This window comes from Aedes aegypti, chromosome 3 (genome assembly GCF_002204515.2).
Source record: "Aedes aegypti strain LVP_AGWG chromosome 3, AaegL5.0 Primary Assembly, whole genome shotgun sequence".
NCBI classification, from domain to species: Eukaryota; Metazoa; Arthropoda; class Insecta; order Diptera; family Culicidae; genus Aedes; species Aedes aegypti.
In genome coordinates this window covers 320,334,201-320,406,289 of record NC_035109.1, presented here as the reverse complement: position 1 = coordinate 320,406,289, position 72,089 = coordinate 320,334,201, and the positions used below count along the sequence as shown (strand labels likewise).

The window sequence follows — 72,089 nt, the reverse complement described above, 5'->3', positions numbered from 1 at the left end:
GTCCCCTTAATGCTACAACTTTTTAGAGTTCAATTTGTCGGAACATAAATCCTAATTAAATCTTGCAGATATTCACAGATCATAAGCGTGTGATTTTTTCTTGTACTTGTAGCGATGCCGCCGTCTTTGAACATCCACTTGTTTCACGCTCTGGCAAATATAGCTGGTTTGTTCTCGTGAATCCAATGCCCAGAGCACCGTGTTGAGACGAATACGGTGGTCCTTCGAGATGTTAAGCCCGCAGTTCATTATATACCCATAATCGACAAGCATTAGTTGGTGTGATGAAAGGCGCTTATTGGTGACGGAGTATCTCGCTTTCAATTCTTTTTTTGTTCTCTTGCGTTTTTGGCGAGTTCATCAATGGCCGTATAACTTCCGTCTGAGTCCATTTCATTAGTCCCCGCCGCATATTCGGTCTCCTCCAAAGATTTCAAATAGCTTACCCAATGTTCAGGGTACGCCTTCGGTGGAAACTGAAAGGTGTCGTCGCCACCAGCATTGCGGTCACAGCCGTCCTTATTGTTGAAGCCAGCGCAGTTGTCTTCTGAGCCCACGTTATTGTCCAACGGGTCGCCATCGGCCAATATCCTGCACTCATCCTCGGAACTAGCAGAAGTACCACAACTTTTCAAATAATCTAGAGCAAACATTTCCGCTACTTTTAATGTGGACACTAAACTGTCAAAACAACAATAATTCACATGTGAAGACCGATGCATCATAGTAAGCACTGATACCGTTATGCGTTTATTCTCGTACATACAAGAGCAAATAAACGCATATCAGTCACGCGTACATTTTCTCACAAATTAACTAATTATTTGAGAAAATTAATAAACAAAATGTATGTAATACTGTAATCAATAGTTCATTGCACCATTTGAGTGCAAATTTGGGTGCGAAAACATCGTTTTTTCAACTTAATTGGAGTAAATAGAGCAAAAAAGTGTTTACGACTTCTATCGCGTTTTTCTTAGGTGCGTTGTTTTGCTAGTGAGACTGGTATGCATTTATGGGCAGTACACGTGTTGTGCTATATGCACTGGTCCCTTCCCGAAGAAATACCGTAAGGTGGTTCCGGGGAGATGAGGGTCTGAGTCCAAGGGTCATGTCGATGCACTGTTCACCACTTGAGCAATTCTAAATGAATTGCTCATGCACAGTGCATAGGCTGGTTTTAGCGGGTCGTCGTTGGTGCGTCATCCCCGCATTCCCTGAGTTATCTTCTCAGGGGATCTGTTTGCAGATTTCCCCCTTGTAAAAAACAAAAAAAAAATACCGTTTAGCACACCGGGATCTTCCACAAGCAGGCGCCGGAATTAGAGCGGTCCCACAAGCTTCAGATACATTAAATAGATATAGTCCCTCTGGCACTAAACCGAATAGCGGCCTTCATATCATCACTAGCACTGCCTATCCCGCACGCCAAACAAAATGCCGGAAGTAGCGTGCCGTGTAGAACATCCGATGTTCTACACAGCACATCACCTCCGACATCATGCTCAACGTACAGCAAAGACATCGCTAATAAAAAGCGGAATGCGTCATTCGATTCAGTGCCAGAGGGACTATAAATGTAACGAAGAGGAAATGAAAAGATAGTAGAGATGGTTTGGTTGTTGGATTGCTGAAACGAGAAGAAATAAAATCATTACGTTAAAACGTGGTTTTTATAGTTGAATAAATGTATCGATAGTTTCTCATCTGTTTCTTTTCCGTGTCGTAGTTGCGTCGATTCTATCCACCTCGAGTTTTGTCGTCTCCGCTCGAGCAATGAGGACCGCGATGAAATGAAAATATAAAAATATGACCATTAGTGTTTATCTATTATTTAATGTGGTTCTCATTTGCTTTTAAATACCTAAGTAACATGTGAACTCTGCCTCTATCAGAAAATTCTAATGAATTATATTTTCTCCTGCACTTTTCCCTAACACAAAGTATTCCTATTTAGTAAGACATTTACAAGTGCAAAAGCGCAAATAAAAGTGTGGGACCGAATCATGTTGATGCCCTCAGAGCACTCATTCTTCGATTTGCGAAAAATGAGTCCGCTGAAAACACCGACCCGACTCGACGCAATCGCGCACCTCTACCAACGCCTCCGCACATGTAAAAACTTCTGCGATAAACCTGTGGTGTGAAAGAAATGCGCAATATTATTTTAATTTCAATCCTAACTGCATGACCCGTAGGCTCTATGCGTATGATTGTTCATTATTTTAGCTAAATATACCGTAAGGACGCCATTCACCGCTCATGCTCCATTCACCGCTCATTGAATTATTTTGAAAAATCTGAATAAATTTTCGCAATAAAAGTCATGAACATGTATTAGTATCCCAGAATGGATTGTATCAGAATGCAATTCATATGATTTAATACTATATACTATTTATAAAACATAATTTTAGGCTTTTCAAGGCGGTAAACATGAGTTGAGCAATGAATTTATTATGGCGGATCGAAAAATGCTTCTCAGCTGCCACGCTTTAATATGTTGTTGTACTATTATACAAAGATAACGACCAGCTAGTAAAAGTAAATTAATTCCTACTAGTTGTGTATATAGAGCTTCATACTTAGGATGAGCGGTGAATGGCGCCCTACACGCTAAGAAAATATTATACTAGATGGCTTAAATACCATTCTAAAACCCTATTCGGTCTATTCACTCATTGCGATGCATATAAGCGTATTAAGCTTGGGTATTATAAACGGGTTTTATATTGGTAAACGATTATTCGGAAAATATGCATTTCACGCTTAAACTTTTAAAATCATGTGTTATGAATAAAATTAGCCATTTTTCACTAATCACTGTAAACAAAGGCCAGAAAAACTCAGTCATGTGAATTTTCGCATGAAGCGCATTTATTTTCATATAAATCATCAGTTCGGTCTGTTTTGGGTTACTCATAAATAAGGTTTCTTTTTAGATTCTGGTTCCTAGTTTGGCTCTGCCGGTTTTCTTGTGTAGCTCGATGGGTTCCATGATTCCCTCCTCATTGCATCATAGTGAGCTGCCCAGACCATCTTTGCTTCAGCGGCATGTAGAAACTGATATCTTTGCCATCAGTTTGTCCATGAAATAGCGTTTGTAATCTTGCTCTGCGAAAAATCCAAGGAACATATCCCGACTCATGTGATACTTCTCGAGGCTCTTCTCTCTCTAGGTGCTTCCTGCTGGCCATCTTTGGCCAGGCACATCTCCCACTGGCATCACCTAATTCCATGTTATCTATCGATGAATAATCAATTTTCGTAATGATTATGTTATACAAATTTTTTTTTTACTTACCTTTTAATATAGTTGCTTCAGTGTGGTCCATATTTTGATACTTTGAGCTGTATTTTAAGCGAACATGTCGCTGCTTGTGTGCTGGAAAGTACAATGAATTTTCACAAGTCACAAGATTAACAAACAATAACGCTTATGAAAAGGAGGAAATAAACGTCCGATATTCATTTCAATGTATAAAACATAATCATCCAGTGAATATCTGATATGCATCACTATGGATTAATATGAAGAATGTCAACGAAATATTAAACACTAAGCTATTTAGTATATTCGATTTTCACCGTGTACACATGTATCATTGGCATACATGTTATTCGATACCATTATACGTTGTTCTCATTTCAACTTCATTCCTATAAAAACAAATGTTTTATCTTGCGTCTAGCGCAAAAAGTTGCGAAAAATATCGAAAAACCAATTTTTGACAGAATTTAATGTGTTGAAATGCTGTTAAATGAGCGGTGAATGGCGTCCTTACGGTACCAGTTATTCCTGTACATCAGAAGAAAAGAAAAACGATTAAGAATATCTTGCAGCGTAAAGTTTAAGTGATCAAATATTAATCCTTTCTTCGAACCTAATTTCATTATACATTGGGTTATGCTATGCTTCGCGTGTGATACGAACAATAGGGTCCTAAAGCCCTGTCCCGATTTTAGTGCCAAACGCTTAAGTTTAGACCAAAAACACATGTTTACTCAACTTTCTAATGTTTTCCGTTGGTTTAAGTCGAAAAAACATTTTTTTAGATTTTGTCACTCCCCTTGGCTTAAACTCAAATTTTGGGTGTATTTTGTTTTCCGTGTCCCTTCCGAAATGTCAGATAGGAACAACCCCAAGCTGTGATGTTAAAGTCACCAAAATAGCTTTGGTGAGCGAATTTGACGGATAGCGCCGACAATTTTTGTCGCATAGGATTCATCGAATGTAGCGCGGTTGTTGCACCATGGCCAGATTCATTTCCCGAGCGCGTGCACGGAAAGAAATAACAATTGTGATTTAAAAAAAACAGTAGCGGAAAATCAACTGATGATCATTGTCGTTCTACTATTATCAAACATTTTAATAAAAATAAAATGCTTTTAGAAGTGCGCAGCAATGCTAAATCGGTCTGATGTATTCTGCGCAGTTCATATGTATTTTCCACACGTTCTCCTATAATTGTTTTTAATCCACTTCGATACCGTCAATCCGCCCCCAAACTGGATGGTGTACACTCAGCTTAAGGTGATTATAAAACGAAGCCAAACAAGGGCACAAGACTGGAGAATCTGACAACAGTTTGCGTTGAAAACCAATCAATCTGCTTGCTTGCTGGTGGTGACTAATGGGATAAATTTTCAACGGTGAGAGCTGTTTGGTTCTCAAGTCTTGTGCTTTTGAAAATTTGAGGTGTGGCTTTGTTCTATAATCACCTTAACGCAATTTATAATTAAGTATTGAGTTGTAAATATTAGTATATATTAGTTGTGTTGCTAGAGGACATCTTGAAAATTCACTGAGATTCTTTCAGAAACCCTTCTGAAATTATTATATGTAGTTATTTCTTTGATCGCTCTGATTTTTCCAATAACCTCCTTGGGACTTCCTATTGGACTATCCCAGAAACACATCTTGGGTTATTATGGAAATCCTTTCAGGATTCTGCTGTAAAATTCTGGAATTCTGTCGAAAATGATTTAATGATTGCTTTCCAGTGTAATGGAATCTATTTTAAAAATCTGGGTTCGGGGATTCTCACAAAATTTCTCGGGATTTCTTCTGGAAATCCAATCGAAATTAATATATAAATTCTGATATTTTCCTCGTAATTCTTCAGTATTTCTTCCGTGAAACTCTTTGAAAGTTCTTCAAAATCCCTTTGAAATTCTTTCCGAAAAATGTCTTAGATTATACCTATTATTCTAGAATACTCTCGGAAAGACGCCTGAGACTATAATCAAAAAAATCTATTATTTCACTTCACTTTCTTCCGTGCAAATTCTTGGGATTCTTTCGGAAATTCCTCTGGAATTATTTTGTAAATCCCAATGGAATTCTCCCAGAAATCCCTGTGGAATACTTCCGAAAATCCTGCTAAGAATCTTCTAGATGACGGGGATTTTTTTAAATCTTTATCTATGGAAATCATCCGAAAATTCCTCTGTAATTGTTTGTAAATCCCCCTTATATTCTTACAGAAACCCTTCTTATATTCTTACAGATGTATTGCTATTGATTTTATTGTTTCTGCCTGAGATAATTTTGTATATCCAGAATTATTCCGAAAATTCCTTCGTGGTTCTTTAGAATTTTTTTTTAAGATTTTTTGAGAAAAAAAAACTCTGTGATTCTTCTGGAAATTCATAAGGAAGTGTTTTTGATTTTTTCGTGATTTATCATTGATTTTCCTTGAAAATTTTCTTAAATCATTGGCAGAATTTTCTGAAAATCCCTCTTGACTTCAAATGGAAATCCTCCAAGAAAACTACCGGACAGTCACTGGGACTTCAAAAAAATACCTATGAGATTCTTTGATTACTGATTTCTTTTTCTGAGCATCTTTTGAAAGTGACTTTTAAATGGTTCTGGAAATTCCATTTGAAATTATTCCGTAAATCTTTCTGGAGCTCTTCTGGACATCGTAATTATTCTGGAAAATATTCATGAAATCGTCTGGATGTCTGTGACTTTTCATTGAATCTTCAGGGGTTCTTGCGAAATAACTTCTGGGATTCTTTTGGATATCACTGTAAAAAAACATTCAAAATCCATTCGAAATTCTCCTGAGATTGTTTCGAGAATTTACGAGAATCCTTAAAATAATTCCTTTAGAAATCTCCCTGATAATATTTTAGTGATTTCTCTGTGGTTCTTCTGTAAATCGACCTGGGATTCTTTCGGAAATCCTCCTTTGTTTCCAAAGCAATTTCCAGAAGAATTTTCAGAAGGATATTTTTAAGAATCCTGTATATTTTTCCCTAAGAATCTCAATGTATTTAAACAAAATACCAGGACAATTTACGGTTCAATCCCACAAAAACTTCCGGTGGAATTCTTGAATGCTTATCATTCAAGCAGAATTCCAGTCGTATTTCCGGATGAATTTCGGCAGGTTTTACGGAAGAATCCCAGCAGAATTTCTTGAAAAATTCCAGTGAAATTTCTGGAAGAATCTTTGAAAGATGTTTTGAAGTCCTCCAGCAGGATAACAGAAAGAAATCTGGGGGTATTGTAGAAGAATTTCCGAAAGAATCCTAGAAAGATAGTCGAAATAATAACAGTTTTCTTGAAAAATTCAGGAAACTCCCAGAGTCTAGAGGTAATTCGGGAAGAATTTCTGCAAGAATCCTTAACAGAAGGATTTGAAGGATCCTCAGAAAGATTTTCGAAAGTATCCCAGAAGGCTTCCCGAAAGAATGCTAGAAAGATATCTGGAAGATTTCCTACAGGATTTTTGGAAGAGTCCCAGACAAATTTCAAGAATATGGACGTAAAAATCTCAGTGGCATTTCTAGAATAATTTCAGAAAGATTTTCGGAAGCATCCTCGAAAGTATTCTAAAGGGAATCCGAAAGCATCTCAGGTGATTTCCGGAAGAATACCAGAGGTATTCTCATAATAATCCCAGAAGTATTTCCGGAAAAAGGCCAGAGTTATTTTCGGAGGAATTCTCGACGAATTTGTAGTAGAGTCGTAGTACATTTTTTGGCCAAATCCTCTAAAAATATCCAGAAGAATTGCATCAGGATTTTTGTTAGAATCTTCCATTAAATTTCCGAAAGAATCTTCGAGAATTTCGATTCGAATTTGATTTCCAGGATTTCAAAAGTAATCCTTAAGGAGATAAACGCAAACTCACATGCAGATTTATGCAAATATTCCAATAAGATGTCCAGAAGAATCACAAAGGATATCCGAAAGAATCTCAGATATAGTACCGGAATGCTAACGATGTTTTTTAGATGAGTTCAAAAGCGATATCTGTAAGTATTCTGAAGAACTGAGTATTCTGAAAGAACTTAGAGAAAAATCAGAAATAATCTTTAGATTTCCAGAACAATCCCAGAGAGGTTTTGAAGGATTCATAAGTGATTTAAGGAAGAATCCCAGGAGGGAAATTTCATAGAATTCTGGAGTAATTTCTGGACCAATGTCTTTTTATATGCTGTATCAATATTTACAAGTAATTATAATAAACAAGTATTTATGGAACAATAACAATTTTTATTTATCGTCATAATTGAACGACAATTTTTATTAGAATGTGCATCCACCACATCATCCCTCTCAGAAGGATTATGATGCTAAATTTTTTTTTTGCGGTGATTCAGAATTGTAATCACATACTAGTTTAATTGTATGTGGTGTCATTCAATATTTAAAATAAGATTCGTTAAGCCGAACATGTTGATCCTTCGACATGAACCAACGAGCATTGCTTGAAATAATGAGATTTTTTCGATTACTTTGATTACTGATTTCTTTTTCTGAGGACCTTCTAAAAGTTACTTTCAAATGATTCCGAAAATCCCGTTTGAAATTATTCCATGAATCTTTCTGCAGTTCATCTGGACATCGGAATTATTCTGGAAAATATTCATGAAATCTTCTGGATGTCTGTGAATATCCTTTAAATCTTTCAGGGGTTCTTGCGAAATAACTTCTGGGATTCTTTTGAATATGACTTTAATTTGGATTTAGAATTCTCATGGGATTATTTCAGATATTAACGATAATCCTTCATACAGAAGTGATGTTTCTGTGAATCGCCTTGGAATTCTTCTGGAAATCCTTCTATAATCCCAAAACAATTCTCAGAAAATTTTTCAGAAGAATATTTTTAAGAATCTCAATGGAATTTTTGAAAAATACCAGAACGATTTACGGTTGAATCTCACGAAAACTTCCGGTGGAATTCTTGAATGATATCCGTAAGAATGACAGTCGTATTTTTGGATTACAGCACAATCCCAGCAAAATTTATTGAAAAATTTAGAATAGAAAGATATCCGAAAAAAAACTCCAACAGGATTTTTGTAAGAGTCCCAGGAGTATTTCAAAGATATTGGCGTAAAAATCTCAGTGGAATTTCTTGAAGAATTTCAGAAAGATTTCCGAAAGCATCTCAAGTCATTTTTGGAAGAATACCAGAGGCATTCTCATAAGAATACCAGAAGTATTTCCGGATAAAAATCTAGAGTTATTTTCGGAGGAATTCTCGAAGAATTTCTAGTAGAGTCGTACATTTTTTGATAAAATCCTCTTTAAATATCCAAATGGATTGCATCAGGATTTATGGTAAAATCTTCCATAGTATTTCGAAAACAATTTTCAAGAATTTCAAAGAATTTAATTTCCTGGATTTCAAAAGTAATCCTTAAGGAGATACACGCAAAATCACATACAGAGTTCTGCAAAAAAATTCAAAAAGATGTCCAGAATAATCGCAATGGGATATCCGAAAGAATCTCAGAAGTAATACCGGAATGGTAACGTTTTTTTCGGATGAATCCCAAAGCGATATCTGGAAGAAAATTCAGAAAAAATCTCAAGATTTTCAGCAGAACAATCCCAGAGAGGATTTGAAGGATTCATGAATGATTTAAGGAAGAATCCCGGGAGACGCTCCCAAAGAATTCTAGAGTACTTTCTGGAACATTTTTTTTTCATATGATTTATATATAAAAATACTTTGATTCAAATATATTTCTTGTGTAGCATTAAGTTTAACTACAGACATAGCTCGTAACATCAATAATAAATTAAATTTATAAATCTTTTAAACACATCCAAATTAAATAACAGTTCAAAGAGTAAAATACCATTCTCATGAGTTTTTGAGAATCATATGGTCGGTGTTTAGACAGACCAGACTAGATGAATTTTGGAGCTCTAAGGATACGTAAAGAACTCCATCAATTTTAAATCTTCCATGTTATTTTGATACAAATGTATCATCAAATAGATAAGTTCCATTATTACAGTAAATATCTATAATATTTTGATGTTTCACATGTTTGGGGTACATTTTTCTTACTCGATTGAAAAAAAAACACTTGGATCAGTCTGTCTGAACACCGACCATATCTATGTTTGCTATTTGATATTTAAATACTTGAATTGTGCTGTATCAATATTTACAGGTAATTATAATAAATAAGTATGTATAGAACAATAACAATTTTAATTTATCCCCATAATTGAACGACAATATTAATTAGAATGAGCCTCCCCCACATCATCCCTCTCAGGAGAATTTTGATTCCCAATATATTTTTTTTTGCGGTGGTTCAGAATTGAAAATATCAAAAGTCTATTGTAATCAAATCCTTTTTGTTCAATTGCATGTGGTGTTATTCGATATTTAAAATAAGATTCGTTAAGCCGAACATGTTGATCCTTCCACAAGAACCAACAACAAGCATTGCTTATGTTAAGAGATTTTATCGTAATGCACAACCAGCCTAAACGTTCTTCCCCTTTTGTATATGTACTAATTATAATTTCAAATTATTTTAATTAAATTAGTTGTGTTGTCTACTATTGTACACGGCAATATGTTTCAAAATAAGTGGAGCTGCTTTTAAAACAAACTTTAACATCGATCAACCAAACCATAGAATATCCAATAGCGAAAAAATAATAATAATAACCGATCATTGCAAATCGAGCCGAACTGGCGCTCTTTCCGTGCGCACGCGCTCTTTCCGTGCGCACTCGCTCTTTCCGTGCGCACGCGCTCTGTCCGTGCGCACGCGCTTTCTGCAGAGCTGTCAAACAGACTTTTGTGCCTTCCTCCTTTCGCTCTCCTTCAACTCAACAACTCAGCACGACCCACCTCGCGGTGGATTGGTGAGCTGTCTGGTTGTTGCAGATGAACACTTATCGTGTAGCGTGACATCATCATTGACAGTAAGCGTGCAACTCACCAGACAAACGATAGGTGTAATTAACAACTGGACTCCAGTGTTGAAACTAAAACCCCTGTGGTTTTTTTGTCGACTAAGCGAACGTCAAACATGATCTCAAGTGTCAAGGTTCATTTATGGACCCAATTTTTAAATTAAAGTTTAAATATGATATAGCCGTTATTTGAGCGGGAAAAAATGCTAAAGTAGTTGAAGTAACATGCTCTTTCGGGTTGTTAAATAAAAACAAGATTTTATTAAAAATTTTAGGACCCAATTAGATTTATCAATATAATGCATTAGCATCCAAACAAATACTCTAGAAAATTTTCTTATTGTCCGACAAACATTTCAAAACAATTACGAACTGCAAAAATTCAACGGTAACTTTACTCAACAAAGCTTTCATTCGATCACCCTTAAACTACACAGTCATCAGTAGACCATGCACTATAATATCCTCCTAATATAACGCAGAGCTAAAAATCCTCTCTTGCGTTACCCAATCTGAACAAGAAAACATTTTCAAATACTGCCCATAATTTGTGTACGGCAAAACAGATTCCACTTTCTACGTAATGTAGCCTAGTATGAACAGCTGCCCAACTCTCCAGACCTGCGCCCTCCAAGATCCAAGGTGCTGCTGCCTTACGTTCAAAACTTCTCTCCTCAAAGTCTGTCTATCAATTCCGAACTCTATTGCATACTACCATACCAATCAGACCCTATTCCTGACAAGACACAGAGTCATAACCCCAATGTGCCACTGGTCAGAGCTACAGCGATATGACCAAGCGTGTGAAGGTCGGGATAATACCCAAAGACTTTCCAACCGCCCAGCTCACGACGGCTCAACTAGACGTTCTACAGGATGCTCTGTTGCTTAAAGTGGAACAACAGCGTGATGAGCCACTGAAACCCAAATTCTGTAACCTTGTCTACAAATCTGGCTACATGGTTCTAATTTGCAAGGATCAAGAGACAGCTGAGTGGGTGAAAGAAATAACACCTTCAGTAAATACCTGGGAAGGTGCTGAGTTGGTTGCACTGAACGAGGAAGACATTCCCCGCCAAGAGCTTCTTCGAGCATTCTTCCCTCAAAGCTCAACCTTCGCGGACGAACGCATTAAGGCTCTCATAGAGAGCCAGAACGGGTTGAAAACAACGAATTGGCGTATCGTGAAAAGGTCCATCCTCAATGACATCCATGTCGAATGGATCTTTACGGTAGATGGATCGTCAATGGACATGCTGTCGAAATCCAAGTTCATCCTCAACTATCGATTTGGAGAAATCCAGTTGAGGAAAATTAAGAGGACACCCTCCGTTTCCAACCACAAGCCGAATAAGGAGCTGGCCCAAGAAAATTCTGAGGAAGCCCCTGATTCAAACAGTGGTAAAAGGAACGCAATTTCTCGCCCAAAGACCACCATGAAGGCTAGCGTGTCCGCTCCTAAAGGAAAAGTTCCGAGCTCAGCTTCAATTCCCTGCTCAAGTGGTACCAACCTAAAGGTATCTAAAACTAGCAGTGGAAAAGAAATGAGTGAAGTCTTGACCACAGGGGCGAAACTCGCAGGCCTGGATGTGATGGGTGGGAAAAACAAAGTTCTGAAACCTAACCCGAAACAAAACCGTGATGATCCGCAACATCCAAAGAAGGGCGATGCTCGCCTGGATAAAAGCGGAACTCCTAAATATGGCGCTTAAGGCAGTTCAAGTGAATCTCCACCACGCACAGAGTGCAACAGATGTACTCTGTCGGAGATTCACAAAAGAAAAATTGACGGTGGCGCTTATTCAGGAGCCGTGGGTCAATAAAACCAGGATACTAGGTATTCAACTAAACTCATGTAAGTTGGTATATGATGATAGCCAGCTATCTCCAAGAGCGGCTATCTTAATACGCAATAACACTAAATGTTTTCCTATTACAGAATTCATTAAAAAGGACATCGTGGCAGTCAGGATGGAGGTGCCCACCGCTAGGGGAAAATCTGAGATCCTCATGGTTTCAGCGTATTTTCCTGGCGATGCGGAGAATATTCCTCCACCAGAGATAGCTGCGATTGTCCATTACAGCCGTATCCACAACATCCCGTTCGTCATTGGTTGCGACGCGAACGCGCATCACACCGTATGGGGAAGTACAGATATCAACACCAGAGGTGAGTATCTTTTACAGTTTCTTTCCTCCAAAAACATCAATATATGCAATGTTGGCGACAAGCCTACATTTTCAAACTCCATTCGACAGGAAGTGTTGGATTTGACTTTATGTAGTCCATCTATTTCTGACAAAATAAAAAATTGGCATGTTTCTGATGAAACATCAATGTCAGACCATAAACACATAATATTCGACTGGGAAGGGGGTCTAACGATAGAAAGAACGTTTAAAGATCCTAAGAAAACTGATTGGGAAACCTATTCAGCAATTCTCCAATCTGAATCATACATAATTGAAAATAATATTAAATCCATAATGCAGTTGGAATCGGCGTCCACCTGCATTAAAAACAAAATTCTTAATGCTTTTCAAGAGAGTTGTCCGACTAGAACAACTAGTTCGAGTAGAGATGTTCCATGGTGGAACAAAACTCTAGATAAGCTCAGAAAAACAGCGCGTAGAGAATTTAACCGCGCTAAGCGTACTTCCGATTGGAGCCTATACAAAAAAGCTCTAACAGACTATAATAAGGAGCTAAGGCGCTCAAAACGGAAATCATGGGTTAGTATGTGCGAGAACATAGAGATGACCCCCGTGGTAGCCAGGCTTCAAAAAACACTCTCAAAAGAACACTCCAATGGTCTGGGTAGTATCCGTAGAGTCGACGGTTCATTCACTGTAGAGCCAAGCGATACATTGAGTGAAATGTTAAGAATTCACTTCCCTGACTCAATTCCTCAATCAAGAATAAGTGAAGAAGGTACTGAGATTGTTGTTTCAGTTCCACAACAAGCCATATCTTTGGTTTCTGGGACAAAAAGAGACGCAATTAAGGTTGCCAAAGAAGCTTTTACTTGTGCCAGAGTTGAAAGGGCTGTGAGATCTTTTGAGCCATTCAAATCTGCTGGCATGGATGGGATTTTCCCAGCGTTAATCCAAAAAGCGGAGAAAACGCTAATCCCACACATGGTAGAGATTTTTAGGGCGAGCTTGATTTTAGGGCATGTTCCAGATGATTGGCGTCAAGTTCGAGTTGTCTTCATTCCTAAAACAGGTAAAAAAGACAAAACAAATCCCAAAGCATTTAGGCCGATCAGTTTGTCATCCGTGATGCTTAAAATCATGGAAAAGGTATTGTGCGAATACATAAATTCTAAATTTATGAAAGCAATGCCTCTTTCACAACACCAATTTGCGTATCAGAGTGGCAAATCCACGATCTCAGCACTACATTCGTTAGTCAATAAGATCGAAAAAACACTACAAGCTAAAGAAATCGCTCTTGTAGCATTTCTTGACATTGAGGGTGCATTCGATAATGCTTCTTATTCGTCTATAGGATCGGCAATGTTGAGGAGGAATTTCGACCCATGCATTGCTACCTGGGTACATGCTATGCTAGCCAATCGACAGATCTCCTCTGAGCTAAGTGGTTCGTGCGTCACTGTAAAGGCTACAAGGGGGTGCCCACAAGGTGGGGTACTTTCACCGTTGCTTTGGTCACTGGTGGTGGACGAGCTTCTCGATAGCTTAGAAAGGAGAGGCTTCGAAGTGGTAGGATATGCAGATGACGTGGTCATTATTGTACGAGGCAAATTTGAAGACGTTATATTCGAAAGGATGCAGCTAGCTCTTGATCATACCTTTTCCTGGTGTCAACGAGAGCAACTAGGAATAAATCCTTCCAAAACCACCATCGTACCTTTCACAAAACGTAGGAAGGTACAATTGAGAACCCTTCTCCTAAACGAAACACAATTGACTTGCTCAAAGGAAGCCAAATATCTTGGTGTCATACTTGACTCCAAGCTAAATTGGAATTCACATCTTCAAACAGTGGTGCAAAAAGGCCTCAATTCACTCTGGGTATGCTCCAGAGCACTTGGTAAGAAATGGGGCCTGAAACCAAGTATGATTATGTGGATCTATAAAACCATTGTTCGTCCTAGAATAACTTATGCTTCTCTTATCTGGTGGCCTAAAACAAAAGAGGCTACGGCAAGGGCAAAGTTAAATAAAATCCAACGTATTGCCTGTATAGCAATTACTGGTGCAGCACGCAGTACACCCACCTCTGCCTTAGACGCGATGCTTAATCTGCCCCGGCTGGATCAATTCATAAAGCTGGACGCTGAGAAAAGTGCGTTGAGGCTGAAACGAACAAAAACCCTACTATCAGGTGATCTTACGGGTCACCTCAGTATATTAAATGCATTTTCTATAAATCCAATTGTAGAAAAGTGTAGTGACAGGATGGAAATGGTAGTCAACTATGACATACCCTATAAGGTGATCATGTCTTCTCGTCAAGAATGGGAAGAAGGTGGACCCAACATCCCTCCAGGGTCTATTAAATTCTACACAGATGGTTCCAAAATGAATAATCTGGCAGGTTCTGGAGTCTACGGACCCCGAACAAAAACCTCAATTCACTTAGGACAGTGGTCTACAGTATTTCAGGCAGAAATATATGCTATCTTAGAATGTGCGTTACTATGCCTGAAGAGGAAATACAGACACGCAAGTATATGTATTCTCTCCGACAGCCAAGCGGCTCTTCAGGCGCTTAACACTTACACGTGTAACTCAAAACTAGTGTGGGAATGCATTCTAGCTTTGAAAAAACTAGCTCTCTGCAATCGAGTTAACTTATATTGGATCCCAGGGCATGCGGGTCTAGAGGGAAACGAAATTGCTGATGAGCTGGCCAGAAACGGATCTGCTAATAGGTTCACTGGCCCCGAGCCATTCTTCGGAATATCAGACAGTTTCTTAAAAATGGAACTGAACAACTGGCTGGTTAGCCAGACCTCATCAAACTGGGATGCATCTCCTAATACGAGTCAGTCAAAAAGGCTTGTAAATATAAACCCAAAGAAAACCCAACAACTATTAGGTCTCAGCAAAAGGGATCTCAGTTTATACACTGGTCTAGTAACAGGACACTGCCCCAGCAGATACCATTTACAAAAGATCGGTGTTGTTCAAAACTCCAACTGTCGCTTCTGTGACGATGAGCGAGAAACATCAGAACACCTCATCTGCTATTGCAGTGCACAAATCCATTGTAGGTCCAGGATATTTGGTAAGCCCTTCTTAGAGCCTGCCGATATAAGGATCGCAACCCCCAGCAATGTTATAGGCTTTATTAAGCTAATTGCACCAGACTGGGGGAATCCTCACACTGCAGCTTAGGACCATTATTTCTCAATAATAAGGTGTTCATGAGCTCAGAAGTACATAGATCATTTAGTGACATACATGTCACTGGATGATGTATGTACTATACATACAGTAAAAGGGTATATCACAATAGTTCAAGTTAATTGGACGCAGTGATTCAACACCCGACAAAGAAGGAAAAAAAACCCCAATGTGATGGATTTACCCAGTAAATCCACAACCTTGTCCTAACCCCTCTTACGTTTCGCTATCCTCGAAAGTCACCCATATTGATGCTTGGCAAAAAATATCAGTATTCAATCCACAAATCCCAAATACCACCACATTACGTTGGTCCGTTTGGCGTCGCCGGTGGATACCTGTTCTGACATTCGTTTCTTTTAAACTCCATTTCAACCATGTCCCTCCACTTTATCAATACGAATGTTGACGAATCACGATAATCTGAAGATCGTGACCAGAACGGAGGTAGGATAAATCACTAGGGACCAACTACCACCAAGTTCAAGATCTCCTGCCTAAATCCCCCAAATTCGGAACAACTGACCACGATAGGCGGCACTCTTTGCTTCCTCACTTGAATCAAAGAGCCTGGGCTAGAGGCTGCTTCGATTTGGTGTTCGGAAAATTTGTCTAGAGCATCGAACTGATTGCTCATTTCGATACAATTATTCATTTCACCCTTGGAAGAAAGTTCGCATTCCGGAGAAACGTCCTTTCGTTTAGTGACAGTTTTAAATCCCACTTTTTTGGAAGGAAGTTGTGAATTCAGAGATTCATCCTTCCTTTTGTTTGTTGTTGATACCATATTAAGTTAATAAACGGAAGAAGACGGAACGGAAGATGAGGTCCCAAGAGGTTTTTTCCCAAGACGGTGTCCAAGAAGGATTACCACCGCTAGCTTTCGCCAACGGGTCCAACGAGAAATCGAAGGCACGGGTCCAAACAAGGATCGTAAAGGGATCAATAGTAGAAAAAATAGTACTGAAAAGTACTATTTTAGTAGCACTGAAGAGTACCGTTTTGAATTTTAGCACTGAAAAGTACTGTTTGTGTAGTACTGAAAAGTACTGTTTTATTGCTTTAGGTAGTTTTTAAGAAAACTTCCAAGAGCAGAGAGAATTTGTGTACGCACAGCACGATGGTACGATGCGCACTGAAACAATTTAACGTTAACGGCGTTGATCGTTGATTAACGTTAACAACCCTGCTCTGTACCCTAATTAACTTTGAAGTGCTCAAGTATTTCATGAAGCAAATTCTGGAGAACTTCCTTTAAACATCATTTGAACAATTACTGAAAGAATTGGTAGAGGAATTTCATGAAGAATTTCTGGAAAGAACCCTGAATAGTTCCTGATGAAATCTTAAAAAGATATTTCAAATAGGTACCTTCCATCAAAATAGAGACTTGCATAGAAATAAAGACCAATACTCTAAAAACAAACCTGCTGAATAAAATTCCCTGATAATTCCAGGTTTTTTCAGGTAGTAGACACCCTGTTTGATTCTCATTAAGTGTTAATGGGGTAAGCCCACCCATTGCGTCAAGATTACTTACACGTCCTAGGGGAGGAGAAATCCGACTCATTTTTAAAATTGAGGAAAAACGAGTGAGGTGAAAACGTTTATTCGTAGTTATGTTAAAACTGTCAAGCACAAACGTTCATATTTCGAGTTCAGTTAGTAAAATCAATCAATGTTCCTTAAAAGTAACGAATCGGTAAGGAAAACAACAAACGATCAAGAAAATCAACCTAACAAACGGCTTCTTAAGCCACTTCACTAGCAGTGGCTCGCAGTTGATCCTCCATCTCCTTGTTGAACGTGCTTTCCAGCAATTCCCTGTACGCGTCCAATGCGGTAACGTATTCGTACCGAGGGTAGGCGTATACGTACCGTCCGATGAACTGACGCATCATGTTCAATTTGTGCGCTCCGTTGATTGCGGGATCGTTGTACACCTTCTTCATGTTTGCGATATGGTGATTCGGAACCGCCGGCAGCTTCCCAGCGGCGGCCCTAATGCGTCGCATTTTCAGTTCGTCACATGCGTCACACAAACATTTGAAGAGCATCGTCTTCGAACACGCTACCTGGCGTTCGTCATACGAGAGCTCCCTGGAATGTGGCCCATAGGAAACGAGAATCTGTTCGTCTATCGCGATGGGACGAATGACGATGAGCTTCAACTTCCCAAAGTAGTTCACGACCGCCGTGTTCGGGTCACACGAATGGTTGCATACTGATGCAATCGAAAAGAACTGGAATGTCACGTTCGTATGGTATCCAATTAGCAAGAATACCATGATTCGCATGTAGTTCAGAATGGACCGTAGGAAGAAGTCCTTCTGGGCCTTGGTAGTGAACATCGATCGCACCAGGGGATGTCTGATGTAGATCGAGTAATAAACGGAGGCGTAAAAGCGGAACTCGTCTTCGTGCTTGAATTCGTCTGTTGGAAGCTTTGTCATATGGAAGATCTTAAATTCCTCCAGAGGATCATAGTTTGAGTAGTCCAATGTGAACGGATCGGCTCCAGTTCGGTCATTTCTCATGCAAAAAGACATCATATCCTTGAGATTGTCATTGAACAGCGTCAGTCCGTAGAAAAATGCTTTAATTCCCAAGGTAAGATGGCCGGCTCTTTGGGAAAAATGATGAAGTTTCTCGGTGATGCCACATTCGAACCGGTGACTGTACCTGAGGCCTTTCTCCAGGCATTCCTTGCTACAAAACATGACCGAAACGCACTTCGGGCAAGGGATCAAACTGTGGAAGTTTTCCATCGAACAATGGTTACAGTTTTTGTACTTGACTTCCGGGCTAATTGCAGTTAGCATAGCTTTCTCGTTCAGAATCACATCGCCAGGCTTGAAGTTACGCTCGGCCACCACGGATCGTCCATATCCGGGGATCATCTTCTGAACAATGCCGGCTGCCATGAATGGTCTCAACGGGTTAACTTCAACATTCATGTCCAATTTGGCACATGGTTTCGCTCGCTCCGAGTGGCCGCCTTCAATCTTATGCTTACAGTTCAGCTCTCGAGCGACCAGCTTCGGCATCAACCGTTCTGGATAGTTGTGCTTTTTGGCCAGGTCGATGTTTGCCAGACTCAGCTCATACTCGCCCAACTCGAAGTAGATAGCAGATCTAGAAATGGATTCAAAAATGATTCGGAAATGGAATTAGAAACATTCATATATACAGTGTCATAAATAGGTGTCATATATAATTCGACAATCACAAAATTGTGTCTATTTACTTTCACGCTCGTTCAGATCTACTCAAAAGTGAGTAGAATTCGACTCACTTCGGAACAAAGTGGAACTGCTCACAAGTGAGTAACACCATCGTTACTCACTTTAGAGTAATGTTGTCAAATGTCAATATTAGAGTAACACTTACTCACTTCGTTTAATCTGCACTGATAAAAAATATATGGTAATCTAAACCATTACTGTTTGTTCAATTCTACTATGTCAAAAAATAGTGGAAATGATCACACTTTTTGGGACATTCACTACGTTTTAGTTCAGATAACTAAGGCATCCTAACTATGCGCATGGTAGCCCAAACCACACTTCGCAGTTAAATCTGGTGCCAAAATAATTCATCACGAGCTGCAAGTTAGCCAAAAAAATCTCTAAATTAAGTATTTTTATTTCGTTTTGTCGTCGCTGGAATTGTGAAATTTTCAAAGCAAATGAAACATAATGGTGGGTCCATTATTAGATTATTTTAGGTTAAGAATAACATGATTGTTTTCCAATAACGCAGGAGGATACCATTGAAAACAGTGAAGCGATTCGGATGAGCCATGGGAGAAGTAAAGGAACAAGTTGCCAACATCATTACAAGTTATTTCTGTCGAGGCTCTTCCAGTCGGCCATACAAAGCAAAATTCTGCCTTCATTCCGAACTGCTGAATTGATAGCGGATGATCTAATCTGCCTGCTAATGACGGTAAGCTCAGAGCTAAGTGCCACGAAGAACGGTGGAGGAAACAGATCCACACCACCAATAACGCCACCCTTCCACCATCGGTTTAGCTAGCTTCATCTGTAGCACCAACATCACCCTGGCCACCAGTACCCAACCTCAATAGCGATGCATCACGAGAACCTCCGTAACCGCTTGAAACCATTCCACCTCCTCCGGTTGGTCCCGATGGATTCATGACTCCTGGGAGCTGCTATGCACTACGATCCCACACAAGACGATAAAGCATGCCATCTCATCAGGCGGCGATCTCTACGCTTTCACCCTCCGGACGGACAGGACAGGACAGTAACGTATTAACGTGCCTTTCAAGACTCTTCCATCCTGTTTCGACACGGAGGCTTGCTTTAAGCTCATGAGAGCCGCCTCGAGAAGTGTTAGAGAACCAAACACGACCCCATTTTTGCGCCCCACGGCGTGGGCGGCTACGTTGAGATGATCATCCCTCCGGACGGGAATCTGTGGATCCCATCGGCGAAGTCCTCAGATGATCAAATTTATTTATTTATTTATACACCAACAGACAGTAAGCCCCAATGATGTTTTAAACTAGAAAATACAGTAAAATACTAAGTTGAAACTTAACAAAACAAGGCAACAAAATGTCAAAAAATAAAACAAATGAAAGTCACAAATATTCACACAGAGAGTCGGGATAAAATTTCTACATAGTTACGACGTATTACTTGACGGGACAGGTGAAAATCAAACCCTTCAGCAACCCTATTGAACACGCGTTGAAGACCGACCATAGCACTGTTTTGGCCATAGTTAGTTCGTCGCAATGGTAACCTCAACATAGCATTGTTACGCAACGTCCTGGAGTGAGCACTCGCATTGATAGATTCCAGGAGCGCAGGACAGTCTATTCTTCCTGAAAGCAAGTCAGCCACTACCATCGCTCTATTGACGTCTCTACGGGTCTGCAGTGATTCCAGTTGAATGAGTTGACACCTACTTTGGTAGCTAGGCAACCGGAACGGGTCTCGCCATGGAAGTCGACGGAGAGCATAACGGATGAAGCGACGTTGCACTGACTCTATCCTCTCCACGCCGTTACGGTAATATGGATGCCAAACTGCGGAGCAATATTCAAGTGTGGCCCGAACTAATGAGCAGTACAAAGATTTGAGACAATATGGATCCGTGAAATCCTTGGCAATACGGAAGATAAAACCCAATGTCCTGGAGGCTTTCTCGATGACATAGGACAGATGGTGTTTGAACGTCAACTGAGCATCCAGAATAACGCCAAGATCTTTAACATCTTCTACTCGTTGAAGCACATTTCCCTTGAGCTGGTAACAGAACAAGATGGGCTGCAGTTTGCGTGAGAATGAGATAATCGAGCATTTCTCAGGATTAACTGTCAATCGATTCATGTCGCACCAAACTACAAAAACATCTAAATCATGTTGAAGAGCAACGGCGTCGGCGATGGTACGGACCCGCAGAAACAGTTTTAGATCATCTGCATAAGATAATCGAGGTCCTTTAATTACTGTGTTGACATCGTTGAAGTACAGCAAAAAAATCAGGGGTCCCAAATGGCTTCCTTGAGGTACTCCGGAAGTTGCCGTGAAAGATTCGGAAGAGAATCCTGCCAACTCCACAGTCAAGCGACGATCAGTCAGATACGAGCTGAACCAGCGCAACATTAGGCCCCCGAAACCGAGCCTTTCCAACTTAGCGACAGTTATTGCGTGGTATATTTTGTCGAACGCAGCGGTCAAGTCGGTATAGATCACATCCGTCTGGGCTCGATCAGCAAAGCTGTCGGCAATGTGTGAAGTAAGGCACAACAGGTTGGTCGTTGTGGAACGCCCCGATACGAATCCGTGTTGATCCTCACTAATGTAGTGTTTACAGTGGAACAGCATTGGTTTCATGACTATCAACTCGAAGAGCTTAGAAATACAACAAAGTGCTGAAATTCCTCGATAATTATTGACATCCTTACGATCGCCTTTTTTATGCACAGGAAACATAGTAGCAGTTTTCCAGGCCGCAGGAAATCGTCCACTATTTAACGATAGGTTGAATACATGGCGTATAGGAACCAGCAAATTGACGATGTGCGCCTTCAGCAAAACAGATGGAATTCCATCGGGACCGGGGTTCAACGATGATTTCAACCGTGCAGCCGCCTCGATGATCATATTATCATCGACAGTGAGCATGTTGAACGTTTCACCGAACAAAGGTACGTTGTTTGCAACATTTGCAACGTGTTCTTCGGATAACTCCTCTTCGCAGAAAACGCTGGAGAATTTTTTAGCAAAAAGGGTGCAGATATCATACCAATCGGAAGCTACCTCTTCATCTAGCTTCATAACGGAGGGGAGACCGGATTGCTTCCGTTGTTTGTTTACATATCTCCAGAATGATTTCGGTTTCGATTTTAGATTCAGCTGAACCTGCTGCTGATACCGTTTATAACAACGTCGACTAGCGTTCTTGTAAGCATTATTGACTCTTGCGTAGTGATCTCGAAGTGAAGGCGTGCGGTGTTTGGAATAGAGTCTCAGAGCAGCTCTTTTTGAAGTCTTCAGGTGGCGTAGCTCGCGGGTTTGCCACGGAGGACCCGAAGAAGAATGAACTTTCTTGGGCACATGCCTTTCGATAGCGTGTTCGATTACATGAGATAATGTCAAAGCAGCGGTGTCAACATCATCGGAGTCGAGTACGTGAAGCCAATCCACAGATGAAAGAAACTCCGCTATACTCTGTTGGTCAGCGTTACGAAAATCGTAGTAAACTGGAGAGATGGATTCACGGTGGCGAATTTCGTTGTGTTGAAGAGCGATAATCAGTGGACGATGATGGGCAACATTCTTCACCAAGGCGACGGGGGCCGAAGTTATCAGCGGTGCCACATCCCGCGCACTAACAAAGCAAAGGTCAAGACAGCGATTGTTTTCGTTGAGTACATTGTTAATTTGTCGCAGCGTAGCAGTACTGTAACAATCAAGAAGTCGGGACGCAGCGGCATGGATAGAAGAACGGCCAAGATTTGGGTGCATGAAACCATTGCCGCAAGTTTGCCAGGATATTCCGGGAAGATTAAAATCGCCAACAACAACAATCTCGTCTTCGGGATTCGCTGCGGCACAAATATGAATTATGGACTGGTTATGTGTTTCGATTGAAGCCATATCTCGCGTTCGGTCGGGGGGGATGTAAATCCCACACAAAAATAGGTTACGACCGGAAAACTCGATCTTCACCCACACTTGCTCGATACTAGCCCAAGAGTCGTTATCAATAGGCTTAGATTTCAATTTTTTCTTGACCGCTACAAGAACGCCACCACCAACAGATTTGGTACTGTTTCTAGCGCTACGATCACATCGGAACACCTCATATGAAGGTCCGAAAACTTGACTGGAAAAAGTACGGGAATCGAGCCATGTTTCCGTTAGAACGATAATGTCGAAACAATCGTCGGAAGTCGCCAAAAGGTAACTATTAATGTCGCAATTCATTCCGCCAGCGTTTTGGTAGTAGATCATAACATCGTGAGAAGTGCGTTGGGAGTCAGTTAGTACACGACGAATTTTAGAGTCAGTCTTCGGGCGCCGGAGGGTGTTCCCTAGTTCCGGTTGGGTCATGACTTCCGCACCAGGGGGGCCCCGACTATCCGAAGCCTCATCTACACGTCTTAAATCCATGACATCCGGTAGGGGGAGTGTGAAGTGATCACGCGACCCATTCCAGCAATCTAAGATGTCAGAGCGACGAGCAAACTCTAAAAGAGCTCCATCGACAGAAAACATTGAAGAAGGGCCGGCTTCAGACATCTGAGCATCACCATTTGCGGAACTCCAGAGGTCGTACATCCGTGAATCAATAAGAGCATACTCGGGAATGCGGCTTCTATGATTGTTTCCGGCAGGTACTGCCGACGGTCCTGGTGAATCGGAGTTTGAAGCTAAGCCTGACAGTTCTTCGAGTTCGCTGAAAACAACAGTCTTGCAGCAGTTGTTCAGCATTCGACGCGGTGGTGTCCCGCAGCTGCAACAGCATCAGATGCAAATCCAGTTGGAACGGTAGCAAGTTACGGTGGGAGCTTGGGATTCTCGCATTGTCGACAGCACCTTATTTTGCATCATTCAACATTCGATTTGTTTTTATTTGTATTCGAGAAGATGTTATTTCTCCCCATGTAAAAAAAATGATAATAAAACATAAATTTACCAATGTAAACAAAACAACTAAACTGTATCTATCATACAACTACAAACGGGGGTTAATCTTACTAAATTCATATTGTCATTATTACCAGAAACATGGTAAATTTTACTATGATGCAACTCATATAGTAAATTTCACGATGGTATAGTCGCGCCAATAATAGAACATGTTCTGTCAAAATCAAGTGGTAAAAATGTTTTAATTTCACCCTCGACATGGTTGGCGTTACTATGCTTTTCCTTTCAGTGTGGAATTTGCGAAAGTGAGTAGATGTCACTCACTTCAGAAATAATATTTTTGGAAATTAATTTATTGTTATATTTATAAAATCAAGAGAAAAAATATACTATTGTGCTTTGCTTTGATAAGTGGATTATTGGGAAAGTTGTGTATCGCACTTCGAAGGTCTCCAAGCAGTGGTTCCTAATATGTTTCTAAGCAAATTGATCCATATCCAAAGTACAGGATTAATGATACCAGTAACAATTGCCCATATATATTCACAACTTGAATGATTCGTTTTCAGCACTTATTGAACAGCGATGTTTACTCCTAAACTTAGAAGCCGAAATTTTCGCAAGTCTTTGACGTTTACAAAGTGAGTCAAATATGTCTGTATTTACTCAAAAGTGAGTAATGTCGTTTTCTTTCATGATTGAGTAAAAAGTTACTCACTTTAATATTGTTCATTTTGTTGAGGAATAGATTCTCGTGCACATTTTGAACGTGGAAAAATAAATACTCACACGTCAGTTTCTATGGCACTTTAATAGAAGCACGCAACTTGCATTCAATGTACAATCCAACATGTTGCGTTACATGTGCGTTACTTGTTGGATTTGTTAGCTATGACACCATCCAATATATGGCAAACATACACTGAACGAAACCTCCGGTCGCACATTGAATGATTTGTAATTCACATGGTTATAAAACTTCATATTCCTCAACTAGGGTTGTCATGTCTATTACGGCTTAACCAGCCGACGGTGTTTTGAAAAAAACCTGAAGGTCGTAGACACAAAAGTCAATTTGGACAAATTGAGATTTAAGATTGTGAAAAATAATAGAATCGTTCTGGTGGGCTTCGATCCCACGACTCCCAATACGCTAGACTGGGCGCGTTAACCAACTACGCCACAGAACGGGTAACGATTCTGCAGCGCAATCGGCCAACCTGAAACCAAAGTCCGTCACGACCCCATTTTCTCCTTCACAACCCTACACCTCCTTCGGCTCTCTGAGATGCCCAATTCGACTCTCCTAAGCGTGCCTACGAACAACAGTGAGAGATTTTATTTTTAGCGTCGCACTGTTGCCTTGTTTGTGCCACACTACTCATTAGCCAACGTTGGCTCAATGAGATGGTTAGTATGGGTCCGGCTTTCGACGTGGTCGTATCTCGTCATATCGACCCCTTTTGCGATAGAGAGATCGCCGCTCAATTTTACTCAACTAGGGTTGTCATATCTATTACGGCTTAACCAGCCGTAGCCGTGTTGTTCGTAGGCACGCTTAGGAGAGTCGAATTGGGCATCTCAGAGAGCCGAAGGAGGTGTAGGGTTGTGAAGGAGAAAATGGGGTCGTGACGGACTTTGGTTTCAGGTTGGCCGATTGCGCTGCAGAATCGTTACCCGTTCTGTGGCGTAGTTGGTTAACGCGCCCAGTCTAGCGTATTGGGAGTCGTGGGATCGAAGCCCACCAGAACGATTCTATTATTTTTCACAATCTTAAATCTCAATTTGTCCAAATTGACTTTTGTGTCTACGACCTTCAGGTTTTTTCATATTCCTCATTTTGAATGACTATGAAAGAAAATGATGCATCCACTATTTATTGAACAAAAATCATCCAAATTAGAGATGAATATTAGAACATAACAGAATGACATTCTGCAGATAATCGAATGATGATAACACAAATGATTATCATGCAATTTATGACGGATTATTAGTTCTCCCATGTCCCATACCGAAAATCATTCAATTAGGCTGATACAAATAGTAAATTTCTTTTATGTCCGAGACCACTTGGAAGGTACGAGGGGGGGGATAAAAATAAATAAGGAACAAAAAAACAAAATTAAAAAAAAGTTATTTTTTCGAATTTTTATTTTTTATGATAGTTGTTAAACTGTTTTAATTCGTCCTCTGGATCATTATTTTACTTGTTTTTTACTTTGTAAATTGAAAAAACCTAACTGATGTCAAAAAAATGATGAATCTTTTTTTTTTTCTCCCCTTCAAAATTTTCGGATTTTTGAAGGGGGGGTGACATAAAAGAAAATTAATATTTGTATCAGCCTTACTGTCTGATATATCAGACGAAAAGGGAATGCTCCTAAACGTCAAATTAATCTTGTAAATATTAACGTAAACATCATGGTGGTGACAGCGTGGTTCGAAAAACATTGCTGCATGGAAATTACAGGTAATTTCACTTGAAATCTTATTTTATCCTCATTGGCCTTATTTTTTCAGCTTTCTTAAGAGTGCCTACTAATCACAGGTCGCTAACATCCGAGGATTTAGGTTCCATGGAGCTATATACATCACACAATTATGTTCCTTACAAGACGGCTGAAAAAAAAACTGGAAACTGAAGATGTTGAATAATGAGTTTATATCACATTTGAGAAATATAAAGCAATATCAACAACGTTTTGTAGTGCTTAACTTTTGATTTGATTTATTTTTAATTATTAACTAACATGAAAAAGGGATTGCTTACATGTATGTATGATAATCTTTCAATTAGAAGCATCTATTTGAAGGATAAAAATCATTCCAAGACTGGATGATTTTCATTCAGAGTGGTTTGTAAACAACTGATTTTCGCGAAGATGAAAATCATCTTGATTGTGTCTGAAAATAGGTATGGGGCTCGGATGAGTCAATAATCATTCAATTCGAGGCGGGGGATTTCGTTCAGTGTAGTGGGAGAATATTTTGGTGCGACAATATTTTTTAGGTGTGAGTCTATTGGAGGGCAAAATCCTCAATAAAAATTTTATTTAATAAAGTTACTCACTTTTGACAACTAACTTGAAACTTCAAAAGTGAGTCGAACTTACTCTCTTTTGAGTAGATTTGAACGAGCATGTTCAACTTTAAAATTAACCGAAAAGTAAAGGGTGTACGGAATCAAATTGCGACACACAAATATTTGGCAAAATTCGCATGTTCAACCAATCATCTTCAAGCTTTCAGGAAGTAAAATAAAACATGTTATGAATATTTTCTCATGTTTGTTTTATTCAATTTCAATTCCATATCAAAATGCTCGAACTTTTCTCTTCACATTCTTCATTTTTTCTTCATGACGTCCTTCGATTTACCTTCCTTAAGATGCTTCCGAAGTCCATGCTTCATGATGGCCCAGTACTTTTCAATTGGCCGCAGTTCCGGTGCGTTCGGAGGGTTTGGATGCTTTGGCACGAAATTGACCTCCTTAGGCTCGTAGCACTCCAAAACCTCTTTCGTGTAATGACACAAGGCCAAATCCGACCAGAGAATCGTAGGACCATCGTGTGACCTCAGAAGCGGGGGTAGACGCTTGTGGAGGAATTTAGGTACCGTAATCCGGGGTAACATTGATCAGTTTTTAGGATGTATCTTAAATATTCTATTCAAAAATGCAAATGTTTTGAGTTTTATATTTTAAGAACAAGTACTGCCACCCATAGCTCGTGACTATATACTGTATTTTGGTTTTTGAAAGATTCAAGCATGTTTACAAAAATGTTTTAAGTGATTTTTTCATTTAGCTGATATAGGGTAACATTGATCATCCATGTAAACAACGTTCGGTATTACTGAAAATGTCGTTACTTACATAAATCATGACCCCTCATGCCGAATATGATGTCCAAATGCTTACATCTCATATACTTTTTGAGTTATTTTAAAATTAAAAACGCTTCGAACAGCGGAATACGCCTAAAGGTAGGCAATTTCCTAAGGGAAATCTACATTCTTGACGGTAATTCATTAATGTTGCCTAACTGAACATACTTATAAAAGTTTTAACAGCGGAATGGTTTTTGGCGTTGTAATTTTTAGTGAGAACCGCATTTTCCTTACTTATATCGCTTGCAGACCTAATGTAAGACATGAATCTTCGGTAGTGCCATCCTTCACCATTAAGGGGGCAGGATCCGTCATCAATTTGGGAATTTTCAAAAGCAGTTTTTTCGTTCAAATTCATGAAAGTTCGCATGAAAATGTGTTCACTGTATTCTATTCTCCAACCGAAACACAGTGAACACATTCTCGTCGAAAAAAACAGTTTTGAACAGAAAAACTGCTGTTGAAGTTTCGATGATGACGATGATTACGATGACGAAGCGTTGAACGTTAAAATCATTGTTTTGCAAAATTGACAAATTTACGCATAAAGTTAACGCAATTTTTGCAGAAATCCTAATTATTAATAGCTCATAAAAAAGAGAAGAAAGAGAAGCAACATTCATGCTTTGGAAATGTTTCATCAATAAAAGATGATACCAACTTATTATGAGTCATTCCGATCAATGTTACCCCGCTGATCAATGATACCCCGGAATTACGGTACCCCTAGATAATTGATCGTTCCAGTTGTCACGAACGGGGCTCCGCTTTCCATACGTGCAAATTACTTGCCAAATCATATATTTTTTTGGCAAACTTTGACATCTTCTGCTTTCTAACGTCCTCAGGGACATCGAATTAATGATGATCAGTGAAAAACTGGAGCCCCGGGAGTCTGCTTTTACATACGTCCCATCATACATAACAATACATAGCAATGTGGTTTCGTCAACCTCTGGGTTTACCTACCGTATTCGGCCGTTCATCGCGTTTATGCGCCTTTTGGACTTTATATGTATGTAATCCTTCACGTTTTTTCGCATCGAATGTTTTGATTAGATTCAGTTTCTTCGCCACATCTCGAACTAAATGTTGGGATTCCTCTTGAAAGCTTGAACTGCCCGTTTGTGATCCTTAACACTATACGGAGATCCATTTTTGCCACTTTTTTCTTTCCGACTGCGGACCGTTTATCGCACAACATGGAAGGCTTGCCTTTCCACAAAATTAGCACCACTTGCAATACACACATCAAGGTGGAACATTTCCTATGCGTCTGATCTCAGTACGAATTTCATCGTAGAAACTATGGATTAACGGGGAGCATTTGGGAATACCTATGCAACAATACGACTACACTCAACACTGTCATCTGTTTCCTGAAAGTTCCAGGACTATACTCCCAAATGGTCGGGGTTCTGCTAAACCGCACCAAACGCCAATTTTTTTAAAAATGAGTTATTTACACTAGAGTATTTAGATTATCATAACCAATCTACATTTAAGATATCGAAAAATTTGAACCATCCCTCGTTGAGTAAATTCAAAACTTTTCTATAGCAGGATATGTAAAACTGAAATTGTATCCAACCAGAGTGAACCATAAACCTTAGCTTGTCATTGGAGGTAATTTAAAATTCTGATTAATGACGGAATTTTTTTTTAATTCTTCCTCAAATATTGCTAAGTGGCCATTCCGGACAACAAACAGTAACAACACCAACGGATTTTAGTATGTCATGTAAGTTAACGGCTTTGTAAAATACAGTATTGTTTCGGTGGTGCTGATCTAATATCATTCCAATTTTGTTCAGCCACACCGCACCAAGTACCATTTATATAAAAATCGTGTTTTTGTATGAAGAAAAGATATCAACATTCGCTAAACGCTTGCCTTCGCTTTATATATAATATGTCGATGGGTCCATGCAGGAGCCGTGATGAAATAACAAGACATTTAAATTTGATGTTGTCTGAATAATTTGGAAGCACTTGGTGCGCTTTAGCTGTTCAGAAAATGACGTTTTCACCTATTTTCATCATCAAGCCTCCTTGATCAGATCGCGCACAGCTTGTTTCGAGTTATTCGCTCTAAATTCAACAGTTCGAAATGACCGAGAGGTAGCGCGCCTAATCACCACTCGAAGGACACGAGTTCGAATCCCGATTAATATTTTTTTACGTTGTCCCTAACAGGGAGTCATAAAAAATCAATCAACTTTCAGCTTTTATGACTATTTTTGAACAATAAAGCACAAGCAGTTTCATATACAACGGGAATGATGAAATGCATGCCATTCCTGGTATGCACTTCACATAAATAATCGTGAACTTGTTCAGCCAAAGTGTGCTAAATGGGAGTAACTTGGTGCGCTCTGGCAGATCAAATTCATGATTTTCTTCGATCGTCACATTCTTTAACTACATCATTATCACATAACATATGTGGAACTCGTGCTCAAAAAGTTGTACCCAGAAGGCAATTGAAGAATGGTTGAGAGGACATTGAAATGTCACAATCATTATACAAGTTTTCTTCAAACATTTGAAAACATCCTAGTTGGGAAAAAGGTGCTTGCAGCAAACAAAAGTGTGCCCAACGGCTCCATTTGTTTTTGCAAGGTAACGATTTTAAATGGAAAACACATTACGTATAACTTTTCCCATCAAAATCAAATGGGTCCATTGGGCACACAAATCAAAGGCTGCAAACGCATTTTATATATATATATTTAGTGAATAATCTTGGTGTGCTTTGTTTTGTTCCGTCTCCTTTCCCGAGGCGTCTAATAATCACTTCAAACAAAAATCGATCCTATTCAATCGCTTCCAGAAGGTGGAGAGCTCCCGTGTCACTTTCTGTTTGGCACCTCAATATATTTGGTATGCATCACGCATCTCTTTCCATTCTCCCTTATTTGTGTAATGTGTTTAAAAATACTTTCACGTGCTCACGATTGTGCTAATATTTACTGAATTGTTTCCAAACCAACATCAAAGTTCCAGAAACTGATATATATTTTAACATTTTTACATGAGTGTAAACAGTTCTGTACCATTTATTGTTTTGGACATTTTCGAATGTATGACAAAACCGCTTGTCGCCCCCCGTTGATTATTGCAGCACCATTGTTGTCAATGTCGTTTTCGATTTTCATCCGTGATTGGAGCTAGCTCGGCAGGATAAACAAACCAACGTCAGGGAGATTTTTGTTCGGTCGAACCTGAATTGGGTTGGGACTGAAGCTAATATTCAGGACGGGTTCCGTTAGCTCCAACTTAGGTTCAAACATGAATTCGGCGGTAGAATATGAAACTGGTATAGAACAGCATTGTCAGCTTAATCCGATCAGAGCAATTGCGCGACTGCGTGAAAGTTTTTTTTTTAAATGCCGTCAAGGAAAACTTTCTCGATTGCTGCAGCAATTACAAAACGAGTGGCGTGTCACTTTACGCGTTAGATAAGCGGTACTGATTCTATGTGCAACCTAACATCTACACTTAAATTAATAATGTATTTATTTTCATTCGCTAAACAGAACACCAGAGGTGCAAGAGCGTTGGATCCTCAATTCAAATTTAAATCTGAACGTCAAACACATCAGGAAACATTAACATCTGTCGTTCAGTATTTCAAAGAAAATTTCTTCACCTTTTTGGAGTCAAGTGCCAACGGTGTCAAAGAAAGATTGCTGAAGAATATTTTGTCAATGGAAATGGTACAAGCACTTTAATGTAAAGATTGTGCAGAGAAGATTATTGGAAAGTATTTAAATATGCTGATGAAAGTAAACTTAAATGAACTAAATCAAACTTTTACAGATGTATCAAGATCCAAGAATGACAGCGTTGTGCAAAAGGCGCAAAAATTAAACATTACCTACTTAATAAAAACCAATCAACACATCGTTAGGTCATTTTCTAGAAAGTCAAATCCCAAAAACGAATTCCTCAGTATGATCTTCCCCATCAACATATTTGATAATTTGCCTTCCTTTTTTGTAGTATTTTGTAGATTTTTGATGGAATTTTGAGACCTTCCTAAGTCTTGTCTTTCACAAGGGCCAACTTGTGACATTTTGTAGATACCTGTTTTAGTTGTAAATTGTAAAAGAAATATATTTGGCTATTTGACGATGATCTACAGATACTTGGATTCAAAATACGCTATAAATAGAAAATTATACGATTCAAATACAGCATGTTCAAAAGACATTTCTCTTGTATCGTCAAACTCAAAAATGTCGTTCGATGAGACCTCTTATTTCGTTTTGCTTCGTTTTACAAATATCTTCTTTGCATTACGTCCTCACTGAGACAAAGCCTGCTTCTCAGCTTTTGTTCGATGAGCACTTCCACAGTTATAAATTGAGAGCTTACTTTGCCAAAGTTTCCGTTTTTACATTTATGTATCGTGTGGCAGGTACGATGATACGCTATGCCCAGGGAAGTCGAGGAAATTTCCATCACTAAAAAAAATGAACCAACCGGGAATTGAGCCCAGACACCTTCTGCATAGCTTTGCTTTGTAGCTGCGGACTCTAACCACTCGGCTAACGAAGTTTTACAAATATATGAAATTTGAATTGTATAAAACTTCTTATGCATAGTTCAAGATATTAAACCATGTAGGAGTGCTCAAATAGTTCAACGTGATTACAATGATGCGTACCTTCAAAGTTTGTACGGATAATATGCGGACACCATGTAGCCCACACCGGTAAACGAACAACATTCAATCCCGAGTATTGCCCCAAATAACGTAATTTTGCAAACTTTAGTTTTTCAAGGGCAAACCAGTAATTTCAAGCTCAAAAATGGTTTCCATTCAAAAAGTAAACTATTTTGTTATTTCAAAAAAGTTTACGTATTATTTGAAGTTTTTATAACCTTATTACAAGAAAATAAATAAAAAGTTCAGTTATTCAATTGTTTGTTTCTGCTAAAGACCATCTGAACTATAATTTGTCATATTTGAGTACGATCTAGCGGTCCGTTGGTTTCCAGTGAGCAAGACATGGGAAAGTGAATCTGGATGAAGGGTAAGATTCCATGTCCGATCAAGAATTTTTAAGATAGGATATCTTCTTTTAACTGGGCACAGGCGTTTTATCACGTAAGATATTAAACAACGGCAATTATACCAAAAACAAAAACACATGTTTCATTGTTTCACTCTTGGTGGTACAATAAAACATATTTTCATTTGAACTATTTTCATATATATATATATATATATATATATATATATATATATATATATATATATATATATATATATATATATATATATATATATATATATATATATATATATATATATATATATATATATATATATATATATATATATATATATATATATATATATACACTCCCGTGCATAAGTTTGGGTTCACCCTCTAAAAAAACATGCAAAAGTGTTCAGTCCATATCTCTAAGATTACACGTCCAATTGAAACTCTCTAAGCCGCATTCGTATGTATTTTTCCAAAAACATTCTTTGAACTTTGTATACTAAATTTTTACTTAAAGTTGTGACATTTTTAAAAAAACACACTGAAAAAACATAGCTAATTTCCTCAGTATTGGATCGACCAAAATTTTAAAACAAGGTGTCATAGGAGTCGTAATCTTATATTCTTTGAAGAGCACTTACGAAATTTTTGCGGAAAAATCTTAAAATTATTCAAAATCAATGAAACAGTCAGTCAAGTCATCGTGCAAAAATTTGGGTTATATATATATTTCGATTGCATTTCCTTAAAGTCAATGAAAAAGTTACATTTCAGCTATGCGCAAGTGCCAAATATCTATGGCAGAAAATATTTTCTCATCGAAGCTGTACCCCATTTTAGAGGCGGGGAAGTCTTGCTCTTAAATGAATGCATTCACACTAAGCTCATTTTACCGGAATCCGCGAATTTCATCGTAATCTCAACAGCTGAACGGTTCGGTGAAATAAAACACCGTAATTCCATCGAATTTTTACCGAATACGGTGATTTTTACCGAATACTGTAAAAAAATTACCGTACTCCGTAAATTTATTTAACCGAACTGTTCGGCAGTTGAGATTTTACAGGAATCCATAAAATAATTTAAGTGTATTCCAACTGGAGAATTTATTTAGAATCTTTGTCAACATAAATAAATTTCCGGATTTTTTAAGCTTCACTGTTATTATACCAGCTGAAAATGACGTGCTTCAAAGATCTGTCAAAACGATTTGTTTTTACAATTTTCATTGACAGAACGATGTCCTTTATACCAGTTATACCTCTCTCCTTCACAAGAAAAAGGGGTCAACTTTTTGATGCGCTTTCGCATAGCAGTTCCACTTATGTTATGTGTCATTATTGTCTTTTTCAAATCTTTGAATGCGTGAGGGACTTGGTTTAATAACTCTTCTGTTGAAATAGATAATCCATCGAGAGAAAGTCGGTAGAATACGTTAGAATACGAATTGGCTTGTATCAATTCATACCACTACATTGTGGCCAGTTCTATGGAAAATTACAAATATTTTCCGTTCATAGTGCATAAACATTTGTGACAAGCATTCCAACATGTATGGCGATGATATGAACCCTTTTTTTCCTTTTTTTTTCTTTGTTCCTGAAAATCATGAAACACATTCAGCCATACCGAACTGAAAACCATATTCTTCAATTTTTGTTCAGCCAGAGTGAACTGAGTACCTCTTCATTTGAAATCAAATCTAATTAAATGGAAAATATTTGATGATTTTTTCAAATATTCTATCTTAAGTTACTTATTGGACCCTGTTAATCATTCGTGAACGGTGAAATTTTCAAAAGAGTCATTTGCAATTTACTCGCAGATGAGTGAACTTTAAACTTATATATCTCAAAATAATACTTTTGGCACTTGGTGCGGTTTAGCAGAACCCCGACCAAATATAACCTTACCTCTACTTTTTCCCGCAGTCGGGGTATCTCTGCCGGTGGAGGGTTTCGACCTTCCTCCGGGAGAGCTCTACCTTGTTCTTGCCTCCCCTCCATTCCCGGTTCAGTGTAAAACAATTATGTTTAGCTTGAACCTGTTGCTGGCGACTAATTTTATCTCACCGAAAACGTGTTTTTCAAATTTTGTGATAGTTTATTTGTATTTTAATATGCTACTTGAAAGTCTGTAAAACTCCTTATTAAAAGCAGCCTTTCTGGCGCTTTTCTGACAAATGGTGATGAACTAGCTGTATGCGCTAAAAATCACCTTAATAAACAAAAAAAAATTCCGATCGATGGTCAAACGTTTATGGTACCGATTTGAAACACGAGACACCGTAGAATGTACTATTCCCAGCTTTCTACTGATGGCACGATGAGATAGATCCGGATTTTCGAAGTGACCCTTCAGTTATGGATCAAATAGTGTAGAGTCCAACCTATAAAATTCAATAAAAAAAAAACATGGAAAACGTAAAATTGTAATTTAAGAGCACGAATTGAATCGTTTCAAATTGGAACTTTGGTTAGTAAACTGTTTTGAGTGTAATATTTACATAGGATTGCAAAAAAAAAACATTGTATCGATTTCTGAAAACCATATTATGGATCAATTTTCATATTATGGATGAAATTGTGACATATTACGGATCAGTGCGCACAATCAAGAGATTTTCAACTCAATGGGCCGTATGAATAAAATGTAGTAAAGTTGAGTTTACTACATTCTCGGTAGTAAACGCTATATGTGGAACACGAGTGGAACATGTTTGTGTCATTTTCCTTTCTACACCTTTCGAACATACTACAAACAACGCATTGCTATGAATAAAGGTAGCATTTACTACAAAGCTACTGGTAGTTAGCTTCAGAGGTTGCTACACATGCTTTGAGTTTGCGGAATTGAATGGAATAATTTACTTTTGAGTAAAAATCATGGGAAAACTATATGAGTTTTGATATATCGGAAGGTATTTTGAGTTTTGCAAAGGAATTCTGAGGTTACGAAAACTTTCGCTCCGCCAATTCTGAGATTCCGGTAAGATTACCGGCAGTAGCAATTTGTAATATCCGTGTGAATTCTGGCATTACGATAATTATGTTATTTTCTAGAAATTTTAGGATGTCGGTAGGAATTCAGATATTGATAAAGTAATTCTGAATTTTACGTGTAAATTCTGACATCTCAGATATCCTTTTTAATTCCGGAATTCCTGTAGGAACTTTGAGATTCCGATAGGGATGTCGGATTTTTTATGATAATTCTGAAAATTTAAATTCCATTTTAGGAATATTGCGGAAATATTAGGAATCTGGTAAAAACTCTAGAATTGGGGTGGGGATGGGATTCCGAATATTAATCTCTTGGAATTCTGTGGGTATCTTTGAGACGGTATTTCTGTAAGAATCTATGAGATTGCGGTGGGATTCCTGCGAATTATTGTACGAATATTTGTAATTCCGAAAATCAATCTTTGTAATTATTGTAAAAACCTTTAAGATTCCGTTAATCTCCAGTTCCGTTGGAATTTCAAAGCAAAGCTTTAATATAAACGATTTGACTGTCGGTAAATATTTTATAGATTTCAATGGGATTTTTTGTGATATCGACAAGAATTTTGATAATTTCAAAGGGAACCCTGGTGTTTTAGGGGAGATCCTCATTGAATTCTAACGACTACCAATGGAATCACTACAATTCCCATAAAAATCTCGACATTCTAAGTTCTAGACATTCCAAGGATACTATCAGAAACCCCACCAAAATATATCGCAGAATATCGCAGAAACACTTAGAACTTCCGGAATTCAACATGCTGTTAAGAAAACACACGGGGAGCATCAAAATTCTACCGCAATTTCACCAGAATCTCAGTACTGGTGCTAGAAAATATGTGGTTCCAAATTTGATAGCTGTAATCTCAAGATCTCTTCATAGAAGTTAAGCTAGTATTTAAAAAATCATCAATCACTGGCGTTGGCGAAGGCCGAAAACCACCCAGAAAATTCTTTGATGTACCATCATCATAAAATCATAGACATAAAGAGAATACCAGACTAATCGCAAAATTACACTACAAATTTTGTCAAATAACAGCACCTTCATGATTTGTGCAAAGTGTCGCGTAATCGATTAGATTCCATGCATTTTCTTCATATGCATGATTGTTTTATTTTTAGGCGTCACTCTGAATAGATTGTTCTTTACGTGCAGAATCACTCTGCACTCTGAATGGAAATTTCTTAACGTGCAGCTTCAGCCACTGCTCATGTTCGAAAGTAGTACACGGAGACGGAATTCAACTCAATTTTGGGTTGTTTCAACGCAATTCCGTAGTTGAGCCCAATAACTCAATTTTGGCTAAATTTCCAAGGTCCCCACTAGGTAGTTTGGCTTTAATTCCATTAGAAAAATATACTCAATTTTGGGTTGATTTAAGGCAAAATTGAGTTCTTTCGACCCAAACATAAGAAAAGTTGCATTTACCCAAATTTGGCTTATTGGGCCAAAGTACCCCCATTGGGTAGATGTAGCTCTCTCTATTTTTGACAACATTCGTGTGGGAGAAAGAGAAAACCGAGAGATTTTGGGTTGAAACTATAATCGATATACTTAATTTTGGGTAAAGTAAACTCAAAAATTAGGTAAAAATATTTCTCCGTGTAAGTACTACCTACATGTTCGAAAATTTTTTTTATTCATACCAAAAGTGTACACTCAAAATAATCCAAACGTCATTGTTACGTGAAAACATACGTGATTTTTTTCCATCGCACTTTTCACGTAGCTCTTACGTTAATCATAGGTAGCCCAGAATGAACGCATGAACTTTTGGACTTCCATTCCACAGTCGCTAAACGTAAGAGCTACGTGGATTTTCCGGTAGCCTTTACGAAGCGTTTCAATAGGATGGTTTTGCATTAAATTTAACTGTAATAAAGACCAATCCTATTTCTAATAGGCTTTGGAAGAAAACTAATTCCCAATTGGAAAAAGTAAACAAACTTAAAAGATTGTGATATTTTTATTGTCAATCTGAGCATTTTGATTCCTGTTCGTTTCCCCAATGTTGTAAGTTTGGTCTGTCTTGTTGTCGCCTTCGCGTGCTATAATTGATAGGGGTTATAAATCACGTATAAAATATGAAGTAATGCACGGATTCTTCGGTATTCAAAGCATATTTACCTTGAAATCAATCTTACACAGGGTTTAAAGCAGCAGCAGCTTCTGAACTTCTTCTAAAATCAAGCGGGCGCCATCTTAGGATTTGAGCTCAACACCGAATGTGCGTACACTATGCAGATGTCAAAATGAACTTAGGCACCTACGTGAATTCCACGTAAGCGCGATAGGTAACCTCAGTAAACATTACCGAGTCACTATTTGATGGTTATGAATGGTTTAGTGATCTTTATCTTAGTCAGGTGAAGTGGAGGTAAAATGAATTTGGAATGATCTACGTGATTTTTCACGTAGCAATGACGTTTGGATTTTTTTGAGTGTAGTAAACTTTGTGGATTTTGTTTTTGAGTAGATGCTACATGTAGTAAAGTTCAAAGTTTTTTATTCATATCACCCAATGCATCTGTACTGCATGATTTGGCAAAAGTTAACAATGCGTCACATATTACTGCAAAAAATAACAATGGGCCGTATGAATAAAAAGCGTTGAACTTTACTACATGTAGCATCTACTCAAAAACAAAATCCACAAAGTTTGCTACACTTTTGGTATGAATAAAAACCCTTTCGAACATGTAGTACCTACTACTTTCGAACATGAGCAGTGACTGATGCTGCACGTTAAGAAAATTCTATTCAGAGTACAGAGTAATGCTGCATGTTAAGAAAATTCCATTCAGAGTGACTCTTGAAATCAATAAAATCATGCATATATGCCAAATTTGTCACTTATTCACATGACAAATTATGTGAAAATATGAATATTACTACAATTGTGACATTATAAAGTTCCTAACATTTTCAAGATTCCAGTATTGAGAATTTGATGAAATAGCGGTAGAATTTTGAGCTTCCTCTGTGAATTAAAAAAAAAACAGCATGTCGAACTACGCTGATGGATATGGGATTCTTGGTATTTCTGTGGTATTCTCGTTATTTCGATAGGTTTCCTGGTAGTATCCCTGGGCTTCTTAGAAATAAAAATTCTCACAATAGTGGTTGAATTAAGGATTTTCTTTTACATTTTTACATTCAGACGCTCAAAGGTTTATACTATAATTGAAGATTTTTTCTGAAATCCCAACGGAACTGGAAATCAATGGGATCTAAAGTTTACAAGAATTCCAAAGATTCGGATCAGAGTTTGCAAGAATCTCACTGAAATCTCAGAGATTCTTACAGAAATACCGTCTTAAAGATACCCGAATAATTTCAAGAGATTAATAGCCAGATCAAATACCGGATTTACCCAAAAGAATCCCAGAATAGCTTACAGAATCCCATAATTGTTATAACAAATCTAGAATGCCTATCGGAAACCCAAAATTTCTATAGTTATTCCAGAATTCCAAAGGAAATCTGGGATGTCAGAATTCTTACATAAAATTAAGAATTACTTTATAATTAGCTGAAATCCATCCGACATCCGAGAATTCCTAAGAAACGACATAATTATCGTAATGCCAGATTGAGCATAATTATCGTAATGAGTATCTTCGTATCTGCCACACTATATTCACATGCAAAATGGTCAATTGACATTGAAAGCTCTCAGTAAGTACTCATAAGAACACTAAGCTGAGAGTTAGGCTCTGTCCCAGTTGGGACTTAAAGCCCAAGTAAAAATGGAGCAAATGTCAGAAGTAAAAAAGCAGTTTTCTCCGTTGAAATCGACAAATCGAAAAAAATAAAAATACACAGCTGTTTTATTTTTAAAATAAAACGACTGTGTGTTTTTATTTTTTCTGTTTTGTTGATTTCAAGGACGAAAACTGCTTTTTCATTTTTGATATTTGCTTCATTTTTACTTGCACCTTAACGTCAGAAAGAATACCAGATCTCTCAAAAAAAAATCAAAATCTTTACCGGAATCTCAAAATTCTTTTCGAAATATCAAAATTTCTACAGAAATCTTAAAATACCGTTCGAAATATCAAAGCTGACATCGTATTCCCATGATATTTACTCAAATTTTAATTATTCCATTCATTTCAACAATCACAATGCATGAGTAGCAAGCTCTGAAGCTAACTACCAGTAGCTTTGTAGTAAATGCTACCTTTATTCATAGCAACGCGTTGTTTGTAGTATGTTCGAAAGGTGTAGAAAGAGAAATGACACAAACATGTTCCACTCGTGTTCCACATCTAGCGTTTACTACCGATCATGTAGTAAACTCACTTTACTACATTTTTATTCATACGACCCAATGTTAGAGCTGTAAACCAGGGTAAAATGACCGTTTTTGTGATACTGCATTGTAGTAACTGAGAACTGTTTTCGCTCCACACCAAGTTTTCCACCCATTTTTGTCTGACAAAAAATGAAATTTACAAACCTTGATGTGTTATGAGTTTTATCCTTAGTACCATTGTCTGAAGATGTCGAATCCAATGCTTAAAACGGCAGAAATCTACATTATTTGGAAGTGATCAATAACCGTGGTAAACAATAATTTCCTGGTCCATATTATAGGTCACTAGTTAGAAGTGCTAATATTCGGTATTTAGAAACAACAATCAAGAAAAATGTTTTCCAAAGATGAATTCATTCTAAATTGAAGCGAACGAGCATGTTTTATGCTATAACATTTGATTTTTACCAGCTATGGGCTTATGAATGCTGTCGGCATTTATTACAAAAAATGACCATAATAATGATATCTGTGTGGTACCAACCTGGGAGGGAGAAACAAATACGAAATACGTCAAGGTGAGCCGAGATTCTGCTGTCACGAACTGTCACTGTGAGCCCAGACCTAAAACAATGGACAAACATGATAAAAGCGCGTAATTGATTAAAACATATGTTTGCATTTTATCAAATGTGACAAAAAAAAAACGATTAAAAAGCTATTCATGCTTATTCAAAAGTAATGTCACAATAGCGCATTTTATCCTGATTGAATATAAAGTATTCAAATACGCATCATTTAACTTTTTCCAATAAAAACGATAATTAAATGCATAAATATAAATAAATAAATAAATGCATAGAAAACGTTGGCCCTTTTCCCATGTTTCTCCAGAACGATCGAAGGAACACAACAAAAGAAAACTAGCGATTTTCATCAAGTCTGCCTTGATTGTTGTTGGGCAGCTATGGAGTTTTCTTGCAATTCGAAATAACTTTCACGCTCGTTCAAATCTACTCAAAAGAGAGTAACTTTGACTCACTTTCGAAGTTTCTAGTTACACGGAGAAAAGCGAATATACTAGTTAGTATACGATATATTATTTTCTCAATATTATACACTATTATTCTTTGAGAATCTTATTATTTTATACCTTGCATAAACTGACTGTACATGTCAATGGTTGCTACTCCGTGATTGATCGGAACTAGTAAGAATTGCGCTACGATCCAAATGAATAAGGGATGGGAGTTTCCGCTTACTCTCGAAGTGCAATTTTAGCGCCGGCCAAGTCCTTACAGTCAGTTGGGATGGGGAAGGAATGTTAGGGTGTAATGATTGTTGCTTCTAGAGACCGAGAATACCTCTGCATCTCCACAATCACCACAGGAAGGGCGTTTATTAGTGAGGAAGGAAAAGATCTGGGAGTCACCTCTTGTCAATGATGCGATCCATGGACAAGGGGGAAATTTACGACTTATATTTAAAGCTAGTTTTGTATTTTTGTCTTGAGAAGTTTTTGGAAGAAGCTTTAAAAAATACGTCAGATGTTTTTATTAATAACGAAAACTGAAAATTACATGTATATATTTTAAATTATATGAAACAGGAATAATGCCGACACTTGTAGTGACGAATTATACATAGTTTGTTTGAAAATTACATATGAGTATTACTGTGCATTTTGTCTCGATATGGTAGAAGTTTTAAAAAATACGTCAACATTCACAATGCCGAACAATTCAAAAGATAATTTTTAATAATGTCAAAAAGAGAAAAATATATGTACAGTGGGATTCCGTTTTTGGCATGCTCCGTTTTTGGCATGCTCCATTTTTGACACCCCCGATTTTGGCAACAAAATGGATCCGTTTTTGGCAACATTTTTGAATACCAGTAATATATGTATTTTTTTGTAAATATTATCGTGTCTGTTGCTTTATTTATCTGAATGGCAGTCAACTACACACCGATTACATTCCAGATCTTCATTTTCGTTGATATTCCCCCAAACCTCATTAACTACGAAGGGCTCCCGTACGCGCTTATTTACTTCAGGATGGTCATTTGTCATGCATTCGCAACGTTTCATAAGGCCATTCATCTCCACCACAATCTCAACTAGAGATCAATCTCTTAGGCATTCCTATTAAGTGTCCAGCCCACTGTTAGCTCACTGTTATTATTGTGGAGTTACATACATTGCGCATGAAAAACACACCGCAGTAATAAATGTAAATACAACAATATGTCATGCATCATAACTGCAGATTCCTAGCGGACACTTGGGTTTTTTTGTGGGATCCTGAGAATGTATAGTTGGTTATTGGGGATTAAGTCCGAAATTTGGTGATTCCTAATAAACTCTTAAGATTTCTAGGGCATCCTGGTAATTCCAAGCGGGAAAATGTGAATTTGTGGTGGTATTTTGAGTATTTCTGGCGAAATCTTGTAGATTTTGAAAAGGTTTCCAGAGGAATTTGCGGAGTGCTAGTGGTAACCTAAGAATAAAAAACATTTGAAAATTTTCCTTGGAGACTTGAGAGTTTCCGGCAATATAGCAGCAATGCTCTTAGCAAGATGCTTCGGAACCTTAGAGTTTTCCTATAGATTACTAACGAACACCTGAAGATTCCTATCAGGTTCTTGAGGTTTCATAACATGGATATATGTAAATATATGTTTTATATGTTTATATGTTTAGCTAAATAAAAACTCACTTCAAGTAAAAATAATAAAAGTTGTATGTGTATTCTACAAAATTACGAGTCGCATTTATGGATCATGAGATGTAGTTGTTTATGTTTGGTCTTTTGACTGCAGTCAATCATTCATTATGAAATGCTTTACTTTATCAGAAACATTAATTAGGAAGGTATTCTAAACTTATCGAATTTTGTAAAATTTTACGCAAAAGCCTAAAGTTGAACTGATTTTTGATGTTTTTCAATACCCAGGGCTTTTGATTTGTACTTAAAAACGTCTTTGTATGAATACAGTACCACATTATTTTTCGTATTCTTACACAGTTTAAGGAAAATGTTCAGTTCTTGTATAAAAGCCACTTTTGCGATTATTAATTTTACATGGCCCACTCATACAAATAGTGCACATAAAGCCTCTAAAAATCATTAAAGACGTTGGGGCGTAAAAAGCATGGATGTAGAACGTTTGCCACAATTAACATTTCGGCGCTATAGATCCATAGCATAGTACAATATTACGGAAAACTGCTTCGAAGTGAACCGCTCAGAAGTCTTTAGGCCATATGGTTCTATAAAGATGATGTAATATCATTCTAATGATGTTTTCAAAACCAGCAGTTGAAAAATAAAATTTAAAATAAGGGTTCCGATTTTGGCACGGTTCCGTTCTTGGCAACTGAAAATTTCGACTTTGTTGCCAAAAACGGAATCCCACTGTATATAGAAATTGTATAAGAAAAAAGCATAATGCCGACACTTATAGTGACGAACCATACAAAGTTTGTTTTAATATTACTTAAAAGTTACGCTTTCAAGAAAAAATGTGTTATAACAAGCATGAAACGAACTCACCAGTTGGTAATCCATCCTCGACTGAACACAAAACTGACACTGACAGCAAAACTTCTTTGCGTCCCGAAAACAAACCGTCTTGCTTGTGCCTCCTCAATTACCTACCCAGCAAGACCCTTCAAAACAGAAAAAAAATTCTTCGGCGACGAAATCACGCGCGAAACCGTGAGCAAAACCTATCTGACAACGCAAAATCGAACCGTCCTGCTTGGGCTTCACGAAGCACTCAGTACCCTCACACTGAAAATAATGTTATAGTAACCCCAATCACGACATTGTTGTTACCACAACTATTCCGAAATATTGTTAAAATTAATGGAATCATATTATTACTAAAAACTATGTTGTTCAAATTACCACGTTAACAAAGCTGTAGAACTGAACTTTTAACTATGTTTTTGTAGTCAAGAGCTATTCTTCTTGAAGTTGACTTGACCACACGTTCAGTAACAAGCACCAGCCAATGTTCTCGATTTTACCATGCTCATGGTAAAAATAAAAACAGAGAATGTCCATAAATCAAGCTCACTCTCATCGAAGAACGCCATTTGTGTGCTGTGATTCAGTTACGACAAATACTTAAGGATCCAGAATTTGATGGTGCGTATGATAAATATTGAATCAAAATTTCTTATTTTATAGTCCGCGATGAAAAATCAAAGCAATTAGATTGAATTTACCAGTGGTTATTGGATGCATTTAGTTATCGTTATTTCCAAATAGTTCTTCTAATAGTTCTAGATTGGTTCTTCGGATCGGCATTTATGCTTTGACAGCCCCAGTGAATCATCCAGCAGGAGAATGGACCAATGCACGAGTTCATTATTTGACGTTTGAGCGGTGCCGTGTTATTTATGTGACCATGGCAACGAGTGAATTCGGCACCGCTCAAACGTCAAATTCGTGATCTCGTGCACTGGTCCATAAGGTAAGTTTCTTGATAACGTTTACCATATGTTCATCTCGATTAACTTTCGCCTCTTTTAGCTGATGGTAATCTAAATCAACGAGCCGGAGTAGTGCTCTTCAAGGAAGACCATATTTGATATCAGGAATGCAAGAGATGGTTGAAAAAATAACTTTCATTTGTCATCAACGTAACTATGTACCATGGTAATTTTGACTGTTTACCTCTTTCGTTGCCGTCATGGTAAAAATAACGACACAATTGGGTTTATTCTACGACTGGCGTGAGGTGACAATTGTCGGTCTCGTATAGCGAGGTGACATTTCTGGACTCGAGTGAAGTGACTCTCCATTTGATTTACACGGCGAGTCACTTCACTCGAGTCGAGAATTGTCACCTCGCTATACGAGACTGACAATTGTCACTTCATGCCACTCGTAGAATAAATATGTTCGAAAAAAAAAGCATTGGGTAGTCTGCACAAATCAAGTGGTGCTGTGCATTTAAATTAAACCATCAACATGGTAATTTATACCACAATGCTGTTTTCAGTGCAGTTTTTTTTTTAAGAAACTTGCTGTGAACAGTGCCTTGTACGAACATGAAATCGAGTCACTGTTGTCTTGCAACTCACCGATTAGCGTAACCGATTCCCAAATGCTCCGAATTTGGTCCTTCGGCCCAGCAGATGCTCTCGTTGTACTTTTCGAGGGCAGCAAGGTAATCCTTCTCCAGGTACAACCGATTGCCAACTTGGCGCACTGCAGCAGCCTTCCGGTCATTCTTCGGCAGATCCGGTGCCACACTGTCGTCGATAAACGGTCCCTTCTTGATGACGTAGTTCCGGTAGTCTACAACGTCCGACAGTCCCAGGTGCTCGGTGCGGCTAAGGAATTCAAAAAAATATCTCTCAATTTGAGCCGCATTATAGCAGGGGCAACAACTAATAATTGTATCCATTTTTCTCTTTTTCCTGGAATTGATTTAAAAAAAAATAAAAATGAATAAAATTCCAGCAAAAACCCTCCCGTCAGAATAATTACCTCAATTCAACGATGCAGTTCGAATACTTTAAAAACTACACTTTTTAACGTACAGTACACCGATTACTCAAATTTGAAAATTACCAAATTATTAGCGCAACGGACAAACAGAACAGGATATAGAAAGAAACATGCGACCGACACAATTCACCAAAAACACTGTACTACCGGTACTACTTTCTACTTTCCCTGCTGAATCCGTGCGCGCGGCGCGGCGTTTAGTTGTAGTGCCCGATGCAACTCTCCGGAAAAAAGTCTACAAACGATCGTTGTTGTTGGAGTTTCGTTTTCCGTTTGGCCCGAGGGACTGCCTACATATGTCGAATTCGTTTTTGTCCAATTCCAACCTAGGTTCGCACTAGTTCCAACCTAAGTGCTGTCAAAACGTTTTTTTATTCGCACAGGTTGGACCTAGTTTCGCACTAGTTCCAACCCCAAATCCGATAGGTTCGCACTGTGATGAATCACGGTTTCATGACTGGGTTCACCAATACAACTGCAATGGAACTGTCATATTTGTAACAACAAAAACAGTTTTCGATTGCGGTTGCGAAACAGATTTCGCTGCTTCTGTGATTAGAAATCTGAATCAGATTCTGACTCGGATTTCGAAGATTTATTTTTATCAGTTATTTCGGAAAATAACTTTATTTAAACAAAGGCCTGTAGGTAAAGTTTTGAACTACATGAGGGAGAACTACACAGATGAAGAGGTAGTACCTATATGCATTCATTTGTTTATCAGGGCTGCCCAACGTACGGCCGCAGGCCATATTCAGCCCGCGAAGAGTTTGAAGATACTTTTTCTTGGCCCGTTGAGAATTATAAATACCAAATTGGAGTTAGCACATAAGAAGGCTAAACATTTCATTTGTAAATAACTCAAATCAATAACAAATTTGAAGATTTATTTTGGCAGCAAAATTTTATGCACTTATTTTGAGACTACGAACAAAGGCGAAAATTGTACTACACCAAGCATCGTAGAATTCGCTCTCATTTGATTTTGAAGCACGATCAAAGCAAGCGAAGAAAAATATCCCAGCTGTTGCGGTCCACTATCGGAATTGTATCACAAGTTGTAACAAGTCTGATAACTAGAAGCAGCGAACGAGATCTTCAAAGAGAGAGCAGCGATGATAAAATAAATTTTTCTCGCCTGTTTTACTGTGTTTTACTTCACTGGCACGATAAACAATCCCCGAACTTCCGATAGCAATAGTGTCCCCCCAGGTTTGGAGGTTGTTTAGAGGGATTTTTTCATGCACTGCTATCCCCCCAATTCGATCAAAGTTGTAGGGGCCCATTCATTTATTTCATAACGCTGAAATTGGCCATTTTGGACACCCACCCACCCCCTTGTAACGCTTTTTGTATGAATATTATTAAATTTTTGTATGGGCCGTAAAATCGCGAGGACACCCACCCACCCTCTCTAGCGTTATGAAATTTGTGAATGGGCCCTAGCAGTATACGATAAACAGTCTCTCATAATGTGCTGCATATTATGATACAGTCAAACCTCCATGAGTCGATATTTCCGAGTCATGGAACAGAATTCCTTTGCAAAACTGTTTCGAGGGACCGTCATAGTAACCATGAAATTTTGTTCTTAGTATGGTTCCATGAGCCGATTTCGAGTCATGGAACATCGACTCATGGAGGTTTCACTGTAGTTACAGAGAGCGATACGTGAGAGGTTCTCTCAATTTTCTCAGGATTCAATCCCTGTACTACACATAGGTCTAACGTGAGAACATCACGTTCATGATGTGAAAAGTTTTTATTTAATATTATAATCTTACAATATAAGAGCAATTTATTTCCTTTTCCTCTCTATTTGGTAGACAAAACTAAATGCATTTTGAGGCTGAACAAAAGTTTTTGAGAAATAGTGTAATTTTTAAAAACAATCTCATTGAATCATGGCCAAATGTTCTCGAATACTTGGAAGGATTTTCAACAGAAAAGTAATCGCCTATCTTAATGCGTGGGAAATTTTTTGTAAGAAATGCTAAAGAAAACCATTTTACTTTGATCGCAATACGATCCTGGACAACATTATCAAAGATTTCAAGAAAGGATTCCTAAATTATGTAGGAGAGGATTGAAAGATTTCTAGAAACATTATTTTTAGGATTTGTAAGAATTCTTGGAAAATTTTGAGCAGCATGCCAGAATATGATTCGCACAGTATCCGATGAAAAGTTTTCGAATAATCACCTCTAACGTTAACAAGCGTTCGAAGTGGTTCGAATGTATTTTCGATCGAAAACTGTTTTGCATTCCCGTAAACTGTAAAATAAAGTGGGCCGTAGATTCGGACCAATAGGATTCGATCGAAAGTTTGATTGGTCGTAAACAAGAATAAGGGTGAATACACGGAATTTTGAATATCTTAAGAATTTCTATTATTATTCTACACTTGCATGTATTTCATATATTATTGTTTTTAAACGCTCAGCATCTACCTAGGGTTTCATTATCGTAATGCAAATACTAATATATTTTTTAGTGATGGAACTATGATGATATTTGCATTATAATAATTAAATCTTAACTAGATGCTGAACGTTTTCCATATCCATATCCAATATATGAGATACATGGAAATTCGATGTAAATACCTTACGAACTTTTTTTTTTTTTTTTCTTGTCTGTAGAGCCTTTTACCCACTGCGTCCAATAATTAGGAATATTGTGGTATGACCCATATTTAATTTTGTGCTCATCAAATATCCTCTCACAATTGAGATGTGGTGGACAATGGTTGATGGAGCACGCTATCCCAACTAGGCTCAACTCGTTTTATAAAGTTTATTACCCTGTTTGGATTGCATTGCCAAACTTCGGAGGGCTCCAATAACCCTTTTCCAAATATTGACAACCTTTGATTGAACAATGCTCCACAGCTGCAAAGCAAGTGTTCAGCGGTTTCGTTTTCGTTCAAACAAAATCGACATTCTGAGAATTGGATTTTTCCAATCTTGTAAAGGTAATACCTGCTCGGGCAGTGACCAGTCATCAGACCGGTTATTACCCTGGTATTCTTTTTATTAAGATTTAATATGGCCCGGGCTTTTGACAGACTGGGTCTGATAAATCTTTTCGCTTGCTTGGCTGTAACCGTGGCATTCAAATTAGTTTCTACCATGGACATTTCCCAAGTTCTTAGTTTCATCCTAAGAGTACTCTCAGGAACTCCACAAAAAGGTTCAGGGCCGACGAAGCTCGAAGCTGCACCCTGTCTTGCTAGATTGTCGGCGATTTCATTCCCTTCAATACCACAATGGCCGGGAACCCAGTACAACGTTACTTCATTCCTACTGGCCAATTGCTTCAAAGAGAGAATACATTCCCACACTAACTTCGATTGACATGTAAATGCCTTTAGCGCATTTAATGCTGCTTGACTGTCCGAGAAAATACAGATCTTAGCAAACCTGTAATTCCTTTTGAGACAAACATTTGTGCATTCTAAAATTGCTTGAATTTCAGCCTGAAATACAGTGGGGCTGCATCCCATAGCTATAGACTTACTAATACCGGGACCAAAAACTCCAGCCCCGGTATTTTCGCCCATCTTTGACCCATCGATGTAAAATACAACAGACCCTGGACGTAAACTTGGCCCACCAGATTCCCACGTATTGCGGTTTGGTTTAACCACTTTGAAGGGCACATCATAGTTTGTCTTCGTTATCATCCAGTCTTCTACTGTTTTTATATCTGAGTTCAAGTTGAATTCCTTGATGATCTTCAAGTGTCCCATCAGATCACCATCTTGTATTTTATTGTAACGGATAAATTGCAAGGCATTTTTTGCAGCTTGCAGTTTAACAAATTGATGCAAAGGTAGTAAATTGAGAAGGGCATCCAAAGCAACTGATGGTGTGCTTTTCATTGCCCCAGTCATAGATATACACGCAAGCCTTTGTAACTTAGCTAACTTCTTTTGAGTGGTTACCTCATTTGTTTTAGGCCACCACACCAGGAATTTTAGGTCGCACTATTGCTGAATAAATCCAATGTACCATGTTTGGGCGTAGGCCCCAGGTTTTCCCCAAGGCTTTATTGCAGACCCACAGGGCATTTGTACCCTTAGTTATGATCTTATTTAGATGAGAATTCCAGTTCAATTTCTTGTCCAGAGTTACACCAAGGTGTTTTACTTCTTCCGAGAACTGAATTCGAATTCCATCCAAAAAAGGCTGTTTGAGGTTCACCATTTACTGACTTTTGTTAGATTTTACGCAAATGTCTGAACATCAAAAAATTTGGACCGCCGCACAAATTGTTTCTGTGATTTGGCCCGCGGTTCATAAGGGTTGGGTAAGCCTGATTTATATAAATTGAGTACAAAATCATTGTAATTCAGTTTCGACGAAACTTCCGCCTGAAATAACCAACAGCTGAAATGATTGTTCGGGGATTTGCTCAATCTGCGATTTGTTTTTCGACAAGCATACGTGAAAAAATATAATACTCGTAGTATTATTCTGCAAAAGTGGCAAACACACAGGTTGAAAAAAAAAAATAGTAGAGCGAAACAACGTTTGACTGCTCGCAAGACAACGCCGCGTGATGACACGCACACCAACATACCGTTTGACAGATGAACCTGAAAACGTTTTTTTATTCTAGAGTCAGGTTAGCACTAACCCAGGTTTAAAAACGAAAACGACAATAATATGTTACAAACGATCGATGCATCAGGGGGGGTATACGCAACGAGGTTCGCCTACCGTTCATGTTTTGTGGGTGTATTCGTTTAGCTCACAACGCTGCTAGGCATCCCGCTGTTTGAGTGTTGAAATGCATCAGCATTTGCTGTCTGGCATGGCCCGCGTTTCGACCTGTGCTGTTTGGGTCGGCCCGCGTGAGAGATGATGCTGTTTGGGACGGCCCGCCCGAGAGATGATTGTTAGGCGTGCTTTGTTTGTAGTTGACAGCCGTACACCCACCCTGGATTCAATGAACCTATGCATGCTATAAAATGTTTGACTTTTACTGTGCGCTCTGTTTTCAAGTTGCCCGTGAGAGAGAGCGAGACAGCACCAACACACGGCGCACAGTAAAAGTCATGAGAACAAAATAATTTATGGCACGTACAGAGGCTCATTGAATCTCCAGATCTGGAAGTGTCGCCCCTCGCTTTTTCTCCGTGTGTGCAATTTTCGAGTGGGATACGCCCTTTTAAAATGATGCTACTGATGCGATTGAATCTTAAGATTGGTCAGTAAGGGTCTGTCTCATTTGTGGAATTAAATTGAAATCAAACTTAAATTTGACGAAGGGGGACGGACCTGGTGTAGTGGTTAGAACACACGCCTGTCACGCCGAGGACCTGGGATCAAATCCCATCCCCGAGATAGTCACTGACAAAAAAGTTGTAGTGACGACTTCCTTCGGAAGGGAAGTAAAGCCGTTGGTCCCGAGATGAACTAGCCTAGGGCTAAAAATCTCGTTAATATAGATAAAAAGAAAAAAAAAAGAATAAATTTGACAGTTCGAAAATTATTTCCCCTCCAATTTATTAATGAACTGTCAAATTTGATTTTTCCTTGGTCCAATTCACTAACGTTGTCGGAAGTGTTTAGCTTACAGGAAGAAGTTAAAGCACGAAACATTATTAATAACAAATTATTACCATATGAGCAGTAATTTCAGAAGTTATTATCAATAATTCTGATGTATTGTTGTTTATCTGTTGGGTAATAACTGATTCCCGCAGGAGCGCGGAATCTGGTGATCCGTAACGTCCTAAATTAAAAACCAAAAAATACGATCTGGATCAGACTTTGAAGTTATGCTCTCTGCGTTTTTTCCCTATCTATAGTGTGCATTGTGCATAATGAATTCCGGTGGAAAGACCAAGCCTCCAAAACATATTGATTCTCAAACATTAACAACCGACACCTCAAAAACAAAAAGGAAGCAATTCTTCAAACAGGAATAGGCCATAGTTTCTCAAACTGTGCTGTAAGGAAGTAATAAGATACTATCAAATTATGAATTTAGTATGATAAGCAGGCTTTGATAAATTTGAGTATACACTGAGAACAGCGTTGCGGTTGAAAATACTATATCATAGGGTTAAATTAAATACACAACGCCACTTGATTTGTGCAGACTAAATTCGCATTTATTTAGAATATTTTGTGCATTCAATTTTACCATGACACCATTTGTATAGTAAAAATTACTATATCATGGTTAAAAACTTGCAGCAGACCAGAATCGAACCGAGGATCTGGCGATTGTCAAGCGCGAACGCTAGCCGCTCGGCTATCGACGCGGTTGGATTGAGAGGGAACAAAACGCAAATAAAAAGCGTTCATGATAGCTCAATCGTGGTTGGAATAGTAAATTTAAAAACACGTTCATGGTTCTCATTACTGCAACGCTTGTTTCAGTGTAGGAACCGAAAAACAAACATTCTGCCAGTTATTGGTCTAATCTTGGATCGCATAGACGCTTCTCAATTAACTACATGTGCGTCGCGGTAAAATCTCATTTTGATATGTCTTTGTTATGTCTATCTATCTCAAGTGGTATGCTTTATTTTACCTTATGATTTTGGTAGCCTTTATTTGTTCGGACCTATACCGTATACGGGATTTCAGTGCTTTAAATACTGGGTGCCATAGGTACAGAAGGGGTACCCAAGATTATGGACTAATTAATTTTTTTTTTCTTTGCAGCATATAAAAATCTTTACCTTTCTTGAATGCCTTTTCAAGTTTTAGCAATATGTTTGAAATGGCCAATTGGGTCCTAAAATGTTCAATGAATTCTTGTTTTTATTTGATAACACGAGAGAGCATGTTCTTGCAACTTCTTTAGCATTTTTTCCAGCTCAAATAACGCCTTTAACATGTTTAAAGTTTAATTTTAAAAATTATTTCAAATGTGAACCTTGATACTTTTGATCATGTTTGACGTTCACATTGTCGACAAAATTGCCACAGGGCATTTAGTTTTAACACTGGGGTTTTTCCTATCTGACATTTCGGGAGGGACACGGAAAATAAATTATAACCAAAACTTTGAGTTTAAACAAAGGGGTGTGATAAAATCTGAAAAACCGAAAAAAATGTTTTTTGGATCTAAACCAACGAAAATTATTTAAAAATTGAGTAAACATGTCTTTCTGGCTTAAACTCAGGCGGTTGGTACTAAAATTGAAACAGGGCCCTATTACCCACTTTTATAGCATGATTTCAGTTGGAATCAATGAACAAAACTATAAAATACAATATTTTAATTAACTTGAAATACTTCATGGCTCAAAAATATATATTTTATATATATATATATATATATATATATATATATATATATATATATATATATATATATATATATATATATATATATATATATATATATATATATATATATATATATATATATATATATCTGAATGAAAATTTAATCAAGGAAAATTAGAATTTCAAAAGTAGAATCATTAGAAATTGAATTCGTTAGCTCAAAACAATATACCATTTCCGTGAAAATTTTTTAATAGCTTATATGCTTTCTGTCAATTTATTGAACAGACTTTCCCAAGGAACCCATATGTTTTGCAGCCCTCAACTATTGAAAAACAGTAAAAAACTGGCGGCACGACATTACACCCCACGGTCTCCTACAAATTATTTCTCTCCGATTTTTCTCAGGCTTCTTTTTCTCCTATGATTTTTGTCTCCACTTTGTGGTGAATATTTGATCAGCTGATTGGGGTCAATCATGACAGATACACTGAGGCAAAAATACTTAGGTTTTCCATAAATTAAGACTTATGAACCAGCCAAATTATGGTTTCATTGCACGCTTAAACATTTCGAAAACGGGATCATAAGTTTCATAAGTGAGAGCTTTGAATTCTTTGATAACAATTACTTGAAATATTTATCATAGCAATCGCTAGAAGAACTACTCCGCTTTCGATGTTGGCTACAAGTTAATCGAAAACAGATCAAAACATGTCAATTTTTGTGCACGCCTAAAATAAAAGGCGAACAACATTATCGATTGATAACTTACAAATTTCAACAATAATCGTTGTGGCGCCAAATCATAATTATTCCTTAAGAAACTATTAAGTTTTTTTGCCTCAGTGTACCTTAGCCGAGTGGTTAGAGTCCGCGGCTACAAAGCAAAGCCATGCTGAAGCTGTCTGGGTTCAAATCCCGCTCGGTCCAGGATCTTTTCGTAATGATAATTTCCTCGACTTCCCTGGGCATAGAGTATCATCGTACCTGCCATACGATATACGAATGCAAAAATGGCAACTTTGGCAATGAAAGCTCTCAGCTAATAACTGTGGAAGTGCTCATAAGAATACTAAGCTGAGAAGCAGGCTGTGTCCCAGTGAAGACGTAATGCCAAGAAGAAGAAGAAGATGACAGATACCTTTATTTATGTTTTCTTCCGCCACTTCCACCGTGGCTGAAATCAACAAAACAATCCCGGAAACCATCTTGGTGCTGCCGCTGGTCGTCAATGTTTTTAACTTCGGTTCCACCACCGGAATTTTAAGGTTAACTGTGCGCGCAAATAATATTATTTCCCCGTTTTTATTTGCCTAATACAACCGACCAAAAAAATACTGACTCCGTTCAATCAGCAGCACAACTTCTCCACAACAGCAACAATAACAATATTTACAATCCTCCGTCGGGGACTAGACCGAGTAGAGCGGGCGTAGCGTAGTATCGGTTAGTCGTCGGGCGCCTGCAAACCGGAAGCCATCCTCCAACCGGAATTGCAGAACCGAACCTGACACTTGGCCGACCAACGTCGAGTCGGAGTAGGCTGAGTCCAGCCGTTGGGGTCTAGCTGAGTAACTCGCGAAATAGCACCGGCAAGTGGTCGTCGGGGCGCTTGTGAACCGGAAGTTTCCATCCACCGGAATCGCAGGACCGACCTTGGCATCTGCCCGGCGAGCTTCGGAGTTGGCTAAGTCCACCGTCGGGGACTAGTTGAGTAGATCGCGTTGATGCACCGGCAAATGATCGTCGGGGCGACTGTGAACCGGAAGCTTCCCACCACCGGAATCGCAGGCCGGACTTCGGCATCTCGGAAATCTCCGTCGGAGTAAGATAGATCCTCCGCCGGAGACTACTCTGAGCAGTACGTGGCGTATCACCGGCTTGAGTCGTCGGAGCGCCAGTGAACCGGAAGCCATCCTCCAACCGGAATCGTTAGACCGACTTCGGCACTCCATCGGCCAGTATCAAAGTATGAAAAAGCGCGTAGTCGGAGTAGGCTAGCTCCACCGTCGGGGACTAGGTCGAGTAGCATCGATCGTCACAAACCAGTTTTGGGTCGTCGGGGCGTCAGTGAACCGGAAGTCATCCTTCAACCGGAATCGCTGGACCGACCTCGGCATCCAACTGGTCAACCAGGAGAGCTCGAACAGCAGCAGCGGAGAACGAGTCATCGTAGAGCAACGAAGTGCACATGAGCGTCCAGAAGAAGATCTGACAGATCGTCGCACAGAAAGCTGTCCAAAGCCCCGGCGAGATCTTCAACCGCCAATTGGGCAAAACGAGTAGTCGCAAAGACACCGTAGAAATGTATTGATCAGCGTTTTTGACGACATTAGGCTCCAACAGCGAACTAGCAGAACAGCTAGATGCTGAGATTGACGAAGTGCATAAGCACAGCCCTCCCCCGATGAAGTTGCCTGATGTAGTTCCGGGGGGGATCGAGGCACAGGAGCAGTAGGGAAAGTTTTTTAGTGGTTAAGCACGCCTAACGTGAGTCCCACACCAAAGACAAATTAAAGACCCCCATGTCCCTTGCAGTTGCCCAAAATTTTATGGCTCATAAGGTAATCTAGAATGCCGTTCAAAGTGTACTGCGATCTGTCAAACTTGGGTCCCTTTTGCACTACCGAGGGACAAAATGCAGTACTAGAAGTGGTACCCAATCTGAGCCCTAGTGGGACGGACCTGCCCACACCGTGCCAACACACAACAGGCCAGGCTTTTGAAGCTTGTTTGTAACCTACTATAAAAAAAACACATACATACACACACATACACACACGGGCACGTGCTCAGTTCGTCGAGCTCTGTATAGTATATGAGCAGGTCCGTCGCACTCGGGCTCAGATTGGGTACCACTTCTAGTACTGCATTTGGTCCCTCGGTAGTGCAAAAGGTACCCAAGTTTGACACATTGCAGTACACTTTTCACGGCATTCTAGATTACCTTATGAGCCATAAAATTTAGGGCATTTGCAAGGGACATGAAGGTCTTTAATTTGTCTTTGATATGAGACTTGGCCCTTCTGGCCTCGGATCAAAAGTCGATTTTTCAAGCGATCTTTATACCTTTTTATGGTTCCTTGGGGTGAGACCAGGTCCGTCCGACTCGGGCTCAGATTGGGTACCACTTCTAGTACTGCATTTGGTCCCTCGGTAGTACAAAAGGTACCCAAGATTGACAGATCGCAGTACACTTTTCACGGCATTCTAGATTACCTTATGAGCCATAAACTTTTGGGCAACTGCAAGGAACATGGAGGTCTTTAATGTGTCTTTGGTGAGACGCTCGCTCCAGCGGGAGCGGGTGGAAAAGCAGGATCGATCGTGTTGAATGTAAGTGCGCGTCGTACGATAGGGGGAAAAGTGAATACCGCTACAGTAGTGTTTGTTCCTTGGGTTGTGATGATCGCTCCAGTGTAGGTAGTGGTAATCACCGTAATCACCGCGCGGTCATTAGAAAAAGCCGATGCACTCTGGTGAGATCTATATTCCTATATTAATCTATTTACTCTTTTATTACCTATTACCATTTGAAACCACGAAGGGTTTGTTCATAAATTTCATAACGCTAAAAATGGTCATCTAATTTTCGACTCAGGAAGTGTGAAATCATTTCAGATATCTATTTGATATCTGGGTATTTTCATGCGGGGCTTGCTGGTCATGAAAATGACCTTGATCCATTCAACGATGCCCGACAGTAGATTTTTATCTCACAGTATTTTCTTGCTTCCACAAATAATCATGGCGGGTAAAAATCTCAAATAACTAATTGTTCGGTAAGGCGCTGTAGCACTAGGAACCGAAGTACGGTAAACTTTTACTAGCTACGGTAAATCTAGACGATTTACATTTTTTTTTCGGTTATTGAAATGACGATTTCGATGAAAACAAACAAATATCCTCTGAATTCTCCTAATTGTTTACGTTTTTTCGGTAAAACTCGTTTGAACTACCGAAACATCAGTTTAATATTTACAGTACGTTTTCGGTAACAAAATTTACCGAACAACGAAATAAAATCTAACTGTGTAGGGACTTTTTCCGGGGAGTTTCTCTAGTCCTCTAGAGGGCTTTTATATTCTGGCGATTTGCTCCAGGAATTAATCCGGAGATTTTTTTCTCCAAGATATTCTCCGGGGATTTCCAATAGCAATTCCTCCAGGGATATTAAGAAATTCCTCCGAGGATTTTCTCCAGAAATTGCTTTGTATTTTTTTTTCAGAGATTTTATCCGGAGATTCCTCCAGAATTTCCCTGGAGAGTTGAACCAGGAATTTCTTCGGAAATTTACTCCAGGCATTTCTTCACGATTTCCTCCGTGGGTTTTCTCCAGATATTCCTCCGGGCATTTCCTTTGGAAATTTCAAGAACCTTTCCGAGGATTTTCTCTGGTTAACCCTCAGGAGATTTCGTCCAAGAATTCCTCTAGGGATTTCATCCAGAAATTCTTCCGGGGATTTCCTAAAGGAATAATTTCGAAGATTTTATTAAGAAATTCTTCCGGGGATTTTCTCCAGAGATTCCTTCGGTGATTTTCCAGAGAATTTATCTGAAGTTTTTCTCCAGGAATTTCTCCAGAGCTTTCTCCGGACATAACTCCCTGGGATTCCTTGCAGGAATTCTGCAGGATTTCTCGGTGCATTTCCAAAACTAATTCCGCCAGAGATGTGTTTTTTCCAACCCGGGAGCATCATGACCAAGGTATTTAGAAGGGAGGTACTTCAATGTGTCAGAATGTTGAATTCGCCATTTTGAAATACCAGGTGACAGCTGGTGAGTTTGTTTTGGTTTGAAGGTGCTAACTCAAGACGTACCTCCAAACATTTTTCACAGCCACACTCCGTCTCGTTTCGTTCGGCTTTTAATTTCACTAGTAATTGAATAAATGTAGCTTCCTATTAGCTTTTCCTCACCTTAATGAATAAAACACTTTAATTTTAGATCCTCTAAAACACACGAAGGAAGTAAACGTTACTCAGAAATGCGGGAGAAAATTTTCACTTACCGGTAGGATTTGTTTTCTGTGGTAAACAATCCCCAACATTCCCATAGAAACGATACATGAAAACAAACTCGCCAACTAGCCAGCTCGCTAGATGTCACTTTCACCTCCCCTGTAGCTGACCTCACTTCGCACCCACTGACTGCTTAGATCACTGAACCTTCCTTCAATCAATCTTGATCATGACAGCTGCAGTACAACGTCAATGTACCGAAAAATTTTGGTCCGTGGTACTGTCAAACTCAATGAAATCATGGAGTGTTTTCAAAATAGGGCGTAAACTAGAATTATGCTTGATGGACATAAAAATAGTTTTACATATTTTGTTTGGCATTTGTAACATCATTATAAACGAGTGATCACCAAATAGCGATTCTCTAAAAGGATTTGTATGGTCATCGGGAAGATTTTGTATGGCTCACGAGCGAGTTTTGAATAGTGGTGTGATGTGGTTCGCATGCTGAAGGTGCTTATAGTAATCGTTCCTTTGTTTACGAAATTATTTTTTGACCACTTGTCAATTCAAAGCAAGACAAATTTGTTAGGTATCGTTCAAATATTACGTAACACAACAAGGGGAGGTAAGGGATATTTTGTAGTGTTTCGGTCCTTACAATAAATTGGAAGGGGAGGAAGGGGGTTTAAATTGGCAAATTTCTTCGTTACGTAACATTTGAATCATCCCTTATATATTTACGGTAATCATTAATTTATGGGAAATTGACTGTAGTTATAAGCTTGAAATCAATCTGAGATCATATCAACTCGCAGTACATTTTCTTTTGCGGATTTGAAAACTTTTTTTTCTCATACTCACCACCAGATGTCTAAATTTCAATCAGATAAGCTTATTGGATGAAGTATCCCGCTTTTACGAACGCTAATATCACCAAAAATTAGCCCACTTTTACAAAAAAGGATCTAGTGATCTGACGTTTGACTTGGGTCGCTTGATATGGACTTATCCACCGGTGCACTAAATTTACTCAGTCCAAGAATTTTGACACTTGACCGAAAGACATGGAAAGCATCTACGTGACCCGTTAAAGTGTCAAAATTCTTTAACCCGTATAGGCCTGAGTGAAAGCAAAAATACTAAAACCCTTAACACTCAGCGAATACTTAACGGATTTAAATATTTTTTTGTCAGTATACTGGCCCACATATCTAAATTCTAGAAATGGCCGGAGAAACTCGAGAATACTCCTGTAGCCGGAGTTATTGCGGTGGGTCACTGGGTCAAGTCGGGTAGAAAAAGGCGATTTTTTGGGACATTCTAAATAATCATTATTTATTTCCAATTACATTTATTTTATTTTGCATAAATCATCAAGATCTGATATTCAACATAATAAATTAATAGTTTTGCACCATTTAGAGTGAACCAGATGCGGCCACTCGGGCTTAATGTCCTGAAGAACCGGCTCTAGATTTGTTAGGTATTTCAAATCTCTAAAAGAATAGATTGAACATAACAGTTCACTAAAATGCTTGACACAGATGTTAAGATACAAGTTGTGCACTTTATCATAAATTTTAGGCATCCCGAGGACCCGAAAATGGTCATTTGTAGGATCAATCAAATGCAGTTGATATAATTATTAAATTAAATTATCGATTATCAGAAGGTTTACGCTGATGCGTTTTTCTTAAAACTTCTTGATATAGTCGCCACATTATAGCCGATTCTAGAAATTATCTGTGGCTTGGAATTTGCCTTCCTCCAGGGGCACAGAAGCACAAAACCCTTGTCGCCCAACCTGACCCAGAGATTCACCGCAATAACTCCAGCCACAGGAACATTCCCGAGATTCTTTGACCACTTTTATAAACTAGATATGTGTATGAGTATACTGCCAAAATATAATTGAAATCCGTTTAGTATTCGCTGAGCGGTGAGAGTTTTAGTAATTTTTCTTTCACTCAGGCCTATACGGGTTAACCGAGTGAATTTATCACACCGGTGGACAAGTCAATTGACCGGACCAAAGCCAAACGTCAATATGTTGGATCCCTACCAGAAAGTAAGCTAACTTTTGGCGGCCATTACCGCTTTTAAAAAGCTGGATAGTTCTCGAAAACTTATTCAAATAGACTCAAGTCAAAAAAGTATACAAACTCACTTTATCAATTCTACGTGTTTCGCAGACGAAATTCTACACATTTCGCTATGAACCAACTCGATTTTTCACTTTTATAACGTTTAATTTCCGGATTTGCAAAACGACGAAAGTAAGATTTTCAACTTTCGCAACCTAACCACTACTTTCGCCGCTCCGCTGTATGAAGAGACAAAGTGACTTAACCACGAATCAAAACAAAACACTACTTGAGTCGATTTAACACTGGTACAAAAACGTCGCGGGCTGCAAAATGGTGAGTCGACAATCAGGAAGGAGCGTCCAACACAGCTCTGGTCCTCACAAGTTCCTACCTCGCGCTTCCACGGGTCAAATGATGACAAAGACCGCCAGCTAAGGGTTGCGTACTTAGCTGGTAGTGCAGCCTGGGCACTGTTGTCCTTCTGACATCAGCTAGAGTGAGGAGGTGCGTTCTGAGCGTCTGTACACCAGGAGGTGCGGCTCAAACAGCGTCTGTTCTGGTATCCAGCGGCTGAGTACGAAACGCTGTATCACGTCAGCTACATTCATTCTAAAACAGTTTTAGAAGACAGGTTGTGATTCTTCTAAATTAATTATCTCAAATCCGTATGGAAGTTACTTACGTCGATTTGAAAAAGTAATCGAGAGTTCATCCAATAGACTTATCCACGGTCTTCTTTTCATGTTGATTTTTTCCGATCTAAATATGTTTACATAAAATGACATCCACGCCAACACGAATGTTCACCGGATGAACAATGCGTGGATGAATGTGCAACGAAATCGTTTATTTTTCTGTATACATCGCCCGCAGTAAAGGTTTTCTTCACGCTGAAAGTTGCAGCGTGACGTCATCGTATATTAGTTCATAGGCTTATTTGATTGAAACTTAGACCTCTGGTGGTGAGTATGAGAAAAAGTGTTCTAATCCGAATAGGAAAAAACTGCAAATAAAAAAATATCACTTTTCGACTTGATTCGATCTTAAATAAAAAGATAAGGACACCGTCTTCAGCCATATAGCTGTACGGAATGGAACTTAACACTAGACAATGGATAAGGATGCTCCAGTGACACAGTTGAGAAACATTCCTGACGAAAAGTTTCAATGGCTGAAGCGGAAATCGAACCCACACCCAATGACGCGATGCGCTTAAATGCCTAACGACACTAACCGCACGGCCACGAGGCCCACAATATTTTATTTTATTTTATGTTATGGCCAGCGCTTTCTTTTGAGGGCATAAAAGCGATCCACAAATCAGTTAGGCTGTATTGTAAGTAATTTCTTATAGATTACTTTTCCGTAAAACATAGCACTAACACGTCATTTAATCTTTTCACCGAACGAATTGGTACGCTCTTAAGTTCATTTGGTGCTTAAACTTGATGATTTTATTAATTTTATTTCCATTGGCAGACGAAAATATCAGACTCGCCCTTATTTCATTTCATTCCATTCGTTGTTTTGCACCCGTCAACAACGAAACAAAATTCCGATCTGCCATAGTGAAAAATTGTGCCGGCAGCGGTGGATGGCCCCATTGTTTACGTTGAAAGTAGGTACGTGAAAATTGCGTTATCTGTCACTTCGCGGGGGGGTTGGTTTTTTCAGAGATTTTATCCGGAGATTTCCTCCACAGTTTCCCTGGTGAGTTGAACCGATTGATTTCTTCGGAAATTTACTCCAGGAATTCCTTCAGGATTTCATCCGGGGGTTTTCTCCCGATATTCCTCCGAGGATTTCCTTCGGAAATTTCAAGAATCTTTCCGGGGATTTTCTCTGGTGATCACTCAGGGGATTTCGTCCAAGAATTCCTCTGGGGATTTCGTCCAGAAATTCTTCCGAAGATTTCCTACAGGAATTCTTCCGAGGATTTCCTACATGAATTCCTCCTGAGATTTCCTTAAGAAATTCCTCCGGGGATTTTCTCCAGAGATTCCTTCGGAGATTTTTCAAGAGAATTTATCTGGAGTTTTTCTCCAGAACTTCCTCCATAAATTTCTCCGGAGATTTCTTCCAGAGATTGCTTGCAGGAACTCCTCCAGAGGCCTTTATATTCTGGTGATTTACTCCAGGAATTATTCTGGAGATTTCTTCAAAGATATCCTCCGGGGAATTTCTTCAGAAATTCCTCAAGGGATTTCCAATAGTCAATAGATGGTGGCACCGTCGGCGGGCGGCGCGTTCTCTTCAGCTTCCAACTTTCCGATGAGCCTGGTCCGGATGTCTGAATCGCGCGGTGACTGGAGACCGCATACGAACCTGAGCGTCTTGAATTGGTCACTGGACAGCTTTTCGATCTGGAACGCTTCACAGTGCTTGTTGACCGAAGCATCGTACGAGAAAAAATAGTCGCCGTCGTTCTTGACATATTGAAGACACTTGTAGAGAGCGTTGAAGAGAGACTTTTGGCGTCCGAACAGCTTCTTCAGCTTCTTGACGGTGTCTTCGAAGTCAAAATCACGTGGATGACTCGGCAGAACACTGTTCTCGTAGCGTTCGTGGAATTGCGTTCCGATTTTCCGCAGAAGCAGCCTTACCTTCGCCTTGTTGTCCACGAATCGAAAAATATGCCGCCGTCTGGATCGTACCGAAACTCGTCGATTCCGGTGGATTTTCTCGCTTGATTGGGGTTGCCCTCCTGGAGAGCTGCAATCTGCTGTTGCTGGTTCGCGATGAGATCGTTCAGCCGGAGAATCGCTTGCTTCAGATCTTCGTTGGACATGCTTGATTTCGTGACGGCTTGAGGGTTTCAGCGGTGGAACGGAAACAAAAACTTGACAGGAACAGGGCTTCCTTGCTTCCGGGAATTGCAGGAACTTTTCGCTTGTCGCCAAAATCTGTTACGTTCTAACAGTCAGAAAAGATTTTAACAACTTGTTACGTTTAGGAGCTAGTTTTATTGCGACTGTCTAATTTTGTGACTGTAACAGAACTGAGTGAAAATTCTCAGTTTGTTAGTTTTCTGCCATGTCAACAGAACCCGTGCGAGCTGAAAATTGAACGCAAAATGAAAACTGTCGTCATGGCAGACACATGACATATTTCAATGCAGGAGTTTTGCAAAGATGTTAAGAAACATTAAGGTTCCACATATTTGTAATGGAAGGAATTCATTATGTTCTGATGCATTTTTATTTTGGATTTTAACTTCAATGTGCCTTTTGAAGTGAACTGGCCGTTCATGAGCAGGTGCAGAATCTTGCACGAGAGTTCAATGCCTACTATAGGTTCTCGTGCAAAATCAGAACGCGTTATGTTCACTTTTGGCTCGCGTTCAGTTCAAAATGCATCACTACTGGAGAAGAATACAGCGCGGGCTGCAATGCTGCAGCAATGTACGCGGGAAAACGTGGAACGATACAGACTGAAGCGGAAACAACAAACTCGCCTATTTCGGGACAAAAAGCGCCGCCTGGAAGAGGTGGATTGCCAAGAGACGGAGTTGCTGTATCGTTCTCAAGAAACGCGGAAGTTCTATCAGAAGCTCAACACATCCCGCAAAGACTTCGTGCCGCGAGCTGAAAAATGTACCATGATAAGGATGGGAGCATCTTGACGGACGGACGCGAGGTGATCAAAAGGTGGAAGCAGCACTACGATGAACACCTGAATGGCGCAAAGAACACAGGAACACAGGAAGGTCAGGACAGCGAAGGCGATGGCTACGTCAGCACAGCGGACAGTGGAAACCAACCAGCTCCCACGATGGGGGAAGTTAAGGATGCCATTCAACAGCTCAAGAACAACAAGGCCGCTGGAAAGGATGGTATCGGAGCCGAACTCATTAAGATGGACCCGGACATGTTGGCCGTTTGTCTGCATCGGCTGATAGTCAGAATCAGGGAAACAGAACAGCTACCGGATGAGTGGAAGCAATATTGGACATATCTTTCAATAAGTGGAAACAAGTATACGAGAAATACTGTAGAAACACAAACTAACTTTCATTCATTTATTTAGTTAACGTCTACACAGATAACACTGAATCAACAATTTCACGCCACAATACTCGGTTCGTGGCCGCATCTCTCCATCCTCGGTTCTGCCCCACGCTCGCCAAATCGATACGCACTTGATCCGCCCACCTAGCTCGCTGCGCACCACGCCTTCTTGTACCAACCGGATCCGAAGCGAACGCCATCTTTGCAGGGTTGCTGTCCGGCATTCTTGCAACATGCCCTGCCCATCGTATCCTTCCAGCTTTGGCCACCTTCTGGATACTGGGTTCGCCGTAGAGTTGGGCGAGCTCGTGGTTCATCCTTCGCCGCCACACACCGTTCTCCTGCACACCGCCGAAGATCGTCCTAAGCACCCGACGTTCGAAGACTCCAAGTGCTTGCAGGTCCTCCTCGAGCATCGTCCACGTTTCATGCCCGTAGAGGACTACCGGCCTTATGAGCGTTTTGTACATGGTACATTTGGTGCGGGCGTGAATCTTTTTTGACCGCAGCTTCTTCTGGAGGCCATAGTAGGCCCGACTTCCACTGATGATGCGCCTCCGTATTTCACGGCTAACGTTATTGTCAGCCGTCAGCAAGGATCCAAGGTAGACGAACTCGTCGACCACCTCGAACGTATCCCCGTCTATCGTAACACTGCTACCTAGGCGAGCCCTGTCGCGCTCGGCCCCACCAGCTAGCATGTACTTTGTCTTGGCCGCATTCACCACCAGTCCAACTTTTGCTGCCTCGCGTTTCAGGCGGGTGTACAGGTCTGCCACCTTTTCAAATGTTCGGCCGACGATGTCCATATCATCCGCGAAGCAAACAAATTGACTGGATCTCGTAAAAATCGTACCCCGGCTGTTAAGCCCGGCTCTCCGCATAACACCTTCTAGCGCAATATTGAACAGCAGGCACGAAAGTCCATCACCTTGTCGTAGTCCCCGGTGGGATCTAAACGAACTGGAGTGTTCGCCTGAAACCTTCACACAATTGTGCACACCTTCCATCGTCGCTCTTATCAGTCTCGTGAGCTTCCTGGGAAAGCTGTTCTCGTTCATGATTTTCCATAGCTCTACGCGGTCGATACTGTCGTATGCCTTGAAATCGATGAAAAGGTGATGCGTTGGGACCTGGTATTCACGACATTTTTGGAGGATTTGCCGTACAGTAAAGATCTGGCTCGTTGTCGATCGGCCGTCAACGAAGCCGGCTTGATAACTTCCCACGAACTCGTTTACTACGGGTGACAGACGACGGAAGATGATCTGGGATAATACTTTGTAGGCCGCATTTAGAATGGTGATCGCTCGAAAGTTCTCACAATCTAACTTGTCGCCTTTCTTGTAGATGGGGCAGATTACCCCTTCCTTCCACTCCTCCGGTAGCTGTTCTGTTTCCCAGATTGTGCCTATCAGCCGGTGCAGACAAATGGTCAGCCTTTCCGGACCCATCTTTATGAGTTCAGCTCCGATACCATCCTTCCCAAGAAACATTTGCCTATTTTATAATCATTTATTAAGCAATTTTTCACAACTACATACTGAATAGTTGCTATATTATATTACTTTGCAGCTGCTACGCACATATTGTTCAAGCAAATCTGGCGAAATTATTAAGCTTCTTATCATTTAGTGACTGTAATCATATATTGTAATGATGTTTATTCAGGTTTCACTTAGCTTAATAACAAACTACATTATTGAAGTTTAATTCAGCATCATGTTTAACAACATTTTAATTATTTCTAAGTGAAGCCTTTGTTCAGGCGTTGTTCACACACCGGTGCCCCACCGGTGGGGCAAGAGTTCGAATCTAGTGTGGGGCAAAAGTTCGCTGGCTAAAACACAAAATATCGATCTTTTTATGACAGGCGTACTTTACACCAGCCGTAAACTTAAGTTTGCCGAAAAATACACACTAAATTTTCATCAAAAAATTGCCCAAAACCGGGTTAATTGTAATATACTCAAAAATAGCAGTTTTTCGCAAAACTAAGTGGAAATGTAAAATTTTGGTGACAGTTTTCACACGATCAGACAAATTTAAATAAATTTGAAGATAATATGTGGATTTGAGGTAATTTGCAAATTTTTCCGTGATTTTATATATGGGTCGAACTTTTGCCCCGCTGATTCGAACTTTTGCCCCACTATGGGCCAAAAATTGTTTTCAAGCATTTATGCAAAAACTAATACACCTCAAAGCAACCTTATGATAGGCCTAGAAACGCCCTTACATAAAATATTGAAAAAGATTTTATCTACAATTGGTTCCATGCAACAAAAGTTTGACCAAAAATTACAACATTCACGTCAAAAAACAACAAATAGCCATAACTTTTCCAAATCACAATCGATTTTTATGATATTTGGAGTAAAAGTCTCTTACTTGAATAGCATTCGAACCACCATGACATTTATAAGATTTGTTTTGAATTGAGCTAGAAATCTTAAAAAGAAACTCTTACCCCACTCGAACTTTTGCCCCACTTTACTCTACTGATGCGAGCTGAACTCAGTCGGCTATTTATAGCGCACAGTGAGAAAATTTATTTCAATGCTGGTCAAAAATAAAGTTTATTCACAAAGTAAAAACAGTCTGAAATGATTAATCGAATTTCATAATAAGTTTTAACTTGTTAAAACTTTAATTGAATTGTTCATCTAACTATACTAAAATTCATTTATTATATGTATAATATTTCTACTAGGTTAATATTTTAATTATTTGTCGTACTTTTTCCATCTATTAAACATTATACAAATATAAAATATACACGGAGAACAAAATATAGTGTTCGTAATCATTTTTCCGGTCAATTTAACTATATTTTAAGGTTGATTTGGAGATAACTAAAAATATAGTTGAATTGACAGTATATTGTTAAACATAACTATACCATATAGTTGTTGACAACTATATTTTTGATTGAATTTACGAACGTCAAACGTCAAAATTTAACTATATTTTAATTGACTCAAAGTGAATTTTATTGAGTTTACAATATTTTGCAATGTTTACTCAGCATTTTGTTCTGCTTTATCAACATATCTGAAAAGATTCGGTGCTGCTTTATCGATCTAAAAAAACATTACAAAAATGAAAACAAAGGGCGAGTCGACAAACTTGATATGTGGTCTCCTGCGTAAGAGGTGGTCATCTTGGCACCTACACTATTCCTTGCAAGTTAGAAGTACGAAGATTTGTGAGCATGACTTGAAGTCTAGGGAGGTGAATGTTTCCGAATAGTGATAATTATCAAAATTATAATTGTTATAAGTACAAGTGGATAGCTCAATCAAAGAAGTGTGTGTATTTGATTTGACGTTAATTTAGTGTTGGCGTAAGTTAATTTTATTTCGGAACAACTATTTGTGCGTAAGTTAAAGTAATTGCCAGGATTGTAATCTTAACATACAGAAATTCTTCTGCGTGTATTTCAATCAATAATCCTATGTCAGAAGACTGATTCAAAATATTTTCTAAACATAATTGAATATTGTATTGAGAAAGCATCAGTTATTATTGTATCCAACATGTTTTTATATATTAGTAAGTTAGTGGCGAGTTCGCCAAGGGCGAAAAGCCACTCAAATAAAGATAAATAATAATAATATTAGTAAGTTGATCATTGCAATACATTAGGAATTCGACGCAATTTTTAGATATTTTGTCCATTTTTCAAAAATTTGGCTATGGTGTGACCTCTTTTGTAAAGCTTCTTTGTTGCTGAACAATGTATTTAGTAATCGTTATTTTGGACTTTTTTGGATGACCTGCTCGGATGATATATCTATGTTGTATTAGGATTTTATAAAATACCTATTCAGCTTTTAATCATGTTCATGTTAAACATGGAAACAACTGAAGTGCGAAGCAACCAAAACGTTAGTTCGTCTCCTGTACATCTGTTTACACAATTATATTTGTTCGGTGGAATATTGGCTCTTTAATAGAAGGAAAAATGACTTGTTCAACGCATTAGTAAAACAATCTTGACAAGTCGGCAGAGATTCTTTGGAGAAGTTTAATAAGTGTTGATTCTACTATTATTCATTCCAATGAAAAGTGATGAACATTGACTTAAATTTGGATCTAAATACCATCTTCTCAGCTCTTTATAGGGCATTTTTTCAGCTGTCACCATTATTCAACAATAATTAACTATGTATGTTTATTTGTGACACTTCACTGTAAGTTGGGTAACCACTTTCATGTAACTATTGTTAAATTATTATTTATACTTCGATTATCATCAAAAATGTTATGATTAGTAACTTTTTCCGATATCAATAACGTCGCAGATAATGATCACTACATTTGAAAAATTTAAATTTTGATATTTTTAATCCAATGTGATTCGAACTTTACCCTCGTTGATCCATTACGTCGCCATTACGTCCATTACGTTAATCCATACATCGCATACACGTCTTGGATTTGATTTGAAAAACATTTGAAACATTTGAAAATAACATAAAAAGACATAGTATGTTTTGCTTGAATAAGAGCATACTCATATACCGTTATTCACATTGTTTATAAGTTTTACTAATCATGCTGGTCAACATTTTAAGTATTAGACACTGAAACTTTTGTACGATTTGTTGTTAATCAAATGTTCAATATGCTACCAAAATGATGGCTACAACCTATAGAAGCTTTTAATCAGTCAATTGTTAAACTTCTTATGTGTTGTAGAACAAAAGCTACTATATTTGCATTTTCGGCGGTTTATTCAGCTCTTATTCAAAACACCAACTGCAAGTGGAATAACAGCTTTTTTATAAGCGGAAATTAATGTTATTCAATTAATGATTCAACTAAAAATTTGTTCAGCAATGGTTGCTGTTTTGGTGCAATAAAACGCGTATTTTACTTAGTAATTCAGATTTATTACGGACTCAATTACAGTCACTTGACTTGCTATTCTGACTGTTAGCACACGAATGAAGAAAGGAAAAACTACCAACACAGTGGAACGACATGAACAAGAGTGTGTGAGTGTGCGCTTATGAATGGAATGCGAGGGGCTATCCAATACTACAACATCCTCCTCACTTTAAATAAATAAAAAATTCTCACTTAAGATAAAAATCCTTCAGCTTGTCGGGTAGTTTGTGCTCTCGTTTAGGACGATTGCTTTTCGTGTGAAAGTGAAACTGAACCGGTTCACTATTTACCGATGTTGAATCGGTAGTTTTGTTTTTCCGTGTAGGCGTCTCGCAAGATGCTTCTCCTCCTTCTCCATCGCAGTGGGGTGTGATTTGACATTCGGTTTCCTCCGTTGGACGTGTTGTTGTTTGTTGCGGTTGATTTTCGCTTGCTATCGTCGAGGGCGGAAAATCCTCTGATTCGGGTTCCTTACGTGGCTTCAAGTGAATTACATTTCGTCGGTACTCGGTTCCATCAACGTTGACCAAATATGACCTTTCGTTCAGCCTATTGGAAACGATTCCGGGTGTCCAAAGCTTCGTTTTTTCCGGATGAATTTGAACGTACACAGGCGATCCGGTTTCTAGTTCAGGTAGTGATCTAGTTTTCCTGTCGTAGTGAAACTTAATTTTCTTACGGTTATCTTCGATTGCAGATGGGACGTTCTCATTTATTCTGGGTTGCAGATTTACAGCGCTGGTGGGCACACCACAACGGGTTGATCTTGAGAACAAGCGAGCGGCTGGGCTTGATCCGATTTTGTTTGGTATATTGCGCCAGTGCAATAGAGCATACCAAAAATCGGAACCGCTCTCCTCAGCCTTCTTCATCAGTCTTTTGGCGATCTTCACCGCCGCTTCCGACTTCCCGTTAGCCTGTTGGTGATATGGTGACGACGTAATCTGCTCAAAGTTCCATTCGCCGGCAAACTTAGCCATCTTTTGGTTCACGAAATTAGTACCGTTATCCGTCAGCAGAAGTTGTGGAATTCCATGGCGAGCGATTAATACAAGCAGCAATCACAGACTCCGGCGTCAGATCCTTCAGTATGTTGACTTCGAAGAAGTCCGAGTAATGATCAACTGTAATAAGGAATTTTCTCTTTGATCCTTGATAATCGGCAAAAAATACATCCATCGAAATCATCTGGAAAGGGTACACTGGAATCTTATGACTCTGCATGGGAGGATTTGGTTGTGATGCAGAGAATTTAGCGCAAATTTTACACTCCTTGACGACGTCCTTGATTTGTGCACTCATTCCCGGCCAGAATAAGTTAGCTCTTGCCAGCTTCAGTGTTGCTTCTACACCATTATGACTGATGTGACAACAATCGACCAGCTTTCTTCGTAACACGTATGGAATCACAAGACGGTCATTTCTAAACAGCAGTCCTTCTTGCGTTGAGAGCTCATTTCGGTAATTGAAGAAAATTTTCGCATTATCCGGTACCCGATCGACTGTTTTGGGCCAGCCCTCTTGAATATAACTAATGATGGTTTGCATTGTTCGATCTTGCGCTGTTTCGTTCATGATCTCCGTAAGCCTAGCATCAGCAATACTCAGAAAATTGGTGAGTTTCATTTCTGATACTTCTTCGAATACTCGATAAACATTCAGTTTTTCGAACTTTTCCACAGGGTCACTGCTTCTCATCGGAGCACGTGACAATGCATCCGCGACCACGTTATCCTTACCGGTAACGAACTCAATGGACAAATTGTAGCGCTGCAAACTTAGGAGCATATGCTGAAGGCGCCGTGGAGCCGACAGCAGTGGCTTGTTGAAAATGGTGATCAACGGTTTGTGATCCGTCCTTACTGTGACTTTCGGATTTCCAACAATCAACTGGTCGAATCGGATACAGCCAAATACAATTGCGAGGAGCTCCTTCTCTATTTGGGCATAGTTTTTTTTCGGTGGTCGTCAATGTTCGTGACGCGTATCCGACCACACCATCTTCTTGAAAAATTGCAACGCCCAAGTCGGAACAACTTGCATCGCACTCCATCACCAACGGCTTAGACACATCATAATACTTCAACGTGCTGATGTCGGACACTAACGATTTCACGGTTTGAAACTCTTTCTCTTCGGAGACCGTCCATCGCCATGCAACTGTTTCAGAAATGAGCTTAGGTAGATTGGTCATATTGGCACTCAGGTTGGGAATGTAGCGGCTCAGGTAATTGACCATCCCTACAAAACGATGAACCTCCTTTCTGTTGCACGGAGTAGCGAAATTCCTGATGGCAGAAATCTTTTCCTCATCTGGTTGCAGGCCATGATCAGTCAACACATGACCATAGAATTTAACGGAAGTTTGACAAAGTTTCAACTTGGAGTGATTTAACTTGACATTGTGTTTATCCAAACGTTGAAGGAGTTCCCGAAGACAAGCGTTGTGATTGATTAGAGCCTCTTCAAGAGTGTCTCCCACACCGTAAATGAGCAAATCGTCGGCCAAACACTCCACGCCTTCCAAACCTTGGATCAGCTGTTGTAACTTCAACTGGAAGATTTCGGGAGCTGAAGCGATACCGAACGGCAGACGCGTCCATCGGTATCTTCCAAATGGCGTCCAGAAAGTAGTCAATTTACTGCTTGGTTTGTCCAGGACGACGTGCCAGAACCCTTTTTTGGTATCCACTGTCGAAAAAACTTTGGCCTTGCCCAACTCCGGAAGTATCTCGTCCAGAGTCGTGAATTGGAGATGCGGTCGTTTCAATGCTTTATTGAGATGTACTGGATCTATACAAATGCGGATACCAGACCCAGCACCAGAACGCTGTACGATGACCAAATTACTTACCCAATCGGTGTTATTGGGTTCTCCCTTTTCCGTCCCTTTCCAGTGCTTCCAATTCTTGTTTTAACTTACCTCGCATGGCTATGGGTACTCTTCTAGGTGGTTGGATACATGATGGTATACTGCTGTCGATTTCCAGTGTTACTGTGCCCGGAAATTTGCCATAACCCGTGAACAGATTCGGATGTTCTTCGATGCTCTTCTGGGCTTCAACTCGATAGATGTTCAATAGCTCTTCTGTCGACAACGACGTGGACGGTTTATTCGCATCGGTGAAACTCACAGCTTCACAAAATTTCACTAAACCCAGTTCACGAGACGCTCTGGCGGATAACAATGGACGATGATCAACGTCAACCACCTGCAACACTAGACGGAAGTTTTTCCCCAATCGTCGGCATGGCACTTTTACTTGACCCAACACTTTTATTGGATTCCCTCCGAAGCTTTGCAATCGGAAAGACGATGGAAGCAGAGATGGATCACCATCGCCACTGAGCTCAATCAGACTATTGTACCCGATCAAACTTGTATTCGCGCCAGTGTCAACATCGCATAGAACAGGCTTCCACTTGTTAGAAAATTTTAGGTCCACTTCGGCCATAACGTTTCCACCGTGAC

The 72,089-nt window shown here is 39.1% G+C and overlaps 1 protein-coding gene across 1 annotated transcript; it reads right to left on the bottom strand.

Moving 5' to 3' along the window:
* Nucleotides 1-17,161: 17,161 nt before the first annotated feature.
* On the bottom strand, nt 17,162-62,502 carry LOC110678190. Its single transcript, XM_021850813.1, has 3 exons — nt 62,318-62,502; nt 44,978-45,316; nt 17,162-18,703 (listed from the first exon to the last, which is right to left on the bottom strand). The coding sequence occupies exons 1-3, from the start codon at nt 62,500-62,502 to the stop codon at nt 17,320-17,322; spliced, it is 1,908 nt and encodes a 635-aa protein (XP_021706505.1). The 3' UTR covers nt 17,162-17,319.
* Between the last annotated feature and the right edge of the window lie 9,587 nt (nt 62,503-72,089).

Coding starts and splice junctions, on each gene's coding strand:
- LOC110678190 (XM_021850813.1), bottom strand. CDS start 62,502: ATGTCCAACGAAGATCTGAAGCAAGCGATTCTCCGGCTGAACGATCTC. Junction 45,317..62,317: donor TCGTGGACAACAAGGCGAAG/GTAAGGCTGCTT, acceptor AATCAATTCCAG/GAAAAAGAGAAAAATGGATA. Junction 18,704..44,977: donor GGAATCGGTTACGCTAATCG/GTGAGTTGCAAG, acceptor ATCCATTTCTAG/ATCTGCTATCTACTTCGAGT.